Here is a 69,165-nt window from a genome sequence, read left to right as displayed (position 1 = left end):
AGCTAACGCTACGTTATCTCACCCTTTAGCATGGGAGTCGTTGTCTCGGATGGTCGAAGAAGCGACTCGTCTCATCAGCGTTATAAACGAGCTAATGTCCCGTTCAAAGGTTAAAACAACTGGGTTTCTTTTATCAAGTTTCCCGTAATATGAAGCTGGTAAGTCCATTTCTTAGGCCACAGCAGTAATTTTAACCAAATAACGCACTTCTCTTAGCAAACTAACGTTAAAACGTTTCCCAACGACAAACTGCTCCAAGCTATTGGGGCAAGGCATATCACCATGGTAACGACGCTAAACAGTAACTCGCGAGCATAGTAACGTCATGTAAGTAAATAAGTGTTTACATTTTTTATACCTTTACTTACTGTTAAAACAACTGTTTACATCTTGAAGTAAAACATCAATACAACAGAGTAAAAAGACTAAGATTGCAATCTTTTATAAATAACAACGCAGAGACGTACACTCTGCTGGCTGTTGTTCTCCTGGGACACAGATCACTACAAGAAGGCCGACTCACCGTCTGTCTTGCAGCCTTTTATTTCAGGAAGCTCAAACTCACCAAAGTTACACAGTGCAAGAACAGGTGTTCAGGTCACTGAAGCATCAACATGAATTTGAAGCTGATTTTGAATAATATTGCTTTAGTTTCATATCACTGATATTTGGTGCAGGATCTGTTGGCTGGAAGCAGAGGGAAACTCGTGAAACAAGCATTGTGTCTTCCATCTGTTCACATGATTTATGATGATGTGCAGGAATCACCTGCGTCTTGTTTTTAGCAAAGAAACAGCTCCAGTATTTGGTCTTATTTTCTATCTACATGTGTTTAAATACTCGACACAGCATTTAAATCAAACAGCTTTGAGTATTTCTTCCTCTGTGTGTTGTGATAGGATCGCAGTTTCCCCCTGCTTCCAATCATTGTGCTAAGCTAAGCTACACACATGCTGGACTTTGCCCCAAATGTTCCTTGAAGGCGTTTTAATTGAGAATAGTTACATTCCAAACTACTTTTTATTATATATATATATATATATATATATATATATATATACATATACTGTATGTATATATATATATATATATATATATATATATATATATATATATATATATATATATATATATATATGTATATATATATATATATATATATATATATATATATATATATATATATATATATTGAAAGAGGCATTATTTCTGTTTAAGACGAGAGATGAACGGACAACGGACAAGGGATGATGAACGACGAGGGACGGCGAGGGATGAGGAACGACGAGGGATGAAGAATGACGAGGGATGAGGAACGACGAGGGATGAGAAACGACGAGGGATGAGGAATGACGAGGGATGAGGAACGACGAAGGATGAGGAACGACGAGGGATGAGGACGCCCGCACACCGGACAAGGGATGAGAAATGACGAGGGACGGCGAGGGATGAGGAATGAAGAGGGATGAGGAACGACGAAGGATGAGGAACGACGAGGGATGAGGACGCCCGCACGCCGGACAAGGGATGAGAAACGACGAGGGACTGGCGAGGGATGAGGAATGAAGAGGGATGAGGAACGACTAGGGAAGGTGAGGGATGAGGAACGACGAGGGACGGCGAGGGATGAGGAACGACGAAGGATGAGGAACAACGAACGATGAGGAACGACGAGGGATGAGGAACAACGAACGATGAGGAACGACGAGGGATGAGGAACGACGAAGGATGAGGAACGACGAGGGATGAGGACGCCCGCACGCCGGACAAGGGATGAGAAACGACGAGGGACGGCGAGGGATGAGGAATGAAGAGGGATGAGGAACGACTAGGGAAGGTGAGGGATGAGGAACGACGAGGGACGGCGAGGGATGAGGAACGACGAAGGATGAGGAACAACGAACGATGAGGAACGACGAGGGATGAGGAACAACGAACGATGAGGAACGACGAGGGATGAGGAACGACGAGGGATGAGGAATGACGAGGGATGAGGATGCAGGCACGCACGCCGGACAAGTGACTTTGAATGACGAGGGACAGCGATGAGGACAGGGGATGAGGAACGACGAGGGATGAGGAACGACCAGGGATGGCGAGGGATGAGGACCTACGAGGGATTAGGAACGACAAGGAACGACAAGGAACGACAAGGAACGACAAGGAACGACAAGGAACGACAAGAAACGACGAGGAACGACGAAGGGACGACGAGGAACGACGAGGGACGACGAGGAACGACAAGGGACGACGAGGAACGACGAGGAACAACGGGGGACGATGAGGAACGACGAGGGATGAGGAACGACGAGGGATGAGGAATGATGAGGGGTGAGGAACGACGAGGGATGAGGAACGGCGAGGGATGAGGAACGGCGAGGGATGAGAAACGGCGAGGGATGAGGAACGACGAAGGATGAGGAACGACGAAGGATGAGGAACGACGAAGGATGAGGAACGACGAGGGATGAGGACGCCCGCACACCTGGACAAGGGATGAGAAACGACGAGGGAACGGCGAGGAATGAGGAATGAAGAGGGATGAGGAACGACGAAGGATGAGGAACGACGAAGGATGAGGAACGACGAAGGATAAGGAACGACGAGGGATGAGGACGCCCGCACGCCGGACAAGGGATGAGAAACGACGAGGGACTGGCGAGGGATGAGGAATGAAGAGGGATGAGGAACGACTAGGGAAGGTGAGGGATGAGGAACGACGAGGGACGGCGAGGGATGAGGAACGACGAAGGATGAGGAACAACGAACGATGAGGAACGACGAGGGATGAGGAACAACGAACGATGAGGAACGACGAGGGATGAGGAACGATGAGGGATGAGGAACGACAAGGGATAAGGAACGACAAGGGATGAGGAATGACGAGGGATGAGGAACGACGAGGGATGAGGAGCGACGAGGAACGACGAGGAACGACGAGGAACGACGAGGAACGACGAGGAACGACGAGGAACGACAAGGAACGACGAGGAACGACGAGGGACGATGAGGAACGACGAGGGACGATGAGGAACGACGAGGGATGAGGAACGACGAGGGATGAGGAACGACTAAACGACGAAGGATGAGGAACGACGAGGGATGAGGAACGACGAGGGATGAGGAACGACGAGGGATGAGGACGCCCGCACGCCGGACAAGGGATGAGAAACGACGAGGGACGGCGAGGGATGAGGAATGAAAAGGGATGAGGAACGACTAGGGAAGGTGAGGGATTGAGGAACGACGAGGGACAGCGAGGGATGAGGAACGACGAAGGATGAGGAACAACGAAGGATGAGGAACAACGAAGGATGAGGAACGACGAGGGATGAGGAACAACGAACGATGAGGAACGACGAGGGATGAGGAACGATGAGGGATGAGAAACGACGAGGGACGGCGAGGGATGAGGAATGAAGAGGGATGAGGAACGACTAGGGAAGGTGAGGGATGAGGAACGACGAGGGACGGCGAGGGATGAGGAACGACGAAGGATGAGGAACAACGAACGATGAGGAACGACGAGGGATGAGGAACAACGAACGATGAGGAACGACGAGGGATGAGGAACGATGAGGGGTGAGGAACGACGAGGGATGAGGAACGGCGAGGGATGAGGAACGGCGAGGGATGAGAAACGGCGAGGGATGAGGAACGACGAAGGATGAGGAACGACGAAGGATGAGGAACGACGAGGGATGAGGACGCCCGCACACCGGACAAGGGATGAGAAACGACGAGGGACGGCGAGGAATGAGGAATGAAGAGGGATGAGGAACGACGAAGGATGAGGAACGACGAAGGATGAGGAACGACGAGGGATGAGGACGCCCGCACGCCGGACAAGGGATGAGAAACGACGAGGGACGGCGAGGGATGAGGAATGAAGAGGGATGAGGAACGACTAGGGAAGGTGAGGGATGAGGAACGACGAGGGATGAGGAATGACGAGGGATGAGGAACGACAAGGAACGACAAGGAACGACAAGGAACGACGAGGAACGACGAGGGACGATGAGGAACGACGAGGGACGACGAGGAACGACGAGGGATGAGGAACGACGAGGGATGAGGAACGACTAAACGACGAAGGATGAGGAACGACGAGGGATGAGGAACGACGAGGGATGAGGAACGACGAGGGATGAGGAACGACGAGGGATGAGGACGCCCGTACGCCGGACAAGGGATGAGAAACGACGAGGGACGGCGAGGGATGAGGAATGAAAAGGGATGAGGAACGACGAGGGACGGCGAGGGATGAGGAATGAAAAGGGATGAGGAACGACTAGGGAAGGTGAGGGATGAGGAACGACGAGGGACAGCGAGGGATGAGGAACGACGAAGGATGAGGAACAACGAAGGATGAGGAACGACGAGGGATGAGGAACAACGAACGATGAGGAACGACGAGGGATGAGGAACGATGAGGGATGAGAAACGACGAGGGACGGCGAGGGATGAGGAATGAAGAGGGATGAGGAACGACTAGGGAAGGTGAGGGATGAGGAACGACGAGGGACGGCGAGGGATGAGGAACGACGAAGGATGAGGAACAACGAACGATGAGGAACGACGAGGGATGAGGAACAACGAACGATGAGGAACGACGAGGGATGAGGAACGATGAGGGATGAGGAACGACAAGGGATAAGGAACGACGAGGGATGAGAAATGACGAGGGATGAGGAACGACGAGGGATGAGGAACGACGAGGGATGAGGACGCCTGCACGCCGGACAAGGGATGAGAAACGACGAGGGACGGCGAGGGATGAGGAATGAAAAGGGATGAGGAACGACTAGGGAAGGTGAGGGATGAGGAACGACGAGGGACAGCGAGGGATGAGGAACGACGAAGGATGAGGAACAACGAAGGATGAGGAACGACGAGGGATGAGGAACAACGAACGATGAGGAACGACGAGGGATGAGGAACGATGAGGGATGAGGAACGACGAGGGAAGAGGAACGACGAGGAACGACGAGGAACGACGAGGAACGACGAGGAACGACGAGGAACGACGAGGGACGACGAGGAACGACGAGGGATGAGGAACGACGAGGGATGATGAACGACGACGGATGAGGAACGACGAAACGACGAAGGATGAGGAACGACGAGGGATGAGGAACGACGAGGGATGAGGACGCCCGCACGCCGGACAAGGGATGAGAAACGACGAGGGACGGCGAGGGATGAGGAACGATGATGGATGAGGAACGACGACGGATGAGGAACGACGAAACGACGAAGGATGAGGAACGACGAGGGATGAGGAACGACGAGGGATGAGGACGCCCGCACGCCGGACAAGGGATGAGAAACGACGAGGGACGGCGAGGGATGAGGAATGAAGAGGGATGAGGAACGACTAGGGAAGGTGAGGGATGAGGGATGAGGAACGACGAGGGACAGCGAGGGATGAGGAACGACGAAGAATGAGGAACGACGAAGGATGAGGAACAACGAAGGATGAGGAACAACGAAGGATGAGGAACGACGAGGGATGAGGAACAACGAACGATGAGGAACGACAAGGGATGAGGAACGACAAGGGATGAGGAACGACGAGGAATGAGGAACGATGAGGGATGAGGAACGACGAGGGATAAGGAACGACAAGGGATAAGGAACGACGAGGGATGAGGAACGACGAGATTTGAGAAACGACGAGGGATGAGGAACGACGAGGAACGACGAGGGATGAGGAACGACGAGGAACGACGAGGAACGACGAGGAACGACGAGGGATGAGGAACGACGAGGGATGAGGAACGACGAAGGATGAGGAACGACGAGGGATGAGGAACGACGAGGGATGAGGAACGACGAGGGATGAGGAACGACGAGGGATGAGGAACGACGAGGGATGAGGACAGCCGCACGCCGGACAAGGGATGAGAAACGACGAGGGACGGCGAGGGATGAGGAATGAAGAGGGATGAGGAATGACTAGGGAAGGTGAGGGATGAGGAACGACGAGGGACAGCAAGGGATGAGGAACGACGAAGGATGAGGGACAGCAAGGGATGAGGAACGACGAAGGATGAGGAACGACGAACGATGAGGAACGACGAGGGATGAGGAACGACGAGGGATGAGGAACGATGAGGGATGAGGAACGACGAGGGATAAGGAACGACAAGGGATAAGGAACGACGAGGGATGAGGAACGACGAGGGATGAGGAACGACGAGGAACGACGAGGAACGACGAGGAACGACGAGGGACGACGAGGAACGACGAGGGATGAGGAACGACGAGGGACGGCGAGGGATGAGGAACGACGAGATTTGAGAAACGACGAGGGATGAGGAACGACGAGGAACGACGAGGGATGAGGAACGACGAGGAACGACGAGGGATGAGGAATGAAAAGGGATGAGGAACGACTAGGGAAGGTGAGGGATGAGGAACGACGAGGGACAGCGAGGGATGAGGAACGACGAAGGATGAGGAACAACGAAGGATGAGGAACGACGAGGGATGAGGAACAACGAACGATGAGGAACGACGAGGGATGAGGAACGATGAGGGATGAGAAACGACGAGGGACGGCGAGGGATGAGGAATGAAGAGGTATGAGGAACGACTAGGGAAGGTGAGGGATGAGGAACGACGAGGGACGGCGAGGGATGAGGAACGACGAAGGATGAGGAACAACGAACGATGAGGAACGACGAGGGATGAGGAACAACGAACGATGAGGAACGACGAGGGATGAGGAACGATGAGGGATGAGGAACGACAAGGGATAAGGAACGACGAGGGATGAGAAATGACGAGGGATGAGGAACGACGAGGGATGAGGAACGACGAGGGATGAGGACGCCCGCACGCCGGACAAGGGATGAGAAACGACGAGGGACGGCGAGGGATGAGGAATGAAAAGGGATGAGGAACGACTAGGGAAGGTGAGGGATGAGGAACGACGAGGGACAGCGAGGGATGAGGAACGACGAAGGATGAGGAACAACGAAGGATGAGGAACGACGAGGGATGAGGAACAACGAACGATGAGGAACGACGAGGGATGAGGAACGATGAGGGATGAGGAACGACGAGGGAAGAGGAACGACGAGGAACGACGAGGAACGACGAGGAACGACGAGGAACGACGAGGAACGACGAGGGACGACGAGGAACGACGAGGGATGAGGAACGACGAGGGATGAGGAACGACGACGGATGAGGAACGACGAAACGACGAAGGATGAGGAACGACGAGGGATGAGGAACGACGAGGGATGAGGACGCCCGCACGCCGGACAAGGGATGAGAAACGACGAGGGACGGCGAGGGATGAGGAACGATGATGGATGAGGAACGACGACGGATGAGGAACGACGAAACGACGAAGGATGAGGAACGACGAGGGATGAGGAACGACGAGGGATGAGGACGCCCGCACGCCGGACAAGGGATGAGAAACGACGAGGGACGGCGAGGGATGAGGAATGAAGAGGGATGAGGAACGACTAGGGAAGGTGAGGGATGAGGGATGAGGAACGACGAGGGACAGCGAGGGATGAGGAACGACGAAGAATGAGGAACGACGAAGGATGAGGAACAACGAAGGATGAGGAACAACGAAGGATGAGGAACGACGAGGGATGAGGAACAACGAACGATGAGGAACGACAAGGGATGAGGAACGACAAGGGATGAGGAACGACGAGGAATGAGGAACGATGAGGGATGAGGAACGACGAGGGATAAGGAACGACAAGGGATAAGGAACGACGAGGGATGAGGAACGACGAGATTTGAGAAACGACGAGGGATGAGGAACGACGAGGAACGACGAGGGATGAGGAACGACGAGGAACGACGAGGAACGACGAGGAACGACGAGGGATGAGGAACGACGAGGGATGAGGAACGACGAAGGATGAGGAACGACGAGGGATGAGGAACGACGAGGGATGAGGAACGACGAGGGATGAGGAACGACGAGGGATGAGGAACGACGAGGGATGAGGAACGACGAGGGATGAGGAACGACGAGGGATGAGGACAGCCGCACGCCGGACAAGGGATGAGAAACGACGAGGGACGGCGAGGGATGAGGAATGAAGAGGGATGAGGAATGACTAGGGAAGGTGAGGGATGAGGAACGACGAGGGACAGCAAGGGATGAGGAACGACGAAGGATGAGGGACAGCAAGGGATGAGGAACGACGAAGGATGAGGAACGACGAACGATGAGGAACGACGAGGGATGAGGAACGACGAGGGATGAGGAACGATGAGGGATGAGGAACGACGAGGGATAAGGAACGACAAGGGATAAGGAACGACGAGGGATGAGGAACGACGAGGGATGAGGAACGTTGAGGAACGACCAGGAACGACGAGGAACGACGAGGTACGACGAGGAACGACGAGGGACGACGAGGAACGACGAGGGATGAGGAACGACGAGGGACGGCGAGGGATGAGGAACGACGAGATTTGAGAAACGACGAGGGATGAGGAACGACGAGGAACGACGAGGGATGAGGAACGACGAGGAACGACGAGGAACGACGAGGAACGACGAGGAACGACGAGGGATGAGGAACGACGAGGGATGAGGAACGACGAAGGATGAGGAACGACGAGGGATGAGGAACGACGAGGGATGAGGAACGACGAGGGATGAGGAACAACGAGGGATGAGGACAGCCGCACGCCGGACAAGGGATGAGAAACGACGAGGGACGGCGAGGGATGAGGAATGAAGAGGGATGAGGAATGACTAGGGAAGGTGAGGGATGAGGAACGACGAGGGACAGCAAGGGATGAGGAACGACGAAGGATGAGGGACAGCAAGGGATGAGGAACGACGAAGGATGAGGAACAACGAACGATGAGGAACGACGAGGGATGAGGAACGACGAGGGATGAGGAACGATGAGGGATGAGGAACGACGAGGGATAAGGAACGACAAGGGATAAGGAACGACGAGGGATGAGGAACGACGAGGGATGAGGAACGACGAGGGATGAGGAACGACGAGGAACGACGAGGAACGACGAGGAACGACGAGGGACGACGAAGAACGACGAGGGATGAGGAACGACGAGGGATGAGGAACGACGAGGGATGAGGAACGACTAGGGAAGGTGAGGGATGAGGAACGACGAGGGATGAGGAACAATGAACGACGAGGAACGACGAGGAACGACGAGGAACGACGAGGAACGACGAGGAACGACGAGGAACGACGAGGAACGACGAGGAATGACGAGGAACGACGAGGGACGACGAGGAACGACGAGGGACGACGAGGGATGAGGACGCCCGCACGCCGGACAAGGGATGAGAAACGACGAGGGACGGCGAGGGATGAGTAACGACGAAGGATGTGGAACAACGAACGATGAGGAACGACGAGGAATGAGGAACGATGAGGGATGAGGAACGACAAGGGATAAGGAACGACGAGGGATGAGGAACGACGAGGGATGAGGAATGACGAAGAACGACGAGGGATGAGGAACGACGAGGGACGACGAGGGACGACGAGGGATGAGGACGCCCGCACGCCGGACAAGGGATGAGAAACGACGAGGGACGGCGAGGGATGAGGAACGACGAAGGATGAGGAACAACGAACGATGAGGAACGACGAGGGATGAGGAACAACGAACGATAAGGAACGACGAGGGATGAGGAACGATGAGGGATGAGGAACGACAAGGGATAAGGAACGACGAGGGATGAGGAATGACGAGGGATGAGGAACGACGAGGGATGAGGAATGACGAGGAACGACGAGGGATGAGGAACGACGAGGGACAATGAGGGATGAGGAACGACGAGGGATGAGGAACGACGAGGGATAAGGAACGACAAGGGATAAGGAACGACGAGGGATGAGGAACGACGAGATTTGAGAAACGACGAGGGATGAGGAACGACGAGGAACGACGAGGGATGAGGAACGACGAGGAACGACGAAGGATGAGGAACAACGAAGGATGAGGAACGACGAGGGATGAGGAACAACGAACGATGAGGAACGACGAGGGATGAGGAACGATGAGGGATGAGGAACGACGAGGGAAGAGGAACGACGAGGAACGACGAGGAACGACGAGGAACGCCGAGGGACGACGAGGAACGCCGAGCGACGACGAGGAACGACGAGGGATGAGGAACGACGAGGGATGAGGAACGACGACGGATGAGGAACGACGAAACGACGAAGGATGAGGAACGACGAGGGATGAGGAACGACGAGGGATGAGGACGCCCGCACGCCGGACAAGGGATGAGAAACGACGAGGGACGGCGAGGGATGAGGAACGACGACGGATGAGGAACGACGACGGATGAGGAACGACGAAACGACGAAGGATGAGGAACGACGAGGGATGAGGAACGACGAGGGATGAGGACGCCCGCACGCCGGACAAGGGATGAGAAACGACGAGGGACGGCGAGGGATGAGGAATGAAGAGGTATGAGGAACGACTAGGGAAGGTGAGGGATGAGGGATGAGGAACGACGAGGGACAGCGAGGGATGAGGAACGACGAAGGATGAGGAACGACGAAGGATGAGGAACAACGAAGGATGAGGAACGACGAGGGATGAGGAACAACGAACGATGAGGAACGACAAGGGATGAGGAACGACAAGGGATGAGGAACGACGAGGAATGAGGAACGATGAGGGATGAGGAACGACGAGGGATAAGGAACGACAAGGGATAAGGAACGACGAGGGATGAGGAACGACGAGATTTGAGAAACGACGAGGGATGAGGAACGACGAGGAACGACGAGGGATGAGGAACGACGAGGAACGACGAGGAACGACGAGGAAAACGAGGAACGACGAGGGATGAGGAACGACGAGGATGAGGAACGACGAAGGATGAGGAACGACGAGGGATGAGGAACGACGAGGGATGAGGAACGACGAGGGATGAGGAACGACGAGGGATGAGGACAGCCGCACGCCGGACAAGGGATGAGAAACGACGAGGGACGGCGAGGGATGAGGAATGAAGAGGGATGAGGAATGACTAGGGAAGGTGAGGGATGAGGAACGACGAGGGACAGCAAGGGATGAGGAACGACGAAGGATGAGGAACAACGAACGATGAGGAACGACGAGGGATGAGGATCGACGAGGGATGAGGAACGACGAGGGATAAGGAACGACAAGGGATAAGGAACGACGAGGGATGAGGAACGACGAGGGATGAGGAACGACGAGGAACGACGAGGAACGACGAGGAACGACGAGGAACGACGAGGAACGACGAGGAACGACGAGGGACGACGAGGGACGACGAGGAACGACGAGGGATGAGGAACGTCGAGGGATGAGGAACGACGAGGGATGAGGAACGACTAGGGAAGGTGAGGGATGAGGAACGACGAGGGATGAGGAACAACGAACGACGAGGAACGACGAGGAACGACGAGGAACGACGAGGAACGACGAGGAACGACGAGGAACGACGAGGAACGACGAGGAATGACGAGGAACGACGAGGGACGACGAGGAACGACGAGGGACGACGAGGGATGAGGACGCCTGCACGCCGGACAAGGGATGAGAAACGACGAGGGACGGCGAGGGATGAGTAACGACGAAGGATGAGGAACAACGAACGATGAGGAACGACGAGGGATGAGGAACGATGAGGGATGAGGAACGACAAGGGATAAGGAACGACGAGGGATGAGGAACGACGAGGGATGAGGAATGACGAGGAACGACGAGGGATGAGGAACGACGAGGGACGACGAGGGACGACGAGGGATGAGGACGCCCGCACGCCGGACAAGGGATGAGAAACGACGAGGGACGGCGAGGGATGAGGAACGACGAAGGATAAGGAACAACGAACGATGAGGAACGACGAGGGATGAGGAACAACGAACGATAAGGAACGACGAGGGATGAGGAACAATGAGGGATGAGGAATGACAAGGGATAAGGAATGACGAGGGATGAGGAATGACGAGGGATGAGGAACGACGAGGGATGAGGAATGACGAGGAACGACGAGGGATGAGGAACGACGAGGGACAACGAGGGATGAGGAACGACGAGGGATGAGGAACAACAAGGGATGAGGAACAACAAGGGATGAGGAATGATGAGGGATGAGGAACGACGAGGGATGAGGAACGACGAGGGATGAGGAACGACGAGGGATGAGGAACGACGAACGATGAGGAACGACGAGGGATGAGGAATGACGAGGAACGACAAGGGATGAGGAACGACGAAGGACAACGCGGGATGAGGAACGATGAGGGATGAGGAACAACAAGGGATGAGGAACAACAAGGGATGAGGAACGATGAGGGATGAGAAACGACGAGGGACGGCGAGGGATGAGGAACGACGAAGGATAAGGAACAACGAACGATGAGGAACGACGAGGGATGAGGAACAACGAACGATAAGGAACGACGAGGGATGAGGAACAATGAGGGATGAGGAATGACAAGGGATAAGGAATGACGAGGGATGAGGAATGACGAGGGATGAGGAACGACGAGGGATGAGGAATGACGAGGAACGACGAGGGATGAGGAACGACGAGGGACAACGAGGGATGAGGAACGACGAGGGATGAGGAACAACAAGGGATGAGGAACAACAAGGGATGAGGAATGATGAGGGATGAGGAACGACGAGGGATGAGGAACGACGAGGGATGAGGAACGACGAGGGATGAGGAACGACGAACGATGAGGAACGACGAGGGATGAGGAATGACGAGGAACGACAAGGGATGAGGAACGACGAAGGACAACGCGGGATGAGGAACGATGAGGGATGAGGAACAACAAGGGATGAGGAACAACAAGGGATGAGGAACGATGAGGGATGAGGAACGACGAGGGACGGCGAGGGATGAGGAACGACGAGGGATGAGGAACGACAAGGGATAAGGAACGACGAGGGATGAGGAACGACGAGGGATGAGGAATGACGAGGAACGACGAGGGATGAGGAACGACGAGGGACGACGAGGGACGACGAGGGATGAGGACGCCCGCACGCCGGACAAGGGATGAGAAACGACGAGGGACAACGAGGGATGAGGAACGACGAGGGATGAGGAACAACAAGGGATGAGGAACAACAAGGGATGAGGAATGATGAGGGATGAGGAACGACGAGGGATGAGGAACGACGAGGGATGAGGAACGACGAGGGATGAGGAACGACGAGGGATGAGGAACGACGAACGATGAGGAACGACGAGGGATGAGGAATGACGAGGAACGACAAGGGATGAGGAACGACGAAGGACAACGCGGGATGAGGAACGATGAGGGATGAGGAACAACAAGGGATGAGGAACAACAAGGGATGAGGAACGATGAGGGATGAGGAACGACGAGGGACGGCGAGGGATGAGGAACGACGAGGGATGAGGAATGACGAGGAACGACGAGGGATGAGGAACGACGAGGGACGACGAGGGATGAGGACGCCCGCACGCCGGACAAGGGATGAGAAACGACGAGGGACGGCGAGGGATGAGGAACGACGAAGGATAAGGAACAACGAACGATGAGGAACGACGAGGGATGAGGAACAACGAACGATAAGGAACGACGAGGGATGAGGAACGATGAGGGATGAGGAACGACAAGGGATAAGGAATGACGAGGGATGAGGAATGACGAGGGATGAGGAACGACGAGGGATGAGGAATGACGAGGAACGACGAGGGATGAGGAACGACGAGGGACAACGAGGGATGAGGAACGACGAGGGATGAGGAACAACAAGGGATGAGGAACAACAAGGGATGAGGAATGATGAGGGATGAGGAACGACGAGGGATGAGGAACGACGAGGGATGAGGAACGACGAGGGATGAGGAACGACGAGGGATGAGGAACGACGAACGATGAGGAACGACGAGGGATGAGGAATGACGAGGAACGACAAGGGATGAGGAACGACGAAGGACAACGCGGGATGAGGAACGATGAGGGATGAGGAACAACAAGGGATGAGGAACAACAAGGGATGAGGAACGATGAGGGATGAGGAACGACGAGGGGCGGCGAGGGATGAGGAACGACGAGGGATGAGGACGCACGCATGCCGGAGAAGGGATGAGGAACAACGAGGGATGGCGAGGGACAGCGAAGGATGAGGAACGACCAGGGGAGAAGGGATGAGGAACGACCAGGGATGACAGGGACGGCGAGGAAATTAGGAATTACGAGGGATGAGGAACGACGAGGGACGGCGAGGGATGAGGAACGACGAGGGACGAGGAACGACGAGGGACGAGGAACGACGAGGGACGAGGAACGACGAGGGGCGGCGAGGGATGAGTAACGACGAGGGATGAGGAACGACAAGGGATATGTATGTAAACACATAAGGGACGGGTATATACATTCAGGAAATACATGCTTATTTGAAGTATGTATTACTTGTACAGACATGTTTATAAGATTTCTGTATTTTATTTGATGAGTTATTATCATCAATTTATTTGATGATTGATGAGTTGTGTGGCTTTTGTTTTCCCCGACAATGTCATGATCGTGATTTTTGTATATCCTGTTTTATTTTGAAGTGTTCACTTCCCCTTATGTCATGTCTAGTTGTACTTCCTGTCTGTATGTTTTCCCCCTGTGATTGTTGATTTGTTCCTCCTGTGACCGTTCACCTTGTGTTTTAGCTTCTCTCCCCAGCTGTGTCTCGTTCCCCTCGTTTAGTGTCTGTGTGTATATATCCCTGTCTTTCCCAGTGTTCCTTGTCAGATCGTCATCTAAGTGTCACCCTTGCAAATGTGTCCTTGTGCTTCCTCATGCTCCCTGTGTCATCCTGGTTTGTCTTTTCAGTTTACTTTTTACCGTTTGTGTTTTTGTTATTTTGTAAGCTTTTTGGAATAAAGACCTCTTTTTGTTAATCTCCTCGTCTGCCGTCTTGCATTTGAGTCCTCACCTTTTCCCCACCGTGACAGACAAGGACTTCCTTCCGATGGCAGAGTCGGGGAAACATGTCCACTACGAATGAAATCAACGCAGAAGCTGAAGGCTACATTATTATTTTTTTTGGCAGGTACAACTGGGTCTCCATCTATCTCCCATTCACTGTGACTCATCCATATGTTCTTGTCTTCACCTTCTGTGTTATTGCTCCTGTTTTCTTCTGTGTGTTTACTGGCGGATAACGTTTTTCAGCTAAAGTTAAACATAATACTGCCATCTGCTTTACCGGAGGCCACTTTACACTAATTTTAATTAGGTCTATTTTTTTAGTTTGAAAGGTTAAAAATATGGGATAATTACAGCAAAATATTTAAACGGGAGGAAAAACGGGATAGAAGTAAAAATACGGGATAATCCCGGGAAAAACGGCGGGTTGACAGGTATGTGGGGAACACAAAAGCCACACAACTCATCAATCATATATAGGTATGCTCTATATATTCATCAACGTTATGCACATAGGCCTACTTTTACTATAATTACTGTCTAATTTATATAACTTTATTTCATGTTTATGTTATATTCTTTAAAAAAAAATGTAATACATATTTAATTAGCATTGTCGTTGGAAGCCAATGCCTGCTTCTTTGTAATTGTGGGTCATATAATAAAGAAACAACTCCAACCTCAACTTCAACCATGGCAGATAGCAACTGTGGGCAGGAGGCCCATTCTCGGTGACCACAAGGTTACCCAGCGCATACAGGAACACCCAGTTACACAAAATGATAAAGATAACTCAAAATTATTAACAGTTTAAAAAAGGTAATACAACATTTCTTTTTTTATAAGAATGGGATGGAATGCACTAAAATAATGGTTTACATGATGGTTTAAAGGTTTCAGTAAAATCTCAGCGCTTATGGATAACACAGATTTAATGAGACTGGGAGGATGAAACAGAGACTGGACAGAATTTGGTTGGCACAAATGTTGGACAGTTGGAAAGGACTTCATATTTTACATCTGAGCTCATACAAACTGAGCCCATACAAACTCATCAATTCCCATTCAACCTCACATCCATTCTGCACACAAACCTAAAGCTTCTGGCACTCAGAGCACAGCAGGCTGATGCTCTGGCAGCTATTCCTCAAACAAACACTAACACACACAATCACACACAGACACACACACACACAGGGATCTAGACAGGGGCATTTCCTGGGGTATGAGTATGGGGGAATCAGCAGTACTCCGAGCCAGTGTCCCCACATGACTGGGAGATGGGAAAGACAGAGAGTAATAGAGAGGGAGGGAGGAAGAGAAAGAGAGAGAGAACCGTCAGACAGATGAAACAATGAGTGAGATGGAGGGATCAACAGTTGACATCATTGTTCCAGAAAGATCAGCCTGTTGGCAGAGTCACTATGCCAGTGTGCATGGGAGGTTACAGAGGGAGGGGGATGCAGGGGACGTGAAAAGAGATAGAGCCTGGGTGGGATGGGAGTCAAAGGCCTATAAATGCGGTGCAGGAGAGCACAGCATCACCCATCTCAGACCAAGTTATACCAATAGTTTGCCTCCCTCGTATCTATCGTTTTCTACATCTCCTCTGGAATCTCATCATGGATATCCCCATCCAGTATCCCTGGTACCGTCGGGCCTTCCCACATCGACTGTCTGACCTCTCTTTGGCAGAACCTCTCACTGATTGGCCACTAATCTGGCCCTTCCCGTGGTCTTTCCCCTGGATGCGCCCTTCATTAATGCGCTGGTTCAACTGGCCCGACAATGGACACAGTGAGGTAAAGTCAAATTCACCTGTGTCTATAAAATGATTAAATTGTCTTATTGTGAAATACGTACAAGTTGACTTGAAAAATATCACCAACATCTTCTTTAAAACTATTTATCATAAAATCAATAACTAATCTACTGCAGTGTGTAGATTGATGTGGCTATTAGATGGATTACAATGCATATAAATCTTTAATATGTGAATTATTTTTATATCTATGGTTCTAAATTATTGAGTCAAATATGCCACTGAAGAATATGTTCTTCCGTTGTTGCCAGTCTCTGTATAATTTTGTATGTGTTTGAGTCTTGCACTGAGATAACAATAACAAACTATTGTGTGTATTCACGCCCAGCTGACTCCATGCTCCAGGCATGCAAAATAATTTGTTCCTAACAGCTGTATTGTCTGTATAGATGCACATTGAAAAGGATCGCTACATCATTTTACTGGATGTGAAGCATTTCTCACCTGAAGAGCTGTCTGTCAATGTCAGTGACGGATTCATCACAATACACGGCAAACATGAGGGCAGACAGGTCAGAGGGACTATTAGAGATCTGCAGAAATAGTCAAACAAAATTGATTTGGTGACTATTTATTGACTCTTATTCTGTTTCTAGGACGACCACGGCTTTGTGTCAAGAGAGTTTCTGAGGAAGTACAGGCTTCCCGCTGGCGTGTCAGGTGCCGATGTCACCTCCAGTCTGTCATTTGATGGTATCCTGACAATCACTGCCCCTCGGTCATCTTCCGGCTCAGAGCGCACTATTCCTGTTTCCTGTGAAGATGGAACACCGAAACAGAAAATGTAGAACAGAGTCTGACGCTCCTCACACTGTTTTACTACTAACCCAAAGTGCTGTCTGTTTTTATATTTAACCTGTTACAGTTTTGTAGTGCACATATGCAGTAGGCAGGGCATACAGGTCTAGATGTCAATAAGGGTATTCTAATACACCGGTATCTAATTCATAACTCACTGTTATTCTGATGTCTCTGTAAGACAATGGCGCTTTAAAACCAAAAGCTAATATGTTGAGCTCTTAGTCTATTTGACAAAAAGGTGAGGTGCAGGATAATGAACTTCCTTATCACAAGCCTACAGAATCCCTCTTTAAATCATACCTCTCTGCCAAAAATATTCCCACCTCTGTGTATGTAAATTACACATTAAGGGTAATCATATTTTGAAAGGCATTTCCTTTATCAGGCATTTCCAAATGTTATATAATAGCTGTACTTGCCATGGAGTGTAGTGACAAAATTGTAAGTATGGATTATGAGCCAAACTAGCTTGCAGCAACCTTTTAGTTTTACTTGGAAATGCTAAAGTCAATTTAACGGAGTGGAAATGTAAAGACTTTCTCAAAATTGTCCAATGAAGATAATTACAGACTAAAATTGATCGACTTAATTATACTGTCTGAGTGGATATGAGTAATATGCCAACTGTGCTTGTGTTTATTCTTTTAGAATAGTGTTGGTTTTCTTTATGTGTGAGGCGGAGGGAGTTCTCTGGAGGCATATGCAGTCATTTTTAGTTTGTTCACAAAAAAAAAGCCACCAAAGGACTTGGGACCAGGTGTGTGCTCGTTGAGAGGAATGAAATGTGGGTGAATGTAGGAGTAAAAGTAGTGGACGAAGGAGGAACTGATGTTTGGGGACAGATTTTATCACTGGGCTCCTTTTCTGCTGGGGAGCATGGCCTCTGAGCTGCTAAGGAAAGTGTGTGTGAATGTATGGGAGAGTGAGTGCATATGTGCTTGGAGATGCAAGAGTTACAGATCATATTACGTATCGGCAACAACCCTCTAGCATATTAACACAGAAAACAACAAATAGAATAAATGTTGAAACTCAAAATCATGGGCCTGCTGTGTGTTTTTCTTATGTCTGAAGTGTTTCTGTTTTTAAAAGAACTTCACAAAACAGCACACACATACAGTACATCTGGAGAAGCTATCTTCTACTTTCTTCTTCTGACAATAACTGTCACATATTATGCATAGAGGTTTTTATTTGTTTTTGTCAAGTGTAGACTTAGGTAATAATCATGATAATCATACTTTCAAAAATATGTCCAGGTGCCTTATTTTAGTGTCATTCTTTAAAGCCCATCTTCAAAAAAGTACAAGATTAGATGATTTGCAAAAGTCACCTGTATTAATTAAAAATGTCCGCTTCATTGCTGTCTTGTGTTTTTTTTTAACGTACTTTAAAAGAAATGTATTAAATAGCTGTGGTGGAAAGTTTTAATTAAGTCCTTATACAAATTACCATTGAAGTTTATAATACTGAAATGAAGATTCTTTAGAAATAAGCTTGTCTTTGGAGTATTTATTCTTTGCAAAGAAGGATCATCAATCATACAGAGTGCAAGCACTGCGTGAGGAAGAACCCCGATAAAACTGTGTTCATGTATTTTACAGACACAAGGAGGGGTGGAAGATTGACACAGTTGACCCAAAAAGTCTGTGAATAGAGAAGGGTTATGTGTGGAAGGTTCACCCATTTGGGATAAACACAAGAAGAATATCGTGAGAATACAAATTAAGTTACAGACATATGTTGGGAAAGACAGAAGTTCATTTAAGCATGTATCAAACAATAAAAATCTAACTTGGACATATGAACATTTCCATTACATAGCCTAGGTGAGGTTTTCTAGGCAGCTGACACACATACGTATTTCTTTAGCGATGCACAATCATCAAGAAAAATAAGTAGTGGGAACACAAATTGCATGAATCTGAGAACATAGATGCACAATTCATCTTTGTTTTGTTTTTTAAACACATTTAACTTTTACACTTTGACAAACACTTTTAATATCTGCAAAACAGATACAAACAGTATGATGAAGTATTGGCAGCAATGGTCCTTTCTTCAGTGCTTTGAAGCCGTAATTATGAAATCTAATTGCAATCTAGAATAATTTGTTTTGTAGAGCTGTTCATATCTTCTAAGGTGCAGGTTATCAACAGTGTGGATAAGCAAACCTACATATCGTTAACAATGCATCTAAGATCATAAAAAAAAGTTATATTGTAATGTAGTTGACAAGAACGTTGTTCTCTTTGTTGGTAAAGGCAACATCAGTTACAGTAGAAGTCCCATTTCTGGAAATAAGAAAACAGGTAGAATTAGGATAAAGCATCACATAATGCATACTGATGTGTATGTGTTCACCTACCGTAGTCTTGACTTCGGTGCTGGCTGGCATGAGGGGATGAGTCTCCTCCACTACGCTGCTGGGGAAGTGGCCAATGCGAGCCTCCTGCTGGCCATAATAGGAATCTTGTACCTGCAAACAGATGATATAGACTAAAGTTATTGGCAGAATCACTTTTTGAGAGGGGAAAGTGAGTGCTGCAGATGGATACAACATGACTTCCAACAAAGATACAAAAAGTATTTTGGTTAAGAACTGTGTCAAAGCAAAAGCTGGCCAAAAAAAAAAAAAAGTTTCACTTACACTGCCAGCCCAGAAAAGGTTCCCTCTGTCCTTCAGCATTGCATAAACATAGATGAGCTGGCCCTGTCTGATGGGGATGAACCTGCAGTCTCCAGGGTAGTAGTCCTGCAGTGCACGAGCTATCAAGATAGGATCTGTGCAGGAATATAGAAGGGGACTGATGTGAGTTGGGGAAAGAAGGGAGGCTTCATATGGAGGACTTTTGCAGGTTATAATATTGAATTAAAATAATATATATAATGTCATATTTCTATGCAAATGAAAAAGCTTACCATGTGTATATCATCATTTCCATTCTACCTACTGTAAAGTTGTATAACATGGTCACTAGCCGCAAAAAGAAGTTGGTGAGATTGCTACTTACGGCTGCAATCGGAGTCAGCGCAGAGTTTCTTGTCAGAGAGTTTAGGCATCTGCCTTCCAGCTTCAGAGGTTGGCAGCAAAAGCCACACTGAAAGAGCAAGCCAGAGTTTGCAAGGCATGATTGTATGTGAACGCACCTAATGATCCAATGGTCTTGTTTTGAGCTTTGTGAACGTCTTATGGGCTTTTTGTTCCCTTTTGTCTGTCTGCCGTCTCTGAGAAAGAAGAAGGTTACATGGATGGTAGTCCCCTTTTCTACTCTCCCTACCCCCTTACGTCATACACAAACACACACAGAGTTCCTTTCAAACTCTTCAAGCAGGTAAACAGGATGAGGGATGAGGGGGAGGAGGAGGGCCAGATTAGACAGACCCCTGCTTGTGTCCTGACCTTCCCCTCTCTCTCTATCCCTCACCCTATGCCACCCTCACTCAAACAGTGAAGTGTAAAACCTTGTGGCAACACATTCCTCAGAGTTAATCTGTGTTTTCCCTCCCTGGTTCAGCCACTAGATGTCAGAGAATTTTACAGCACAGACACCACTTTTTCCCTCAGAGTATTCCTCCCTCTGTTTGCTCTCTTTACCTTTCTAACTCAGGAGGTGGAGCCAGTGGCTGTATTTACATACTGTTTGTTTCCCCTGCCAAGGAAACCAGCTGAGCCTCTCTTGTGCAAACACTCCCAAACACATACACACATACACTCACCAAACAGGAAGACTATACCTGTTTGGTGTGAGTTGGCTGGGAACTGTCAGGTAAGACGGACTTTAATTTTTGTTCCTTCGAAGTTCACCAGGTTAATAAAGGTTCTGTTATTTCTCATGATGACAACGGATAATGTTTAAGTAGTAATGAGTTAATTTCTTTTTGCCTTTAGATAATTTAAAACAGGAGGACAGCATGGTTTCATGGTAGGGAGATGTATTAACAGGCGAGAATACAGAAGGTGAGGACAGATTTAAAGACGAATGACAGGGGAGACTGAAACTTCAGAGGGCAACTACATTGTGACCAAAATGAGTTTAAATAGACATTATTTTGACATGATCCTGCAGTGACTGGAATAACAATATGTGGTAGCAGCGTCTTTTCAAGCCTTACTTTGGGTAAAACATCAACAGCACAACATCTAGACTTTTAGCTCTTGATAACTTTAGAGAGTTTGTTGTATTTGTAGGACATAGTGGAGCACAATACCTTTGGTATTTAGGGAGGGGAGCAGAACAAAGATAACAGTGGAGCTGGTATTTCGGTCAGAGTAACAAAAGCACCTGTTAGACCTCCTTAAAGGCCATGTGAGATTATATTACTAGAAAACAAGTAAAGTTGTCATACATGTACTGAATTTCACAGAAACAGTCAATAAACCAGTTTATAATGGGTTTTATGTGAAATTAAAGGACTTTCTTTTCCACAGAGATATATACGGAGAAGAGAAGATTTTAATGATAACAGCATTAAGACCATTGGCACCCCATTAAAGAAAGTTTGGCAGAGACATATCTGGATTACAAAAGTGAAAAATAACACTCCAGACCAGGTACTTAAGAAACAGAAAAGGATTTGTTTTTCTACGGAAAGAAAAAGTTCATGGCGGTCCACCAACCACCTGTATGATTTCAAGTCCAAGACCTGGGATGATGCTTTCTAACTGACTCCTACAAGCCTGCTGCTATCAACAATGTTCACCCCCCGGAAAGACAGCCTCCCGTCCCCCAGTATGGAAGACTCCTTCTTCCCTCTCTCCTCATCCTCCTCAGTCTCACTCTCCTTTACTCTCCCCTCATCCGCATCATCTCCTGGCAGCAGTGACAGCGGAGGAGGGATAGAGACGGATCTTATACTAGCTGCAGAGCTGGGACAGGCTTTACTGGAGAAGAATGAGGAGCTGGCCGCCTCTTTGCAGCTGAGGGAGAGGGAGATGGAGGTAAGGATAAAGCTGCTGTAAACACTGTTTCTTGTGTTCAAATGTTCTAGCACTACTAGGAAATATAGTGGAGTGGGAAGGAAAGGAGCACAAACAACATTTTAACATGAACAAGCACATGACATTTGAGTGATTCTAGCCTGTAGGGTAATCATTATAAATGTGGAAAGACTTGTACGTCTGTAACTAACAATGATCAAGGTTCAAGCTATGACACCTTAGAAAATGGAAATGACTCTTCTCCCATCCTAATTAACCAATACTGATAACAAAAACGTAGGATATAAAAACATATTTTTTAAAACAGATATAAAAACAACATAACAAATATTCTACAAGCGATAAAAAATGTGAGAAAGTGAGGATAACAAAAAAACAGATTTACTACTGATGTCAAATTTTAAATACTAGATCTACACTTTTGTCTCTGCATATAACATAGACACAAAACAATTGGACAGAGGATTACAATCAATAATGAGAATTCCACCCTCCATGGATGGATAAATGTATTTAGAAATTATTATTATTATTATTATTATTATTATTGGGTTTTTTAAGTGCAAGCAGCAATGTTAGTATTTTTATTGTTGTTTTGCACACTGCTAGTTTTCTATAAATAATCAGTTCCAGGGTCCTGGTAAGACTAAGTGGGATACAAAAGTATAATAGAGCCATTGTTAATGTTATTAGTAACACCTGTGTTTTATGTCCTATTCTGGTTTTCAAGAACCAGCATCACTGAATCTAATCTTGTTGTCTCATCAAACATTTGCGCTGCCTTGAAAACGCACACATTTGTTGTTATTTTACATTTAAAGCTACAAGAATGATCCATCTCTTTTAATATCTGATGTTTCCATGTTGCTTGAAGCCGGTTAATGTTGTGTTATTATGTCTCAGGCTTTACAGCAGGAGAAGCATGTACTGCACAGGAAGCTGCAGGTAAAGGAACTGGATTCCGGGCAGAGAGAGGCAGAGCTAACTGCAGATTTAGCTGTCTTGAGAGCCGAGCTGGAGCAACATCACAGCCAGGGGCGCGACCGGCGCAAGGACGAGAGTGAGCAGCTGACTCAGTTAGCCAATCATAACCAACGCTTGGTGGAGCAGCTAGCAGAGGTTGGTTTATACCACCAGTGAATAGGCAGCCTTAAACCTGCCTTAACCCACAAAAGAAATCCCAGATATGTTATAATGCTGTGAGATTAAACAGAATGTAAGTGCATATGTGTGTGGGAATTGTCTGCATTTGTTTTCACTTCACAGTAACGCAGACAGGAGAAATGCAGACCAGCAGGTTTATGGAGTCAAATCTTTGTCACTCATTGCAACAATAACATTTCTCAACTTTGCCGCCTTCCACCCACTTAGGCTATAACTCTGGAACACTCCTTGAGGACTGAGCTTCGTTCCATCAGAGAAGAGATGGATGAATCATCTTTCAGCCGAAATATCAACTTCACACAAATAGAGAACATTCAAGCAGAGGTATACTTACCAGTCACTTCTGAATGAACACATTATGCTATCTCGAATGCTGCATGATAGTAGGTCATACACAAAAAGCTTTACATTTCAAACATGGCCAAATGGTGTGAAATTATAATACAACTTAACTCAAATCTCATGTTCTGTTTTGGTCTGTTTGAGTCTGACTCAAGTCTACAGCTATGTTGCTTAGAACCAATAGAGATATTAGCATATTATTAAGTAAACCCATACAGATTTAACAGTCTTGGCTGCCTCAGTATCCACATCTCAAAGCATCAAAATCAGGTTATCAGTGTATGTAATTACCAATTTTGTACCTCTGTCATTGCACCATTTATTCAGTATTTTGCATTCTTCCATCTTTCACTTCTTCCCGTACAGAACAGAGTTTTGCTGGAGCGACTGTCGCATATGGAGGCACAACTAAAAGCTTCACAGGAGGACAGCGATAGACTCCGCATGGAGAGGGAGAGACTTAGAGACAGACTGTCAGAACTACAAACAAAACTGAAAGATAAAGAAGCAGAGGTGAGGATCGATGGCTGACTGGTATTAAACATGAACTGTAGCATGGAAAGATGGAACCTGAAAGAACCGGATGGGGAATCATTTGAAGATATTTACTCATCAGTAAAGCTCTGGATTTGTGCTTGTGCCAGTCTCTTACTCTGTGTGTGTGTGTGTGTGTGTGTGTGTGTGCGTGTGCGTGTGCGTGTGCGTGTGCGTGTGCGTGTGTGTGTGTGCGTGCGTGCGTGCTTGCGTGCTTATCTGTGTGTATGTATGTAGATAGAGCAGGAGCAGGGAGTGATGTTTGAGTTGCGAACCGTGAATCGCTCCCTACAGCAAAAAACTCTGAATCTGGGAGAAGACAGCTTTCTGGACAGTACACAAACACAACCTTTATCTCTGCATAGTGAAATTCAGCAATCACAGGTACACACATATACATATACATATACATATACATACACACACACACACACACACACACACACACAAGACGCTTAGTAACAGCACTGAGTAACTTCCTTCTTGTGATAGCTTGAGACTCATACCAAACGGTTTCCGAAATCCCCAACCTCTTCGTACCCTAATAATGTGCATCTACCTATAATAAGCGTTCTGATCTTACTGACCTTTTTACCTGTTGTCTGTTCATCTTTCCTGCTAACCAGGCCAAAGAGGCTCTTCTAGCTCACTCCACAGTCCTGCAAGCAAGAGATGAAGAGATACAAACGCTCAAAGAGGAGGTCTGTTGAACTGTATACAACCACATATACACCTTTCACAAACACAATTTAACTTTGGGCTTGGCCTTAGAAGATTAAATACTGTGAGCATGATTAGTTGTTTAAAATAATTACAAGATGGGAGTTTTCCAGTTTTACCACATGCATCATGCTACAGTTAAAGCCCTGCCCATGCACACACATTAACAATTGTGTTTTGCTAATTGTTACTTCATTTTGGATGTTTGAGCTTCACTGTGCAGAATGATTCATGTACGGAGTTTGATACTTCTCATTCATCTGCTGAAGTTTCTCTGAGCTCACTTTAAATCCCAGTTCTAGACATGTACATGTAAGAGATTATTTTTCTGATATTACAACTAGTTTGGAGCCAATCGTGGTCAAATATGTAGGAGACATCTTGTGTCCATATTTAAACTTTTTAAATATATATTATTATAATAATATATAAAGGAGAATGAATAGATGTCATTTTAAGAATTTCAATTTTGTGTATGGACTTTTTTGGGAGGAAAACCATATCAGACACAAATTATATTTCAAAGCAGATTTTTAAAACATTCCTAAAGGGGATAGTTAAAATATATAGAGACGATGGAAATCAGAGTACTACAAACTATGCCTTTCAATTTCACACTTTGCAGCTGCAATCTCAAAGAAAAGAGCTGGAGTCTTTGAGGCAGGAAATTGAGCCATTTAGAAGCAGCCCTGGACAGCCAAGCTACAGGTAATGCTACACAACAATATATTCGTCAATTTGATCTCATTTCATTTTAGCCCACAGTGATATATGTTTTGCTTATCATCATATCGATGTGCAGTTGCTTAGATAGTGAATTGGCCATGGTGCGTCAGGAAAAAGAATCACTAACGCAGCAGCTCCTCAACACCATCAAACACAAGGTGGTGCTTTCTCAAGAACTGGAAGCCTGGCAGGTGAGTCTCTGTGCAAGGATAAAATAAATCTAAATGATGTCTTTTGGCAACACTTTTAAGCAGAATTACAAGCAGAATATTGTTTTTCCATCTGAACCATTCATTCTGTTGCAGGAGGACATGCGGTTGGTGATCAATGAGCAGGTGCAGCAAAGGGAGGAGGAGAGACGAGAGCGAGAGAAAGACAACGCAGTGGGATTTCAAAGAAGCAAGTCTTTGAGAGTGAAGGGAGAAGGAGGGAAAGGATTCTTCTCCTTTTTCAAAGACAAATAACAGAGACGTGGCAGCAGCTTAAACAGACAGTCAGCTTTATCTCTGCCACTGAGAGCTTCTGCAGCTAGATACTGTGCTTATCAGCATCAACAAGGGAAATGTTTACAGACCTCATATTTGAATATATTTGTATATATGTACAGTAAATCAGTCATTTCAGAATTTTATATTAAATTTTAAAGCCAACAATGAGTCTCTATTGGGTGTTTTATGATCTGTTGGTTTGTCACTATAGTAATTTAAAGACCCATTTTTTTGTTATTTTCTTGGCCTCACTGACTGTGTGTTCTGATACAATGTGAAGAAGATTGTAGAGGTGGTGCATTCACTTGCATACAAAATCAATAGAAATACACAATTAGACGCACAAATGTATACAAAAATGTCCAATATTTACTGTACTTTTAGCTTCGTTTTGGTTTCTAACAATTCCTGAGAAAAAATATCTGGCTTACTAAATACTACACTATGTACATAGAACCAAACCTATGAGCTAAAAGAGGCTAAAAAGCACCTTAGTTGGAGCTGAGAGTAAGTTCACAGTTAGGTGATAGTTTTCTGTTGGTTTCTCACCATGAGTAAGCACTTTACATGTAGACATTTCATCCATACTTAATACTATGATTAGTGGAGCTTTAAAACGCAATCGCTAATGCGATGATGGCCTAGTGGTACGGCTTCCAAATACACCACCAGATGGTTGTGAGTTCAATACCAGGGCTGCCACCATTGTGGCCCTGAGCAAGGTACTTAACCCTGAGTTGCTGCAGGGACACTGTCCCTGTACTTAGTTCACTGTAAGTCGCTCTGAATAAGAGCGTCTGCTAAATGACCTGTAATGTAATGTAATATCTACAGAACTGCAATGTATTACATATTAATGCAGAAGGAAAACAGTGATTATGATAGAAATAACATCTTTAATAAATTAAGTCAAAATGACAGTCTCTCCCTTCCACATATCTATGCTTATATTACATAATGTATAAATAATACAACTTTTCATATGTTAAACAGGACTGGAAATACCCCAAAGCAGCTAGAGTAGTGCAGGTTGCATACAGGGCAGTGTTTCCACATGCCTTCATCTACAATATACATACAGTACAGTCCTGGCTCAGCAGAGTCAGTGCATTGCCACTCTCACATCCCTCAGCGAGAGGTTAGTATATGGAGCAGCACCTTTTCTCTTACAGTCAACAGGCTGTTTGTTCATGTGTGGTATCTCACATGCTGGCAAAACAAAAAGATGTGCACACTATCAAACACACAATCACTTACTCATGCACACAGTTTTAAGGATCCCACTGGCGTTTTAGCACAATTTTACATTTCTGCCGACCCCTTTTTTAGAATGATCCTCTAGGGTTAGGGTTAAAAAAAAAAACAACAACCAGAAAACCTTGGACATTGAGAAAAGAATATTGTCAATTTGTATTACCAACCCTAAATATATTTCCTGTTTCCACAAGTACACTTTTTTCTTTAGGAAATGGTCAGCAGAAAAGTCAGGTAAACAAGAATTATAGTTAATGGGCTAAAACGTGAAAAAGACAAATATCTTTTAATATATTCTATGTGTTATAGTATATAGTATACTTACAGTAAAAAAAAAAGTTATTTTCAGTTTACAGTACAGTGCGCCTCTCATCCTTTCTGTATCCGTTGTCCATAAGATGATGTGCAGTTTGGTTTCAGGGGGAGAGGAACACATCCCCAGTCACAGTTGTTGAGCCCCTCAAAATGTTCATCCATTGTTTCTGTTCAATCCAATCAGAAAACATCGCCTCCATTTTGAGAGGTAGGTTGCAAGCCCAATTTTGGGCTTAAACACTAAAACAAATCCACCATACTCAGGTGGTTCAAGTGTATTAACTTGGAAGATCAGGTCATTATAAAGCCTCTGAAACAGGTCTCTGGATGGATATCCTGACAGCGAGCTGTAACTACAGCGGGGGTTAGTGGAGGATTATCCCACGTTGATGCCGAGGCCCACTTGCAGCTTGTCACCTCTGTGATTTACAAAGGCACCCATAATCAGGGTCGCAGGGAGCGGGGTTAGACGTTTCTCCAAAACGCCTCCTATTATGCACCGACTGTTTATCATACCTGGATACACACACAAAAAAGGTCTCATATGCTTTCTTAATAGTTTTCATTCGGCATAACATTTGACACAAAGATTCCTAAAAAAAATTACCTCGAAAGACCATGTTGGCCTCTGGGAGTTCCATCTGGTACCCAAATGAGGTTGTGGTCTCCTGCGTCCTGGTACTAGCTTCAAATTCCACGCCGACTTGGATCTAGTGAACACAAACACATGCAAATGCACATTTGCAATATGCACCTAAAGTAAATATTGTGTGTTTACAGTATGGTGGCATTTGCTGTACCTGTTTGTTGGCCCTGTGATAGTAGCTAGCATGGGCACCTCCTTTGCCAGCATTCAGGGTTGCAACCCAGTTGGGTCCTGCACAGAGAGATAAGAAAAAAGGCGAAACGCTGCGGCTAAATCAAGCAAAACAGATCAGGAAAGGTACCGGCTCAATAATGTAATTTGTTTCAAGCAGATTGAAATTAAATTAAATTAAACTCAAAATCTCACTTGAGTACTGTCCAGCCAGAGTAAGAATTCCTCCTTCCTCTGCTCGGCCCCGATGGTATACCAGCTCCCCTCCTAAAACCAGCCCAGAAGACACACTCTGCAGGAAGTGTGCCACAAGGATAACTGTCCAAAAGAAACACACACAGATACATAATAGTTGTTTGTTTTGGTCTATAAAAACTCCATGAAAAATGTCCATCCAAGTGTCTCAAAGTCTGAGGTTACATCTTTAAATGTCTTGTTTTTTCAGTCCAAGACCCAAAGATATTTAGTTTAATATTACATAAAACAGAAAAGCAGGAAATCTCCATATTTGAGATGCTGAAAACTGCATTTTCTGCCATTGTAGCATGAAAAATTACTTCTGTTATTCAACTATTTGATTAGTCTACTAATCGTTGCAGCCTTAGTATTTGATTTACTAAATTTACAGTTTCATTCAGTGAACATTTGACTGATTTCAATAGTACTTTTTCTAACATCAGACGTTACTCTTATCATTCCAACTGTCATTTCTCACCTGACTCTCTGAGGACGTCTGGATTGGCAACTGTCACAGCAGCAGTGAAGTCGTTCCCTCTGTACTCAGTTTCAAACTGCCACGTTACAAACTGGGACTGCTGGGTCTAAAACACAATCAACAATTCAAATATGAACTTGTTTGCAGCAAACAGCCTTCCTGTGCAAAGTAAAATGACTTGTGCAGTAACAGTGTCTGAACATGATAGATGGACAGACATTAGGATCTCACCTGGAACACTGTTCTGGCTCGTACGCGCTCCGTGAGATGCAGCAGAGCGTGAGCATTCAGACTGCCTGAAGAGTCCATCTCTCCGATCAATGCTGGGGCATCCTAAAAATGTGAGGAAGAATCAAGATGGAACCAGTCAACTAAACAAGGCAGCAGCTTCATCTGTTGTTCAACTTTTATAAACAGCTAAGCTCATTAATGATAAAGTAGTGTTAACATATTTATTACGTGATGACTTGTGCTTGACCTTGTCTTTGCTGTAATCATCAGACTGCAGATGCTCCACGTGGAATCTATAGTACGAAGGACTAACAGCACTGAGGTGGAGAGCATGACTGATCTGGAAGCAAACACATACATCATGTTAAAGATACAGCAATATAACATTTTCAGATGTAAGAGATTCAAATGATTATTAGCTTTACAACTAATTGTTTAAGTGTAAATGAATGTGGGGGAAGAGTCACCTTGAAGAAGCTGCTCAGAGTTTTATTGAGGATCATCTTGACTCCCTCAATCTGTTGAGGAAACACATCTGGGGAGAAAAAGTCAGATAAAAAACAATACTACTGAACTACCTACTCTATGTTTTGCCTGCTGCGTGGTTGGGCACCTCTTTCACCACGGTGTGCACTCCACAACTCTTTTTTAGCCAGACATACCTTTGCAGCTTCTGTGGAGAGAGTGAAAGCTGCCTGGGTTGGGTAGGCGGCCATCTCTCCTCTCCCAGCGTGGTGGACTGTCCCAGTGAGCAGGATGTGCGTCCCAGCGAGAAGGAGGGCGGTCCGTTGAGAAAGGCCAGTTTTGATGGCCCGGACCAGAAGACAAAGCCAGAACACTGCCCATGTGGGTGCAACACTTCCTGCGAGATGCAAATAGACAAATTAGAGATTTATTTATTACTTTCTATTTATTGACTAATTTCATCCATACATATACTTTGTTCTCCACAATACACCATTTGTTTTGTCATACAATACAAACAAAACAAGACAAAGAACATTACATAACATAAGCATCACACATCAATACACTACGAGTATTTTGAAGAGATGTATGATGATGCTATGACCCATTAATTTTTTGTACATGCAGAATATGTCCTATATGAAGAGAATATTGGCGGAGCATAAAACATGCCCTACTTAAATACAATTTAAAGAAAAAAAATAACTTTTCCTCGACAAAATGGAGCAGAGAAATATAAAGACCATATGGTACAAACACCTACATTTAGAGGGAGTTACAGAAGAAGTTAAAGATGCAATTAAAATTCACAATACAAACTTATATGTTTAAATTGGTTTGTATTGAATTTAAAACTTGAGTTTCAAGAATGATAACGACTATGTGCATCATGCAAGGCTGTCTTTTGTTTTCATGTGCAGGTGCAGCAATTCCGTTAGCTAGCATGACCTTAGCATCAGCAACAAAACACAAATCTGTGCGCTAGATGTCTCACTAACGTGACCTACTTCCGTTGTTATCAAGAGACGTTAAAATCCGGCACGTAATTGAGAATCGCACATCAGAAACTGTCGGGCGATTTAATTATATATTATAGAAGATCATTGATGCCGGAATCAACTGATTCAGCAAGTAGCTCCCTTCTCCAGATGTGATGCGCCACCCTGCAAATGTGTCCCTCTGAAAATACGACGTCTGGTCTGAAAAAACTACACTTTTTACATTTACACGTAAAACACGGGAACTCAATTGTAATATTATTAAAATAACAAATATACATTGCACTACCTAACTTTAAATTAAAACACCTTAGTTGTGTTGTTGTGGAAACAGCGTTACGTTCCTGATGTTTTGTTTCTTGTCGGACTACTGTATCTGCAACACAGCGCTCAAAGCAAGCTGCCACAGGTGACATATTTCATGTGCTGCAGCGCCGGCAAGCAGGAGAAGGTCAACGGCTTTAATCTATAGTACAGTCAATTTCATTCCAGTTATTTAGCCGATCCTGTCTTAGACACACGATAAGGGCGTTACTTACTAAAATATGCCGTTTCTATGATTATAATAGACCGTGAAGAAGAGACTGAAACTGGTGATTGTCGCTCATATGCGCCTTTCTCTCCCTTTTGCACTAACCGATATCCTTCAGGGAATTTAGTTTTTGTGAGTCTTCCATTTCTAATTTTACTGGACATGTGTCCTTTACGGTCCATATTGCTGGTGGGAGAAGGGAACTTCTCATTTTCTGCCTCTGTGAGCCAGTTATACTCTGAGACAGACACCAGTATCACGGCCACTTGCCTGCAACATCAGGAGGAGGCACTGCGGCATGAAGGCGCAACCAATAACATCAGGACCATCCAGGACTCCGGTACGGGTTTGTGACCGAGTTGTAGTTTGTGCAGTGATTACAGTAAATACGTACATTCACTTAATTTGAGATGCACCACTGTGTGTCAAGTTTTATATATATGTATCGTATATCTGTAATAAACATTATGTTTTGTTGGGCGCCTATTCAAATGTGAACATTTAGAGTGTATAATGGCTTAGAACATTATGATCGAAGTAAATGATGAATGCTATCATGTTCGATTATGTCTCATAAGTTGTTGCAGCAATATTTGTGTTGATACCATTTGTTACACAGATTTGCTGCCAAATTTAAACACATTTTACCACTCGAGAATAGACATCCAAAATACCACATTAAGAAACCAATGGGATTTGGAATCAACTTCTTTTGATATTGTAAGATTTCTGCAAGAATTACATTTATCGGCAAGCGGATGGCGAGCAATTCAGTTTTAGTTTTAGTAAATGTTATTTAGCGTACTCAGAGGGTTGAGCACATTTTGATGCTAATGTACTTCTACTTAAGTAACATTTGAAATGCAGGACTTTTACTTCAAACATAGGTATAAGTGTAAGTATTTCTACACTGTGGTAATACTACTTTTACTTATGTAAAAGACCTGAGTACTTCGTCCACCTCTGATTTTGTTGCACTTTTTGTACACGTTTTGTGTTTTAATCAGGTGGAGCGGTGCTTTTCGATGTGGACTGCACAAAGCTGGGGGAATGTGCCTCTCTTCAGGGCCGTGTATTTGATCGTGTGGTGTTTAACTTTCCTCACTGCGGGAGAAAGAGTGGGGTTAAAAAGAACAGAGAACTTCTTAAAAACTTCTTCCTCAGGTATGACTGCATGATGCATCAGCTGGTGTAAATAGAATTATAGGAATTATTCATTCAAGTTAATTTTCCAACTTGAAATAGTTTAGCCTGAAAAAAATGTTTGGACCATGGAATAGTTTTTGTCAAAGAATTATACAATGTTTTGTTTGTGTCCAAACCTCCTTTATCAAACCATTAATTAAGAAATATACAGTGGTGTGAAAAAGTATTTGCCCCCTTCCCTATTTCTTCTATTTTTGCTTATTAGTCACATTTAAATGTTTCAGATGATCCATTTTAATTTTAATATAAGACAAATACAACATGAGTAAACACAGAATGCAGCTTTTAAATGATCATTTCATTTATTGAAGGTAAAGAGTTATTCAAAACCTATATCACCCATGTGAAAAAGTAATTGCCCCTCTAAACATAATAACTGGTTGTGCCACCCTTGGCGGCAACAACTGCAATCAAACGTTTGTGATAACTAGCAATGAGTCTTTTACATCGCTGTGGAGGAGTTTTGGCCCACTCTTATTTGCAGAACTGTTTTAATACAGCCACATTAGAGGGTTTTCGAGCATGAACTGTCTGTTTAAGGTCATGCCACAGCATCTCAATCGGATTCAAATCAGGACTTTGACTAGGCCACTCCAAAACCTTCATTTTGTTTCTTTTGAGCCATCCAGAAGTGGACTTGCTTGTGTGCTTCGGATCATTGTCCTGCTGCATAACCCAACTGCGCTTGAGCTTTAGGTCACAAACTGATTGCCAGACATTCTCCTTCAGGATTTTCTGTTAGAGAGCAGAATTCATGGTTCCATCAATTATGGCAAGTCTTCCAGGTCCTGAAGCAGCAAAGCAGCCCCACACATCACACTAACACCACAGTGTTGGATTGTTGGTATGATGTTCTTATTGTGGAAGGCTGTGTTAGCTTTACACCAGATGTAACGGGACCCATGTCTTTCAAGAAGTCCCACCTTTGACTCATCAGTCCACAGAATATTATTCCAAAAGGCTTGGGCGTCATCAAGATGTTTTTTTGCAAATATGAGACGAGCCTTTGTGTTCTTTTTGGTCAGCAGTGGTTTTCGCCTTGCAACTCTCCCATGGATGCCATTTTTGCCCAGTGTCTTTCTTATTGTGGAATCATGAATATTGACCTTAACTGAGGCAAGTGATGTCTGCAGTTCCTTAGATGTTAGTCTGAGTTCTTTTGTGACCTCCTGGATGAGTCACCGATGCGCTCTTGGAGGAATTTTGGTAGACCGGCCACGCCTGGAAAGGTTAACCACTGTTCCAAGTTTTCTCCATTTGTGAATAATGGCTCTCACTGTGATTCGCTGGAGTCCCAGAGCCTTGGACATGGCTTTGTAACCCTTTCCAGAGTGATAGATGTCAATAACTTTGTTTCTCATCTGTTCTTAAATTTCTTTAGATCACGGCATCATGTGCTTCTTTTTGAGACTTCTTGACCAACTTCACATTGACAGACCGGTTCTGTTTAAGTGATGTTTAGCTTCAACAGGGCTGACAGTAATCATGCCTGGGTGTGTCGAGTGAAATTGAACCCAATTATTAATTACATTTGGTCAATTGGTTGATTTAGTAACAAAGGGGGCAATTACTTTTTCACATAGGGCCAGGAAGGGTTGGATAGCTTTTTTCCTTCAATAAATGAAATCATAATTTAAAAACTGCATTTTGTGTTTACTCAGGTTATCTTTGTCTAATATTAAAATACGTTTGATGATCTGAAACATTTAAGCATGACAAATATGCAAAAATAGAAGAAATCGGGAAGGGGGCAAATACTTTTTCACACCACTGTATTTACTGTGGTGCAGTTGGGAATTGTTACTTTTCTCCCTCCCAAATTTATGACACTTCATAACACTGGTGTTACAATGTTTAGCTCAATAACTACAAATTATGAATATAACTAGGTATCATACCTGAGCTTTGTTTCTTTTATACTGACTGAAATGTATCTGTAGCACCAAGTATTGACAACTGTCGAGTACTAAAAGATTAAATCAAATGCTCATTCTGTGTTTAGACAGTTTTTAAATCAGGTTTTTCAGTTTTATTTATTTATTTAAGTTCTCACTTATGGCTGCTTGTTAATTTTCACCCAAGCCCCGATTGTGTACGTTGTTTTAAGAACTGGAGCTGCAAAGACTAATTTATTAATTTTGTATTATTAAATTAATCTAGCTATTAACCTATTATGAACGTTTCCAACGTCGACATGCTGAATACTTGTTTTTCTGTGCCTCCAGTTGTGTTCAGCTGTTGTCTGAAGACGGGGAGGTTCATGTTTCCTTATGCAACGGACAGGGTGGGACACCAGCGGACCACCCGAAGCGAGAGTGGCACAACAGCTGGCAGGTGGCTGCCATGGCAGCAGAGGCAAACCTAATCCTTAGTCATGTCCAGCCTTTTGAAAGTGAGAAATACCAGAGCTACAAGTGCACTGGATACAGGTAAGGAGTAAAGGTGAGTGTTACAGTGTGTTACTGTGTGTGTGTGTGTGTGTGTGTGTGTGTGTGTGTGTGTGTGTGTGTGTGTGTGTGTGTGTGTGTGTGTGTGTGTGTGTGTGTGTGTGTGTGTGTGTGTGTGTGTGTGTGTGTGTGTGCACTCTCTAATGAAGGTGTTGCTGTTGTACAGGAGCCAGGATAAGGGCTTTCATGTGGAGAAGGGTTTGCTCCACGTCTTCACTCACAGCCTCTCCTACACCCCTGCTCAGATACTTAAGGTTGAGGAGGCTGTTGAAGGACACAGAGTCGAGTACAACATACCAGCCGAGCTCAGCGATTACATATTCAGGTACATTAACGCAGATGCTGTTTCAGGAAGAAGCCACCAACGCAAAAAAAATAAAGTTATATAACCACACGCTTACTGTCTCTTCTCTTTCATCAGGGGATTTCTCTGCTCAGGCTCTGTCCACCCTGTCAGGTTGGTGCAAGATTTTCTTCTCAAAGGACTGGCGGAGAAGTGGTCCGTCTCCATGACGACAGAGACCATTCCCTTCCTCCTCACAGCCAAACAGCTGCAGGCGTGCGGCCGCGACATCAACCGTACACACTGCTACTGGATCCACCCGCTTCAGAAATACCTGAACTCTGACGTTCATTCCTCTAAGGACAAACGACAACATCAGTTTTTGGACAGTCAGGGACACACTGGCACAAGAGACACTCTGTCAGCCACGTGTGTTACCTCGGATGAAGTGGACAGGGTGAGAAGCAAAGAAGTTGAGAGGTTAATGTCTGCATGCTCTCTGGTTGATGCTGAAGGAGAAAGTGATCTTTATATGCTGCGTCCATCACTGCTCCCTCACATGGAAGAGCTTCTAACTAAAAAAGAAGAGTTGATCAACAATGCAGGGAGTCATGGGGAGAACATGGGGAATAATAAAAGTGTTGAAGGACATAAGAAGGGGGGGCCCAGTGGGGACTGTAATGGTGTCACCAGCTTGTTATTTGGCATTAGCGGCCTGGTGTTCAAGAATGTGCAGGTCAACCTCTGGGCTCTGCCTGCCTTTCACAAGCTCCTCCTCAGAGGTGTTTTCCCTTCAGAATGTGAGCCAATCAAATTGCTTTGCCAGAGGCTGGATACGCTGCTCGCACCCTATGGGGTTTCCCTAGTTACAGAACAGGGGGGTCTACGTCTGATGGCACAGCCGATGGGTTTGGTTGGTAGGGTGTTTGCAAGCAATGCAAGTGACAACATTAGCGATGTTGTGGTCACTGTGTCCCTAAATTTGGACCTCCTCGCCGTGCTCCTATTCTCACTCCCCGACTGGCGGCTGTTATGGTCACATGACCCACGCTTTTTACAACACTTTGTACTCCGCCCTTCTCCAGGGAAACCTTTCCACCCATTCTCCATGTTCCCCGAGCACTTCAGCTTTGACATCAGCTTCTGGACAGGGCCGACGTGGGAGGAGAGGAAGTTCCATGCTCTGACCCGAGAGGCCGGCCATGGAACCGTAGAGCAAGTTAAACTCATTGACACGTTCTCACATCCTGAACTGAGCCAGACCAGTTACTGCTACAGACTCATCTACCACTCACACACACATGCGCTGTCACACACACAAGCCCTCCAGTTTCATAAAGACCTGGAATCCTTTCTTACCTCTCGGTTGCAAGTCATCATCAGGTAGCAACATTTCAATCTCTTGAAGGATCAGGGATTTAACCTCTCATTTTTATCAGAGACATGATAATTACATGTCTGTTTGTGACTGCTAATCAAGTTATAAGCGAAACTGTAGTTGAACAGTGTTTACAGTAGTTGAGGCATTGCGTGCTATGAAATGTCTATTAAATGTGATTGGAAGTATGTGTACTGTGTGTGTTTTAATTATCATACAATAAATATGTTATTGAACATAAATTTGTGGTCCATCAAATAATATAAGTCTCATGTAGTACATGCGGAGACGAAGCATAAAAGCAAGTATTTTGAAATAAAACAGCCCTGGAATCAATAATCTCTGGTGGAAGAACCACTCTTCACTGTATATCAATGAATTATTAATTTATGATTGCAAACTGTATTCTCTATATACATATGTTGAATTGTGTGTTTGCCCAGAGACAAATGATAAATGTTTCATGTTCAGCTGGTGTGCTGTGCACTGACTTAAAGTTTATAGATTTTTGTTAGCAGTTCACACTTTTGACAACAACAATTGAACACTGTTTTACCCATATGTACCCATACCAAATTAGTAGTTCTTTCTAAAAAAATTACCAGGGACTGTAAAGTTGTATTTGACGGCGACTGAAGTGACTAATGGTTCCTTGTTCAGCTAAAGAGGGGTTTTAATTATATAAATGTAGTGTGCATTGAAACAGGAAATGTGTCGGGTTTACAACTTATAGAGGTTTTATTAAAAAAAGATAACCAATCTATTACATCTCCATTCCTCATGTGTACGTGTTTTTGTTTTTTTTACATATTGTCCTCTATATAAGGACAATGTGTAAAAAGCTGAGAGGTTTCATCCTGAGACATGGAAGTTTGTTGGCCTCTTTATGGCAATGCATTTTGCAATTAGCAATTCAATATCCTCAATTCAGTGTAAATTATTTTTGATTGAATTTTAAAATGAAAGCACAATCAATTACACTCTCTACGGCCCACAGCCAGTCATACAGTCTATGATTAGAGCTGCCAATAACCGGAAAGCGGCGAAAATGAACGAAGCGCGACTCGGGAGCAGCATCGGAAAACATGGCGGCCAAGGCGCTTCGGCAGCGTACCAGGCGAGGCAGCAGACAAGATGCAAACAACGTGAATGTCCCCGCCGAAATTCGTCCACCGAAAGAGGAGAAAGGCGGCGATGACAGTAAAATCACAGACACTCGGCAAGAGTGAGTATAAGCCGGGAGAAGAGACTCGCCGGTGCTGTGAGCTCCATCCTCGGTCTGACTGACAGCCAGCCTGAGCAGGGGAAGCTAACGTTAGCTAGCTAGCTACTTTGATAAGCAAGTTTGGATAACAACAACGATTGATAACGTCCACCTTACAACCTACAGGACTATGTCTTTACAGCACTTTGAATTATAATGGTTGTTAAATTGTGTTCCCGCCCCAATAACTAATAGTTAGTTGCATGTTTTAATAGAGCAACGTAACGCAGTTGTGTTACCTGGTCAGCTTCATTCATTCCCCCTGCTGTTACACTGCCACATTTATGATAGCTGACAACAGATAAACTGTCACGAGAGGGTCATCTCGTGCTCAGCACGGGCATAAATGTTTATTTTAAATCAGTGAATGTTGTTGTTATAGTCCTCTGAAATAATTGATGTGAGTTTGTAAGATGACGTGTCATAATAACACGTAACGTGAGGCTCAATGCTAAACTGCACCGAGCACCTGAGGATGGATGTGAACCAGACATAACGCTGTGACTATAAACACTAATGAAATGCTTCTTACACCGTCTTTACCTATTATATTTACTCTGAACAAGCACACACAGCTGTACACATCTGGGAGGTAATTATAATAGGAGTTGATAGTTAATAATAAATAAAGTAGCTCTGCAACCAACAATTATTTTCATTATCAAATAATCTGCCGATTATTTTCTCGATTAATCGTTTAGTTTATAAAATGTCGATGTCGAAAATGCCAGTTTTTCAAATTCCAAGGTGATTTCTTTTTAAATGTTGTGTTTTGTCAGTCCAAAACTCAAAGATATTCAGTTTAATATAATATAAAACTGAGAACAACTGAATAAATCATGTTATTAAAATCACTTGAATAAAACATTGCTTTAATGATTATTCAATTCTTCTTCTATTGATCAACTAATCAATTAGTCAACTAATCGTTGCAGCTCTGAAATAAAGTATTTTTCTACTTATAATGTAGTCTCAGAAAACTGTTATTGTGATTCTAAAAAAAGTATATCTTAAGCAATCTGCTCATAGTAACACACTACTAGAAACTGCAAATGATATCGCTATAGATTTAGGATTGAAGGATTCCAAAGTTTATTTGTCACAAACCGTACACCAACAATATATAACATGCAAGTATGCTTTTACGGCTGTGCTAAAAGACTAGTGTGAAAACTAATAGTTAGAATAAAACAAATAGAAATTCAAGATCAAAATATATAAATGTATGTAAATATGTAAAATGCACAGATGCTCACACATAATTTAAAACAAGGCAGATGCACAAGCTGAAAACAGACCACACAAAACACTGGAACCAGAAGAGTAGTGGAGGACATCTGTGGAACTGTATAATGTATAAGTAGTTTAAATATACATTACTAAAACAGTACAGGCTTATCTTTTCTCTGTTGTGAGCTTTCATTTGATGTGTTCCACCAAGCACTTCATTTTTATAATAAAGGGCATATTAATTAGCGTGCTCTGAAATTATTAACATAATTGGTGTTTCATTAAAAGCAGGTGCACTGGAAACATTTATCAGGCATCAAAGGCCAGTATACAGATTCAAGAGGTTGCTTCAGATTGTTAATTAAACTGTTAAGATCAAGGTCATTTTCAAATTTTCTGTGAAATATGCACAAAGCAGACACAACGTTGAGGTTGTTTAATACATTTTAATGCTGAAATGGATTTTAATCATATTATTGTATGATATTAAGCAATTGTGTATCTTATTTTGTTTTTTAAATAGGTCAATAAGTCGTGGAGGGCAGGTATGGGCTCCAGAAGGTTCGACTGCATTTAAATGCCTGCTCTCCGCACGTTTCTGTGCGGCATTACTCAGTAACATCTCAGACTGCGATGAGACCTTCAACTACTGGGAGCCTGTGAGTGCTACTTACTGCTATCAGAAATCCTAATGTGCAGTATGCTGTCATTTGTGACCCTTCCAAAAACTTTCTTAAATTCATGTTAGAATATTTGTGTTGTTCCAGCAAGATACTCCTTCTCTTTCTTTAATTGTTCATCTGTAATTGTTGTGACAGATGCACTACCTGCTGTACGGCACAGGGATGCAAACATGGGAATATTCTCCATTGTACGCCATCAGGTCGTACGCTTACTTATGGCTACATGCTCTTCCTGCTTGCTTGCATGCCCATGTTCTACAGACAAACAAGGTAACTATTCCAAACATGCTGTCATTTCAACATTTGTTGTTATTGTTGATATTGTAAATGACTTCAGCTGACCTTCAGTATAATCAGCAGCATGATTATACTGGGATGAAATTTCAGGCTTGTGTTATGATTGTGTTGCAGGTGTTGGTGTTCTACTTTGTACGATGTGTCTTAGCATTCTCCTGCTGTGTCTGTGAACTGTATTTCTACAAGTGAGTTTACACTCCTCTTAAATGCAAGTGGGCATCCTAAGCGCTTTGGCTTTCAAATTTTGCGATGATTATATAGATATCTATATATAGATATATATAGCTATAAATATATAATAGTTAACTGTTTGGTTTGTTTGTGTGTGTGTAACACAGGGCAGTTTGTAAGAAGTTTGGTTTGCATGTGGGCCGTCTAATGTTGGCGTTCCTTGTCCTGAGCACGGGAATGTTCTGCTCGTCTGCAGGTTGGTCAGATTTATTCACTTTGTTAATCCATTTTTATTTATTTTTTAATCTTTTACCTGGAATATTCCAATTGATACTGTGAATCTCTTTTACAATGGAATCCTGGCCAAAACAGCAGCATCGAAATATAACAACAGACGTAAAACAAACAGCAAATTACTTCAAACAATGAATTTGCAGTGTTCACTAACAGGACATGCATTAAGTGGTTAAATATTCAATTTACTTCTCTGTCAATTATTTTATTATCTATAAAATATTGTCTACCTTTTAAACTAGTTCCCAGCCCTCTTTGGTGTTTACCATCCAACTCAAATAATTTATCACAAAGACATATTTTTCTGTCCTCTTTATTGCCAAATCAGCACACTGATCAAAATTGGAGCAGAACTGCCGTTTGCACACTGTACAGTTTACATTTGCATTTCATATGTGTGACAGATTTCTGGTCTGCATGTTTACTTTATTCCCTTGTTCCTAAGAAGGTCGGATGAACCTTCTTTTTTGCTGCTCTTTTTTGTGATCCATCCTCCTCTTTTGTTCTTGCTCCTCAGCATTCCTGCCTTCCTCTTTCTGTATGTACACGACGCTGGTTGCCATGACGGGATGGTTTCAGGACTCCACACCGTTAGCCATCCTGGGTGTGGCTGCTGGGGCCATTGTTGGATGGCCGTTCTCTGCTTTGATTGGGTAAGGTGGTAAACAAACATTTTCCTGACAGTCAAAATGTATTACTCTTAATAAATGCTTTGATTTATTTTCTCTTCAGGATTCCAATTGCCTTCGACCTGCTGGTTTTAAAGAGGCAGTGGAAAGGTTTTGTCTCCTGGTCAGCTGTTGCACTGCTTCTGCTGCTGGTGAGAATTTTTTTTTTTAAATGCACATAAAACGAAGGCTTTAAAATTGCATATTACAGGACAAGGGTACTTGTAGATGAGTTTCTTTGCAGTGTCGCAGCTGCAGTGTGTGCACAGAATATGGGTCCATTCACTTTCCCTTCCGTTTGTGCTGTACGTCTTCCTCAGGTACCCCTTGTGGCAGTAGACTCCTTCTTCTATGGCAAACTGGTCATTGCTCCACTCAATATTCTACTTTATAACGTCTTCACACCACATGGACCCGATCTATATGGTGATATACAAGAGCATCATTATTGTATATATGTTTATTTTTAGTCTATGTTGTCAGGAAGTGCTTTTCATGATCCGTCTTGGGTGGAATAAGGTCTCAAAAACATAAAACGCAAGTCTCCTTTAAAACCTTTCATAATTTATTTTTGTACATAAACAATGACATTTTCATAATATCTAATTCAGCAAGTTACACCAAGCCCTTTCTTCATTACAGCAACTGCAGAACAGGAGAGGCTGCATTGTGTTGTATCAGGTTGTATTACTATCACTAGCCAACAGTCAGCGATGGTTATCTAATGAAATGTGCGAAATACAGAACATGAGGTTTAATGAGCAATCTCAAATCACACTTAGAAAACGGTAGAACCTTGCTAGAGCTGATAAGTTTCTTTCTGCTATAAATAAATGTAATGAATATACATTTCTGGAAGTGATTTTTTTCTCTTTTTTTGGGGGTATTTATTATTAGTTTTTAGGCTGATGGTATATTATTTTAGTGACAGAATGGAGCAAATTGATCTTAAATTAAAAAGCTGCACTATTTTAGTGAACTCTAGAGGGCATACCATCATCAACACTATCATATGTTACCCTTTGAAAGTGTGCCTCTGTGTCTCCTCCATCATTATGTACAGTCTGTAAAGCCCACTGAGACAAATGTGTAATTTGTGATATTGGGCTATATAAATACATTTGATTTGATTTTGATTTGATTATTCAATGTTTTACCTATGACACATTCTCTTACCATCCCCTCTGTGGATTAAGTATCTCTTGCAATCACTGTATATTGTCGTTATTTTGATAGTCTGTACACAAGCTGTAATATGTTGCATGTTTTGTGTTTTTTTTAATCTTCAGGTACTGAGCCGTGGTATTTCTACTTTGCAAATGGGATCCTGAACTTCAACCTGGTGTTTGTTCTGGCTCTGTTTTCTCTGCCCCTCACTGCTCTCATGGAGACACTGTTACACCGGTTCAATGGTGAGGACTGTTTGTGTTTCATACATGCAAAATTGGCAGAAAATGCTTTTTTCACCCTCTCAAATATTAGGATTTCCTGCTTTTCTCTGTTTTATATCATAGTAAACTAAATGTCTTTGGGTTTTGGACTGACAAAACAAGACATTTAAAGACATTACCTTGGACTTTGAGGAACTATACTTTATACTAACTGTATGGACACTATATCACTATTTCTTTACATTTAAATTATTAATCTAGGAAATATACTGCCACTTAATCAATAATGAAAATAATCGGTAGTTGTAGCCCTAAAATGTTGTCATTGCTTGCCCTTTTTTGGGGATGGAAAGGGCGTTGGTCGTCTGCCTTAGCAGAACAATGTGTGTAATGATAAGTGGTGTGGTTATGACGCACTCGGGTACTTTTACTAGATGTACCTAGCTATTGTACCTGAGTCCTCCCCTGTATATGTGGCATCATAAGGTTGCAGAAAAGACAATAAATCTAATCTTACACTTATGTTTTCTGCAGTGCAGAACCTGGGCCGTCCATACTGGCTGACTCTGTCTCCCATGTATCTGTGGATGTTGATTTTCTTCACCAGACCTCATAAAGAAGAACGTTTCCTCTTCCCCATCTATCCTCTCATCTGCCTCAGCGGGGCAGTCGCCCTCTCCTCTCTACAGGTGTGTTTTGCTCATTTTGGCTTTTGTTGCAAAACGGCAGTGTGTGTTGGTTAGCTTTATTTGTATTGGACCCCTTTTAGAATCTGTAAAAAGTGAGTTGTTACAGATTCATTTAATTTGTTGCAGAAATGCTACCACTTCCTGTTCCAGCGGTATCGACTGGAGCACTACACAGTCTCCTCCAACTGGTTGGCTCTAAGCGCAGTTGTGGTCTTCACAGTGCTGTCATTGTCTCGCTCCGTCGCCCTCTTCAAAGGTGTGTGTACCAAGGTTATAATAGTTTAGAATGTTCAGTTATTATTTATTTTACTCTAGTTTTGACTTTTCAATTTCAGTTTAGTTTTAGTTAGTTTTCAGAGACTGTTTGCTATTTTTTGTTTCAGCTTTCAGAAAGGTTTAGTTTATATATTTTTAGCTTTAGTTTGTTTTGTTTGTGATATATTATTCCTAAAAAAACTCAAAAAAGATATATATATTATTATTGTTTCAGTTTAATTTGAGTTTTTCTTAAAGAATATAATTTTTATTCAGTTTCAGTTTACTAACAATATTATACACTGCTTATTTTCGTTTTAGTTTCAGTTTTAATATACTATAATAACCCTGGTGTGTACACACAGACACCTTTCTCCTAAGCGCCAGCATCAGGCAACAAAAGCAACAGTTAAAGATGGAGACAATTTGATTTGTTTTCCTTCGTCTCCAGGCTACCACGCCCCTCTGGACCTGTACCCAGAGTTTCATCGCATCGCCAAGGATCCGTCTCTTCACTCAGTCCCTGAAGGCAGACCTGTTAGTGTGTGTGTGGGAAAAGAGTGGTACCGCTTCCCAAGCAGCTTCCTGCTACCGCACAAGTCAGTATCCAGGTCTTTAATATCTAATAAAGTATGCTAAATGAATTTTGTCATTTCCAGGTTCTCATAGTTTCTCTTTCTGATCTCCAGCTGGCAACTGCACTTCATTCAGTCTGAGTTTAAAGGGCAGCTGCCTCAGTCATACGTCTCCGGTCCTCTGGCCACACAGATAATCCCAGCTAATATGAACGACCAGAACCTGGAGGAGCCGACCAGATATGTGAGTCACTCAGACTCATGTGCACGTGTGTTGACACATGATCACTGTACTCAAGTAGTATTTGCTTTTTAATTGGGAAATTTCTACCCTGGGCAGGTGGATTTACGGCAGTGCCACTATGTAGTAGATCTGGACACGGATGAAGAGACGCCACTGGAGCCACGTTATTCAGCTAACAAAGAGGAGTGGAACATCATCGCCTATAAGCCTTTCCTTCAAGCCTCGAGGTACACGGAAATCTTTAAAAAAATATATGCCTTCAGAATATCATAACAATTTAAATCTTAAAATAAAAAATAATGTAAGTATCGTAGCTTTAAATAAAGAAAGAGAGAAAAGGCCCGGAATAGAGACTAGAATAAAGTCAAGAAGTATCCTCTTGACATTTGAAACATTTGGTAGAACTTAACTCTATTAACTAATCTATTTTTCCTGCGTACAAAGACTTAAAAGAGACTAATGTAGTTTGTAAAATGAAACCTTTTTCTCTCTCAGGTCACATCCTCTGTTCAGAGCGCTCTACATCCCGTTTATATCAGACCATCACACAACCTACAGGCGCTATGTCATCTTAAAACCACGGCGGCAAAAGCAGCCTCGTAAGCGGACCCATGGCTGACCTTTGAACCTCAACCTGGCCCCAATTACACAATCTTACAAGAGAAATGTATCAGTTCCCCTCACAGTGCGTGTGCATGTGTTTTGAAGTATTTGTCTCATGACTTATTTCAAGCTATCAGACCCTTTAAGGACATTACGTGTGTGTGTGTGTGTGTGTGTGTGTGTGTGTGTGTGTGTGTGTGTGTGTGTGTGTGTGTGTGTGTGTGTGTGTGTGTGTGTGTGTGTGTGTGTGTGTGTGTGTGAAAAGAAAATGTTGTGTATGTACTATGTGTGCTCGGCAGGTATCAGCTTGACCTGTAAGTCAAAGATTTTATCTCAGTTTACGTGTCTGTCTGTGTGCGTTTCTCTGTTTGAAATGAATGTCTTGCAGTTGATGCACACTACAAGATGTATGTAGCGCTGGACAGACCGTTGCCCACATTTTCTTTCTTTTCATACTTCATTTGAAAATGTGGCCACAATGCAAGATTTTTTCTGAATAATTAATCTAAGAAATCTTGTAGTGTTTGCTTGTCTGCACTTGAACAGTATCTTATTGTGTGCTCTGTGTGAGTGGTGGAGATGAATGAAAGCGAGGGTGCGTTGTTAATTTAACTCGGAATGTTAATAAAAACATGATTGACTGCTAATACAACCCTCCTGTTTTTTCTTTTTTACTGGGACAGTAAAATCACTTCAACACAAGCAGACAGATTAAATTCTAATCTCATTTTATTTGAAGATGTAACAAACATACAAACCACTCTCACTTACAGGAGAGACGTCAAGGCATTATACATTCTTATTAAATAATAATAATGATGCTATATTTGATCATTCGCTTTGATATCATGCCATTGCTGCGGTTTGGCTGCAGGCGCTCAAATTCACTGTATGAGCCACCTTTCCACTCGCTAGCATTGTTTTTGTCTTTGATTTCCTCAGTAAGAAACAGAGCGCCATTAACAAATAAGGGAACACAATAAAAAACAATTCAAGTTCCGGACATCTCACAATTTAAGGCCATGGCAAAACACACTTGCAGTACATACAAAATATCCAGCCTTTGGTCCCTCAAGCAGTAATGGATTTTGTGTCTTAATCTGTTTGAGGTAGCCTGTTTATATCAGGTAAACTTGGGTGTGATTAAAACAATATTTTCAGGCATAAACATAGGGTCCAAGACCTCAATAGTTATCCTACCAAGCAAGGGCAGCATGACAAGGCCATGCAAACCACAAACTAATGCCACACAGGCTACTGGTTAGGGTCAGATACATAATATAGTTTATAACATGTCTTCATCTGATTTAAATCCCCTAAAAGGCTTCAGAAACATACCGTACAAACAATTACAACCACGTACGTGCAGAGTTTTTTGCCGTCACCATCCACAATCGCTCATTCACTGCTGTACACACAATAAAGGAGCTGTTCAAATGTCAGTAGTTTTCTCTATTGATCCATTCTTGTTCATTGAAGTATCTCCTTCCGACATCAACATTCAGCCCATTTCTGTAGCAGTCCAGATTTGCTTGGTAGGATTTTCGGTTTCCATAGGTTCCGAGGCTGGTTTGGTAAGTGTCTCCCTTGCCATTGGTGATGTATGTCTGATAGAGATCAGCCTTTACTGTGTGACTTCCAGGCCTCAGTTTAGGGTCATAGAGGTCACTCCCTCCTCTGATACTGCCATCATACAATCCATGGTCCCCATACACACTGCTGCCGTAATGCTCACTCTTTGTCGTACGACGGCCGAGACTCCTGTCATAGAATTCTCTGTGCCCGGTGCCGCCCAGACTGCTGTCAGTCAAGTCCCTCTTTGCTGGGCGGCCCAAGCTGGTGTCGTAGAAGTCGCGGGTGGCACGACGCCCAAGGCTGAGGTCATTGAGGTCAAAGTTGAGGAAGCAACTCTCTGTGCTGGCGAGCGTCACAAAGCCGCTCTCTGTGTCCCGACCCCCCAGGTTGTCGTAGTCACCTGTCGGGGTGTCAGGGGAGGAGCACAAAAAGGATGTGTTTTTGGTGTGTGGGCGAGCTGAAACCAGGTCATCCTCCTTCTGGGATTGAATGACGTTGTAGACGTCAGTTGGAGCCGGACTGGGGCAGAGTCCCGGGTCTGTCTGGCATACTTTTGATTTCTGCTGTTTCCTCCTTCTGTCTCACACACACAAGAGAAGCATGAAAAACAAAACAAGCCAAACATTGAAAAGAATGAAACCTTAACCAGACTATACTGTTTACAAGGTGTTTCCCTGTAGCTCACAATCTTCATTACCTACAGGATGCCTAAATTATAATTTCTTTACTTCGGTAACATTTCACGATGCATTTGGCCTTGGTGGAGGTCTGCACTCTCTGAGTGCAAACTGATCCTTCAAGTTTATCAATTAAGGACACACTGTTCGTTAAGGCCCTGTCACACATATCCATATGGCAGAAATGTATGCTGGCATATATGAAAATTTGTCCAAATACTTCCAACTTTTCATCGGATCTGAAGTGAACATATACAGATACGCATGTCTAACCTATTGATAGCGTATCACTTAGTAATACAAAATGTATCAGACGAATACCCAACGAATGCATAACGTATACAAACATATGGCGTATACAAAATATCGGCAACACGCTAGTTTACGTTGATATAAGGTAAGGTATAAGTATTATTCGTTTAGAGCTCACTGTGTTACGCTGGGGTGCGTTGATGAACGCTGATGTTTTGAGCATGTTCAAAATTACCAGACGTACCCGACGTGTGCTTCATAAGATATGCAGACGTTACGTGACGTTAGACATACGTGAATACTTACCTACGTAAATATAGTACGTAAATACTTACCTACGTAAATACAGTACGTGAATACTTACCTACGTAAATACAGTATGTGTATACTTACCTACGTAAATACCTACGTGAATACGTTAGAGGTACGTTAGATATAGGCTACGTCGGCTGACGGTGAACCCTACAGCCAACTTATTGGTAACGAGTGGATAACCTATTCCTACCCTATGTTAAGCTTATTCCTGACAACGGAGTAATTTATTAAACGTGTTTCTACAGTACAGCTAGCATTCAGCTAGCGTTTTGGGAGCTTATTGGGGTTTGAATATAGTATATAGGGTTCCTGTGAGGAGCTCATCCTCACTTCTTCACAGCACGTCTTGATGAATACATCAGCCCATCATCAGAGAGCATGGAGGATGCTGAGCGGCTGTGACAAGAGTACATTCTAGCCGTTCTCCAGCATCAGCATGACGTGAACCAGATGGCACTTTTCCAGCTCCGTTGGCCAGACGCTCTGATACGTTTTGTATAGGTAAGTGATATGCTATCAATAGGTTTGACATACGTATAATAATTCGTTACGTATACGTCAGCTACAACATCGCTGTGGAAAAGTTGGACGTATTTGGACTCTGGATTTCTGCCATACGGAACTGTGTGACAGGGCCGTATGTCTGGCGTGTTCAGCGTATCGTCTGCGTCCTTTGAACGATCACAACTTACCCTTAATTTATATCAACGTATTGTCGATATTTCGTATACGCCAGCATACGTTTATGCCATACGGATATGTGTGACAGGGCCTTTATATTGTGTTTTTTCTACAGAACGAAAAATAATCACAAAACTTTGACAACTGCATTTTGGAAATGATAGAATAAGCGATAAGATGTTGCCTCTTGATAACTGTCGCTTAGATAATAATATAAAATGGTGAACTGGGGGTTTGTAACAATGATTCTAGTAAGGATATTAACAAAGGTAAATATAGTAAATATTTAAAAACAATTTCACATCTTACCCTTTGCCTTAGAGAAGATTTGGTAATGTAATGTTTTAGTTACAGTACTATTTAGAATTTGCATTTGTTTAGGATCCTCACCGTCTGACAAGCAGTTTGAAGCAGCAGACTCCGATCACTGTCAGTAACAGCAGTATCAGGGGAATGGTGGGAATGATGATGTAAATCAAATTCTGAGCTAAAACAGGAACAAAGAGCAGAGATTCAGATTTAGTGACTGTGATGTTGGCAGATATGATGGAGCAGACTAGTGAGTGTCTACTCTTCTTTGCAGAAAAAGGTTTGTTATCATGAATCAGGGTCAGTCAACCTGTACTTTTGCTCTGGTTAGGGTCACTTGGATTCCACGGCAGCACAGATGAAGGGTAGACATCTGTAATGAGAAGATAATATTCACATCACTGTATATTGAACACACTCACTTTCAAAGTATCCAAAATATAATGTAAATTATATGTTGTGGCTGAGGACTTTTTACTTGTTTGAGTGGAGTTGGGAGGAGGAGAAGGTTCCAGTGGCTTCTCTTTGGAGACAATTAATCACAGTCAACAATGTTCAAGTATTTTCAAAGTAAAAGAACATTGAAATACTGTGTCAGCGGTACCTGCAGTGTATTTGCAGATGAAGTTGTTCTTGGTTTCACAATTGTCGTCGTTCCACTGGAACATGTAGAGCCCCCCCAGACCGGGAGGAGCGGATGGTTGGTGGTACATTACTACACAAACCTCATAGCCGCATGATGGCTCATCCCAATGCCAGTTCCTAAAACACAACACGCAAACAAAGCATATGTGCAAAATCACCTTTTGTTAAAGCTTGCTTAACAGAAAATATTTACAAAGCTTACATTCCCGTATAAAAAAGTCATTAATAAAGGTTGCAAAAACCTCAACACTTGTTTGGTACTGCCTTAAAAGTGTCTGTTGCATCAAGTATCAAAAGTGGTTGTTGCTGAAAGCTGGCTTCGCAAAGGTTGTCTTGTTTAGACGACATTGGAGGTAGGCCTAGTCCGATAAATTGGCCAGACTGACACTTCGGCCTATATTAGCTTATTGCAGATATATCTGTACATAAGTAGGTCAACAAGTAATAAGAAATGGTAGTACAGAAATGCCTAAATATGTTACAAGTAATTAATAAACAATAAAGAAGTAAGGGATCCTTATCTTAAATGTTTGTTACCTCCGCCAAGGATGTTATGTTTTCGGTTCGGTTTGTTTGTTTACCAGCACGATTACTAAAAAACTACTGGCCCGATTTTCATGAAACCTTCCTGCCAAGGGAGAACCTATTAAAGTTTGGAGTAGATCTGAATCACAGGGCGGATGCACAAATCATTTTTTCTTTTTTTTTAACTTTGACAGATAGGGCTAGAGGTGAGTGCCCTTCTAGTTTATGTTATGTACTTATTTGAAAAAAGACTCAGTCGATATATCATCCGATTTTTTAAACCTTCAAAATCAATATCGTTAGAGGCCTAATCAGTATTCATTGTGCTATGGTCAACATTTCTCATTTGTCAAACTTGGCCTCTTAAAAAACAATTTTGTCGAAGAAAAACCCCAAATTATTATAGCCTATTAGTCAAAGGAAGTTTTTTTTGTCTCAGGCACCATATCAGCACTAGTATCAAACAAATCCACTTCCACAAATAAGGAAACGCCTTTCTTAAATACACAATCCTCATCATACAATCAGCATTGAAAATGGACCAGTGCAAAACCATTTCATATTTCACTTAATGGTTCTAAAATGTACTTTTGACACCTTGACCTCAAAAGTTCCCACCCACCTAAATGTGGACTTGCTGCCGTCCATCCAGTAGTACTGTGAGGAGCAGTCTGAGCTGCTGTCCTCGTCTCCATGGTTACGGCGGAGACCGATCCAGAAGTCTCCATCAGTTGGACGGAGCTCTGTGATGAGCTGCTCTATGATCTTCTGCTCGGACGCCGACTCCACGCTCAGCAGCTGCCCTCCGTCCCGTCTGCAGGCGAGCTCTGCCTCTACGAAGTTCAGCCTCCGCCGGAGCTCGGAGAAATAGGCTAACTTGTAACACGGCCTCCCTTTCCCTGCCTTGCACACACGTTGACCTGCACCCACACAAACACACTCACACCTGATTACATGTGCCAGATGTGCACTGAATCTTCTTCACGTTCCATCAAATATCACAAGCATTGGCTAAATACTTTATTAGAGTACTGAACACAACAAAGGAACTTGTGATTTCAGTGTGCTGCCTACCTCTGGCTTCAAATATATCCGCTTCAAGAGCCAAACATCCAGCATAATGTCAGGCCATGAGGAAACCAAAGGCAAGGCAAGTTTATTTATGAAGCACATTTCAACAAATCAATTCTAAGTTCTTTACAAAAGCATTCAAAGCATTGAGACATAGTGCAAAGGAAACACATTATAAAACAGTCATGCGAAGAGAAATACAAACTAAAGCTAAAATAGAATAAGACAGGTAGAAAACATAAGAATAAAAGTTACAGTGCAGCGTAAGATATGAATAATTATTAGATTTTATAAAACGGCAGTTGATCCACAATTGAGTCAAGAGTTCACGTCTTTGAGCTGTGTTGTGTTTTCTGTGTCCAGCTTACCTGTAATGAGGCTTGAGGCTCCAGATGGATCAAAACATAAAAGCAGGAGGTGACAGAAGATTGTCAGCAGGTCCATCTTTGTCAGCTGTTCACCACCTACTCTTGTATTTTAGTTTAGTTTTCATTCCGCTGTCTGCTCATCAGTGGAGCTCAGGTGGAACCAGAGAAACTTTAGCTGGACCTTAAGAAATTAGCTGTTGCTTCGGGGTTAGAAAATACCCTAAAAAGGATGAAATTCAAAGATAAAGCTTACGAAGTGCAAAAGAGGCAAGTCTCTTGTTCTATATGCTGAAAGAGAGAGTATGCTAGAAGAAGGAGGAGGAAGAGGAGGAGAAAAGACTGTGCTTGTTTGGGAGGGGGCTGTAATCTGTTAAGAGCAGTTTTAATGATTGGGAGAAGAGGCTGCATCGATCGCAAGACATCTAATCATGCAAGTGCTTCTCATCGTAAACGCTGACAAGAGGCAGATTTTGCTCCTTCCTTTATTACTTAAGCTCAAGGTATTATCATTACAAAAGTGTTACATGAAAATGATCTGCGCTAACTCGATCAGGGAAATTGTAAAATATTTTTCTCAGGTCCGTGTTGTATAGCAGTGTTATTCCCTTATTGTGCTTCAGCACAAAGAACGACAGAAGAGAAGGAACAATAAGTTAACTTTCATTTAGCCTATAATTTAAGTTTGCAATCCTAAATGTTTTTCTGTAACATAAAATAAACAATTAAAATTAAAGTTCAGACTATCAACACTTTCTTTCTTTAATGTTGCTAAATCCTAATGGATGAGATATGTATATCATAAAAATGTATATCATAAAAATGACCACTTCAAACCAAAGAGCACAGATGAAAACACAAACCCAGACAATCCGTCTTGTAATAATAACCACATTTGTTGAGTCAAAAAAATACTGTGTTCATATAGGACTCTATCTCTCAGTATAATATGCTGATGGTTAAAAAAGGTTTCCAGGGCATGTTAACATCTCTAAGATCTGAAATTAAGTTGTAAAATTGTGTAGGCAAAGCGTCCAGGTTAGTAACCAGGGAGATTCCCATCAATATAATTCCTGCTATATAATTTCGTATCTAAGGGTCCAGCATCGACAGAAGCCATGAGTGCATGAGAGCGTGACCCACTTTTCTGAGCACAAATGGGGAAAAAGTGTATGTATGCAGTTCTTAATGGTAGTCATTTATAAAATGGGCTATAAGGTTGATTTAGGGCTCGCAGAGAGACAAATCAGCCAGAGTTAAAACAGCAGGATGCTTCATCAAGAATATGCTGTGTGTGCTTGCGTTGAGAAAGAAGAAGAAAGAGAATATGGAGTGCAGAGCGAGTGGAGAGGGAGTGAGGCTGCCCGGAGAATACTGTCTGCATGCATGCTGCCCTATCCAAAGACTGCTAATCAGTTTAGGTGTAACAGATTTATTTCAGTAAATTGAAGGCGGGGTAGTGGATGTTGGCTTTATCTGGTGATGCTCTGAAAAATGAAAGAGAAGACAGAGAGGTAACTGAGTCCTCTGGAGGGATTCAATAAGGAATGGACCTCGTTTTAAATTTCCTCCTTGTTTACAGCATCTGAGACCAAGAGAGGCTTTCATTCAATTAAGCCTTTCCCATTTGTTCCTCCTCTCACACAGTCTGTCTTCCTCCGTCTCTGCCTCCTCCTCTTATCCCACTGACCTCCCTCTCTCCCAATTAGTTAAAGGGAAACCAAACAAATGTTTCCATGGGAAGTCAGTACATCACCGGCCCAACACACATACACAAACACACACACACACACACACACACACACACACACACACACACCAGTTCCGGGTTTCACCACGTCAGAGAGACCAAACATTGATGATGAAAATTCACCACTGTTCTTTGGTTGTTTGGACATTTAGTCAATATGCAATTGGCTTGTAAAGAGATTTGCTAAATTTACATTTTTACTGAGGCGAAGCCTGACCGTGTAATGGTCAACAGATCATAGTTACACAGTAAAATAACATTTGATTTGAAGCCATAAACTTGCTTTGACCACAACAAATCATTCCTAATGCAGTGGTCTCGTTTGTCAATGGGCTGTAAAGACACAGCAATGAATTACAAACTCAGTTCATTTTCATCTCAAAAACAGTAAGTGAAAAAAAGAACTTAATTACTCGACAAAAAAAAAGAACTTAACTTTCCACTAAATTCAATTTGAATCATCTGAGCTAGCGTGCTGCCAGACTGAGTGTCCGCATTGCGTTAGGCCTGCACAGAGAGCTGGAAATGAGCCCTGAGTCCCTGACCTGCGGAGGAGCTGGACGGCTCTATCAGCAGAGCTCGTCTATAAAAGAGTTTTAATGAAACCTTTTAAGTGCTGTAGTAATTCTTTAAATTTCTTATTTTCTATGCAGTTTTGGAAAAGGCCAGAGAGAAGGAAATCCTAAATAACCTGAGATTATGAATGCATAAACTGTGTCATGTAAATTATGATAACAACATTTTTCCAATTATATTATAAATTACTTTATTTTTAAATAAAGGCTAGTTTTTCCATTCCTGCATACATACAAACAGCAATTTGGGACTTACAAAATATATATAAATCTGCAGTATAACTTAATTATATTGAAATGTCTTGACAGCAGACGCTGCACTCTCCTATCAGGACTGTGCTGCTACGCCCATCTACTGCATTTGAGAAGACTCATTGACTCTTCTTGACACTCGTGAGAGATTCATGATGTCAGTGGTTGTCATTTACTGGAGCTGATGTCTGGTTTGTGTGTTTGTTTTGGTCAAATTGTGACCTGTGTGTGTGATCTAGTGAAAATTAAACTTTAAATCAGTCACAAAGCAGTTAAGCTCCATGTTTGGTTTTGCTGTGATAATCCAATAAAGGGGCAATACAACATATCTATCACAGTATGGGTTATTTCATATTAGGTCATTTCATGAGTATAATTTGTTTTTTGAAATATCTATTGAGGAACTATTTATGGCTAAAATAGACGGACAGGAATGTTGGTTTTAGGCTGATCTGGTGAATTTACTACCTGACAAATAAAGGTAAATTTTCACAGTAATATAAAAATCTTATAAATACTCAATATTGCCATAAAGCATTTCTGCATTTGCAACATTGAGCACAATGGCCTAACAGTCAGCAATAATAAATGGATAGCTAGCGTGGTATAAATATTATGGTAGACACATTATTAACTTGGATTAGAATCACTTCAAAAACATCAATATGCAGGTTTATAGTGATTTATTAACTGCTTTACATCCTGGTCGATTATGAAAATACAAAAAATGGTATTTTTTGTGAGCATGTGTAAATATGTATGCTTTTGATCTGAACATTTATTTATTTTGTATTCTGAACACAAAGAAGAATCCAGAATCCAGTTTGTTTAGTACAGTATACACGAAACATAAAACTGAGATGGCAAAACAAACTATAGTATGCAAATACTTTTTAGTTCTGCAAAAACTGAAGTGGTGCGTAGTCATTCTGGTTGTCATTTCCAAGGATTGATTTAAGAAAAGGGACGACTCTGAAAAGATTAATATGGAAATCTCTGGAGGTCTCATCTGAGTCGCCACCCAACTTGCACAGATCCTTGGTTCCCCAGCTGACCAGTGCAACCTGCAAAATAAATAGTTTTTTACTTTACACAGTCAGCAAGAACTTAAATGGTCTAATTACGTTAATTTCAATGTTTCAAAGTTTCAATAAAATAAAATACCCGACTGTTTACCTGTACTGTGCGCTGCTCATAGTTCTTGAACACAGCGCCACCAGAGTCACCTGTCACACACACATGGTTACACCCAAAATAATGGGCCTCAGTTACTGGTCTGCATCACTGTTGCTCATGTTTTAGTATATGAAATGCACGTTCATTAAAATTTTCCTCAAAACAATAACACACCCACAGTCCGTCATGCATGAAGAGTGGACAAACTAACAAAAAACAAGAACTTTCGCCTATCAATTATGGGATAACTAGCAGCTCCAATAACTTGTAAAAGAGGGAACAGTACCTTTACATGTTATATGATCTCTGAAAGGAGTTTTACCGCCAGTGCACAGGAAGTTATCAGTCACGGCAACCTTTGCATCGTTCGTTGTTATGCCTGGTGCCTGTAGTGCATGTCTGATGCACTCATCTCTCTGCATTGGTTAATTGGGAAAAGAACCATAGCTCAAAGTGACTTTTAGGTTTTGAGTAAATAATGAAAAAGTGTGCACACACACACACACACACACACACACACACACACACACACACACACACACACACACACACACACACACACACACACACACAAGGCACAACGCAGCTCAGTAATCAAAACTCACATTCTCGCCAAGCTTAGCATGGACATCTTTCTCTTCTACCGAGTTTGCTTTCTTGGTCAGGAAAGAGAGTTTTTCAAGATGATTCTTTAACAACACCTGCTCTGTATTTAGAGTAGACAAAAATTCAGTAAAATGTACGTGAGGCTGTAGAGATATTTCATTTTAACTGCGAGGCCACTAAATTGACAGAAGATGACATATTTTATATGAATAATAATTTAAAAGATTGTTAATTATCTTTTATGCTAGAATATAATCACAATAAGATCTTTCTTTTGTAAAATAAAAATAGGACAAACTACTTCTACACTGCATTTGTTGTGATTCGTAAAAAGGAGGACCCAAATGCAGAACAGCAGACGAGGATTTTAATGAAAAGCGAACTTTTATTAAACAAAGCCGAAAAACACAAAAAGGTACAAAGCAAAAACAACCGAGAAAAGACAAACCAGGATGACACGAGGGAACACGTGGAGGTACTAGGAGGCACAAGGTAAACATCCAGTAACACGGGGGAAACATGAATGACAAACCGTCAAGGCCCGCAGGAGGCTGCTCTGTAGGCCGGGCAGGCTCAAAGCACCAAATACATTTTAAAAACTCAACAGCAATGTCTCCTTCCAGAAATCGTGACCCGGTTACTCAAGATAATCCACAGACCTTGTTGTGATCAGTTTCATGTAGGAACTAGAGACATTGCTGTTGAGTTTATTGCCGCTTTAAACACCACAAGCAGAGTGCTTATGCTAATTCCGTTATATTTGTAGTGATCAGTTTTTTGGCTCCCTTTTCAGAGAATGACTGTTGAAGTATTTGATTTATCTTTAACTGCGTAACAGTGCCGCTTTCTTTCTTTTACATAAGTTGTTTTCAGTTGGTGTTTGGTAAGCTTTTTATTTAATTGTTAATAAATTACTGTTTTTGACTATACATATTTTTAGTTTCTCTTGATTATTTTCACGGGGTAATTTATTGTTACTCCCCTCATCCCCTGGAGTATTGGGGAATGTAACCACAGGAAAAATAGTATTCCTGGAGCCCGGTCAGGCACAGCCCGAAGAAGCTATGTGGTGCCTCCCATCCATCCATCCTGTGGGTCGGGTGCGCTGTCACACGGGTGGCAGTGATGGTCAGTGACCTCGACGGACTAGACCCGGGCAGCAGAGGCTGGCTCTAGGGACGTGGATCGTCACCTCTCTGTGGGGGAAGGAGCAGGAACTAGTGCGGGAGGTGGAGCGCTACCAGTTGGATCTGGTGGGGCTTACCTCTACACACCTTACGTCTTGGCTCTGGAACCGTACTCCTGGATAGGGGTTGGACTCTATTCTTCTCTGGAGTTGCCCAAGGTGTGAGGCGTTGGGCCGGGGTGTGGATACTCACTAGCCCCCGGCTGAGCGCCGCTACGTTGGAGTTTACCCGGGTGGACGAGAGGGTCGCCTCCCTACGCCTTCGGGTTATGGGGGGGGAAAACTCTGACTGTTGTTTGTGCCAATGCCCCAAACCGCAGTTCGGAGTATTCGGCCTTCTTGGAGACACTGAATGGAGCCCTGCAGGGGGCTCCAGTAGGGGACTCCTTAGTCTTGCTGGGAGACTTCAACGCACATGTAGGAAATGATGGAGACACCTGGAGAGGCGTGATTGGGAGGAAGGGCCTCCCTGATCTAAACCCGAACGATCGTTTGTTGTTGGACTTCTGTGCTAGTAATGAATGGCCATAACAAACACCATGTTCGAACATAAGGATGCTCATAAGTGTACGTGGTACCAGAGCACCCTAGGCCAAAGGTCAATGATCGATTTTGTGATCGTATCATCTGATCTGAGGCCGCATGTTTTGGACACTAGGGTGAAGAGAGGGGCGGAGCTGTCGACTGATCACCATCTGGTGGTGAGTTGGATCAAGGGGTGGGGGAAGACTCTGGACAGACCTGGTAAACCCAAATGGGTAGTGCGGGTGAACTGGGAACGTCTGGAGGAAGCCCCTGTCGTGGGGATCTTTAACTCACACCTCCAGCGGAGCTTTTCAGACATCCCTGTAGAGGTTGGGGGCATTGAACCTGAGTGGGCGATGTTCAAAACCTCTATTGCTGAAGCTGCGGTGATGAGCTGTGGTCTCAAAGTCTTAGGTGCCTCAAGGGGCGATAACCCTTGAACACCAAGGTGGACCCCGGTGGTCAGGGAAGCCATCCGACTGAAGAAGGAGTCCTTCCGGGTTATGTTATCCGGGAGGACTCCGGAAACAGTTGCAGGGTACCGAAGGACTAGAAGGGCGGCAGCCTCTGCCGTGTCAGAGGCAAAGCAGCGGGTGTGGAAGAAGTTCGGGGAAGCTATGAAGAAGGACTTTCGGTCGGCACCAAGGTGCTTCTGGAAAACCATCCGGCACCTCAGGAGGGGGAAGCGAGGAACCATCCAAACTGTGTACAGCAAGGGTGGGACCCTGCTGACTTTGACTGAGAAGGTTATCAGCCGGTGGAAGGAGCACTTTGAGGAACTCCTAAATACGACTAACATGCCCTCTATGGTAGAGGCAGAGTTGGAAGCTGATGGGGGATCATTGTCAATTTCCCTGATGGAAGTCACTGAGGTAGTCAAACAACTCCACAGTGGCAAAGCCGCAGGGGTTGATGAGATCCGTCCAGAAATGCTTTGGGTGTTGAGGGGCTGTCTTGCTTGACACGCCTCGTCAACATTGTGTGGAAGTCTGGGACAGTGCCTAGGGGTTGGCAGACCGGGGTGGTGGTTCCCCTATTTAAAAAGGGGGACCAGAGAGTGTGTGCCAACTACAGGGGTATCACACTTCTCAGCTGGTAAAGTCTACTCCAAGGTACTGGAAAGGAAGGTTCGGCCGGTAGTCGAACCTCTGATTGAAGAGGAACAATGCGGATTCCGTCCTGGTCGTGGAACAACGGACCAACTCTTCACTCTCGCAAGGATCCTGGAGGGAGCCTGGGAGTACGCCCATCCGGTCTACATGTGTTTTGTGGATCTGGACAAGGCGTATGACCGGGTCCACCGGGTGATACTGTGGGAGGTGCTGCGGGAGTATGGGGTGAGGGGATCACTTCTGAGGGCCATCCAATCCCTGTCCGCCCAAAACGAGAGTTGTGTCCGGATACTCGGCAGTAAGTCGGACTCGTTCCCAGTGAATGTTGGCCTCCGCCAGGGCTGTGCTTTATCACCAATCCTGTTCGTGATTTTCATGGATAGGATATCGAGGCGTAGTCGTGGAGGAGAGGGGTTGCAGTTCGGTGACCTGAGGATCTCATCGCTGCTCTTTGCAGATGATGTGATCCTTATGGCATCATCGGTCTGTGACCTTCAACAGTCACTGGATCGGTTCGAGTGTGTGTGTGTGAAGCGGTTGGGATGAGGATCAGCACCTCAAAATCTGAGGCCATGGCTCTCAGCAGGAAACCGGTGGATTGCCTACTCCGGGTAGGGAATGAGCCTTTACCCCAAATGAAGGAGTTCAAGTACCTCGGGGTCTTGTTCGCGAGTGAGGGGACAATGGAGCGAGAGATTGGCCGGAGAATCGGAGCAGCGGGGGCCGTATTACAGTCGCTTTACCACACCGTTGTGACGAAAAGAGAGCTGAGCCAGAAGGCAAAGCTCTCAATCTACCGGTCGATCTTCGTTCCTAACCTCACCTATGGTCATGAAGAATGGGTCATGACCGAAAGAACGAGATCACGGGTACAAGCGGCCAAAATGGATTTTCTCAGACGGGTGGCTGGCGTCTCCCTTAGAGATAGGGTGAGAAGCTCAGCCATCCGTGAGAGACTCGGAGTAGAGCCGCTGCTCCTTTACGTTGAAAGGAGCCAGTTGAGGTGGTTTGGCATCTAGTAAGGATGCTACCTGGGCGCCTCACTAGGGAGGTGTTCCAGGCACGTCCAGCTGGGAGGAGACCCCGGGGAAGACCCAGGACTCGGTGGAGAGATTATATCTCTTCTCTGGCCTGGGAACGCCTCAGGATCCCCCAGTCGGAGCTGGAGGATGTGGCCCGGAGAAGGGAAGATTGGGGTTCCTTACTGGAGCTGCTGCCCCCTGCGACCCGATCCCGGATAAACGGTGGACGATGGATGGATGGATGGAACATTGACAGCTGCCAGATAAGAACCATGCTTTTGTCTTCCTCGGACTGAAATCAAGGACCCAAATAACTAAGATGTTTGAGTGGTAAATATGCCACTGTTTTCATTGTTAACCACAAATGGGCCATGCCAGAATGGAAAGCTTGGCATGTATAGCAACTGTAACTAAGGGGTGAGGGGCTTAGCGAACAGTCATTGTGGTCCATTTTGTAGAAATCGTCAGAATGAATTTACACAGGAAGATTAGCATTTATTTGGTATTATTGAAGACTAAGCTGTGTTTCAGCATGTCGGGCACCTCACCTTGCTGCTTGCAGGTGGATTCTCCAACCAGTTTTAGAGCATCACTGGTCTCCTGGGTGCAAGGTATGCAAATAGGTCTGAACGAGACACCAAAAACAATATCACAAAGAGGATGATTTTTCAAGTAAATAACTTCCAACACGGAATATGTTTTATAAAAATGTTTTAAAATGCTTATAATAAAATGTTTCCTCAAGAACAGGACGTGTAACCGTTTTATTAATAAACCTCCAGGATGTAACTGACAATGTATCAGGAAATCCACTTACGAATGACAGTGTTTGTAGGACACGAGTTCTCACCTCACATCACTGGAGATTCGAACATCCTTCTCCAGCTGGATAAGAGCCACATCATAGTCGTAGAACTCGTTAACGCCCTCTTTCACTTTAGCGGAAATATTGTAATTCGGGTGTATTTTGAAAGTTTTAACTATTTTCACTGTAAAAAAAACACAATCAAGTTTTAATATTATAATGTATAAGCAAATAACTAAACTAGATACTATAACACTGCTAAAGTGCCATTATGTCATGTTTAGGTTAGTGAATAAAAGATGCATGAGTAAATATACAGAAAATAGATAAACATGTATCATTACCTCTACCCTGTCCATCATCAATTTCAACTTTGACGTTTTCAGGTAAATCTCCAAATTTAAAGCAGTGAGCAGCAGTCAAGACAAACTGAGTGTTCACCAGAGAGCCGATGCAAGTCTGTAAGCTGCCTTCATTCTTAAGTTTCAAAGGGAAAATAAATATGTATTATAGTTTAAAACACAGGGTAACATCACTGTAAAAACAACAACAACATGGACCACATGGCGGTACATCATTAGTAAACTGTTTTTCAATGCAGATTTAATCGTCTTTTTTCATGAAATCCCACATCTAAAGGTTTGACTCCACTGTTGTCACTTAGCCGAATATTATATTTTATTTTATTCAAAAGTGGAAAAGTATATTGTCTGATTGTATTGCTGTGGTCAGGTACACCCGATGATTTTTTTTGTTGCCATTCTCATACATAAATCAACATGTAAAGGATTGTGAGATTAGTCAGCCTTGTTAACATATTTCACAGATACATTCTGAAGTTAAAAGAAAAAGTGAAACATTCACCTGGATAGTAATGAATGCCATCCATGGATATCTTTTCCTCTTGGACTCTGTTTCATACTCCTTGTGAAGACCACATAGACCCTTAACTTCTTCTTCATCTGCATAGAAAAACCCAATAAATCCAACCCAATCAATGTTGATCAAGTTCATTACTGCAAATACATTTGTGGTATATATATATTTACCACAAATGTATTTCCAATAAGGAACTTGATCAACATATATATAGATATAACCAAATAGAGGCACAGATCAAGAGGAAAACAAGAGAACTATGTTCTGGCCTCCACTTTTGATCATATACATCCTTTCTGTCGTATTAGAGGGGAGAGATATCTAGTTGCTGGAGAAAAAGAAATTACACTAATGTGTTACCAGATACATTCAGCCTTATTTTTTTATTTTCAAAGATGACTTACCAATTATGGCATCAAAGGTCTCTTGTAAATTTTGAATATCCTTCATTCTGAAGTAATGCTGTCCACCGGTCCCAGCTGTGAGGGGCAGCAGGTCGTCATCAAAGAGCTCAGCTCCAATGGCAAAAATATAAATGTCTGTAACAGAATAAAACGTAGCATGTGAAGCGCGTGAAGGAGAAATATCGGAAGTCCTTCCTTCCGGCTGCTCTGAGACTGTATCAGCAGCACTGCTCCCAGTAGACCACACATACTGAGACTCACAATTAATTAATTTGTTCATTAATTTCAAATATGTGCAATATCATGTGCAGTATATTTTATATCATTTGTGCAATCATTTGAATTCAATATTCAGTCTGTCTAATATATTTTGTTTTGTTTTTGTTTTTGAACTGTTTACTTATTTATTATACTTGTGTACTTGCTCCTGTTGTTACATCGTCCCGTTGCGGCTGTAAAACTGCAAATTTCACCGTTGTGGACTAATAAAGGAATATCTTATCTTATCTTTTGAAAAATGAGGCTCTCTTTGGTGCGTTAAAACATTCTTTTTCAAGCTGCCATCTAGGAGTAATTGAATTACAATGAAATGTTTCTGACAATATAACATGTGTGTGGCTCAATGTTGAAAATCGGTATTAAAAATGAAACTCACCCAGATACTCTTCTCTTGAGGGATTGTCCTGTTCACCGTTGTGGTTCATGTATACCATGTTCTTTATTCTTCTCAAAGTGGGTTCAGGTGATCCGCCCATATTATAAGCCCCTGCAATGAAAGAAACCAGTGGGTTAAAAGCTTTATTTGGAATACAGCATTTTATTACATATTTTTTAAGCTGATTTTGGATTATATTAATGGTCATTTATACAAGATGCATATTTACAATTTCAAAATGAGTGCTGATTGATTGCACATCTAATCTAAATCAAGGGAAGTAGCAGTAGTAGGAACACAGTTAAGTGGTGAATTAATGAATATTAAAGGAGTAATCTTACATTTTGTGAAATACACTTATTCACTTTCTAGAGAGGATTGATACCGCTCTAGCTATGAGAGTGGCATCAATCTTATTCTCAGCAAGAAAGCAAAAAAATATGTTTTCCAAAGGTATTATCCTTTAAATAATTGCAGCATGATTATTTAAATCCATGAGTTGCCTTTATGGATATAAATTGGCAGCTCGACTGCTGAAGTGGCTGAAAAATACCATCTGTAAATGTAATGATGACGTGACGATGTTCCATAAAACCCTCTTTTCCAACTCGTCGCTTTATAAGAGCCATTTTCTCCAAGAATGTCCTAAAAGCGAGGTCCAGATCTGTTCCAGTGTTTCTGTCTTTGAGTCACACACACACACACACACACACACACACACACACACACACACACACACACACACACACACACACACACACACACACACACACACACACAGTACAACATAAATCCAGCTGTGTATTAAAACAGTATTTCTGAAACCTATATCTTATTTATATATATTTATTTATTTATTTGACTCACCCCCTACTTCAAAATTTTCCAATTTAGTTATGGTGGTGTTTAGTTCTGCTTTTTTATCAAAAAAGTCAAGAATGTTGACAACTTCATACTTTTCAGAGGAGAAGAAGATAATTTCATAGTTTGGATTCACGGAAAAGGATGAAATCTGTGAAGACATAAAGCACATCAGATAGATAGATAGATAGATAGATAGATAGATAGATAGATAGATAGATAGATAGATAGATAGATAGATAGATAGATAGATAGATAGATAGATAGATAGATAGATAGATAGATAGATAGATAGATAGATAGATAGATAGATTATTGATCCCGAGGGAAATTTAAGAAATTGAATACAAGGTGGAGATCTTTAGTGTTGTATGAACTTTTGACACAACTATGTGCATGCGAACTTGTCAAACTGCTGTGAAATATGTTGTCGATGCAACACCTTCTACCAACTACCAAACTGCTTATGATTGTTATTTTGTTGAGTAATTGATTCATTTATCAGCAGAAAGAGAATCCCGTAGTGTGCATTGACAACAAGCCAAGGGACTCGCGCCAAGAAGCATCAGTCAAGATTATGATGTGTACTTCTAATGGGCTGTTGTGCCAAATGTTGTGGGATAATGTTTGTACATGTTATGTGTGCGGTGTGCCAAATGTGCTTCTAAGTGTGTGTCAGAAAATGTAAAAGGAGTCATATGTCACCTTACACCAAAAATATATTACAGGTTATGACTTTAAATTGTGAAATCTACTACTCCCAATTAGTTTTATAGCAGTCACAATCAAAAAGAGTAATACATTCAATAAATGAATAACACATTATGAAATAAATAATAATATGATTAAAGGCAGACAAAATATAGCCTATAATATAACCATGAAACATTTAAATAATCCAGTACACATTTTAAACATTATTATGAAATGTTATGCTTCTTTTCATAATAAAAAGTACTATTTCAAAATAAAAAGGTATTTTTTTCCAAATCAAATCTGCAGCTTTTAATTTTAAACAATGCAATTCTTCCTAAATTACCATTTCATTTTACCATTAATTCTTTCACTACAAAATCTGTCAATCACGACAAACAGAGTTGAAGCAAGTTATGTAATTTTCTGTTGATTTGATCTGAATAAACTTGCACTTCACACTGTTTTTTAAGTTTTTCACAATATGTACATGACATTTCTGATCCATAAGTAATACAGTGGCTTCCTCTGCCATGCCCAATACAAACTCTGATATTTAATTGTATTCCATTTAAGATCAAGTGATTGATCAAATGTCCAGAGTAGTCACTACTAACATGTTTTAACAACTCAGCAAATTCATTGCCAGCATCCATCAACAGCAGTCTGTACGTTCACCCCATGTGCATCCTTTAAACTGAGCCCACAATCAGCAAAAACTATCTTACATCTCCAGCACAATGTTGCTGACTGCTTGCAAATTCAGCATATTGTAATTGAGGCTGATCTGTGGTGATTGCCCTCTCTACAAAATAAACATTATAAAACTTTTAACACATACTGTCATATCATTCTTGATAAAACATAGTTGTCTCTTATTTTTAATCATGGGGCAAGCAGTTTTTTTCTTACCTTTGAGATCAGTTTTATGATCGCATCTCTTGCATCTTGGAAGTGTTTTTCCTGGATGCTCTCAGAAATATCCACTGCTATGTAGATGTTAAGCGTCCCATTTTTTGAGATCCTGATTTTTCTCCCCCCCTGTATGTCATCTGAAGAATTCAAAACAAATACCGTTATTGTGCCATAGAAGAAATATGCCATATTCATATATATTTATTTTCATGAAGTATAATAGATTGATAGAAATAATGTAATATAAACAGAATTGAGTTTTGAGGTAACTAAAAAGTAGGATAAATTATTATTATCAACAAAATTATATACACCTCTTTATTCAAATATACTATAATAGCAACAATTATCATATGGCTCTGCTAATAAATAATACTAATAATCAGATTAGTTCAGGAACTTACCGATGGGCTCTAAAGTGGTGAGGCTGGTTTTGATGGCACTGCCAAATTCCTCTGAAACCTCCAATGAAGTGTCATAAGTGTGTTTGTCTGCAAGAGGCAAAAGCTACGTAAACAGAAGTTTGTAAAAAATGACAACAAAGTGAAGTGACATTAAAGAAAACGCAAGAGACCGAGATTCAGTAGTTTCAGTCAAATTTACAGATGGGAAGCATGTGAGGGATCATGTCCTTCACTCTTAAATAGTGGCTCTTACTGAGTGCATAGTGTGCATATGGAGAGCCCACCTGCCTGACCAAGCAGTGGTAGTCTGTAGGACATGATCCCTCACTGGCTTCCCATCAACGGTCAGGAGGCTACATTTTAGAAGCAAGCTTAGCAGTTCAAAAACAGAACTTCCCGAGAGGGTAATAGTGTAGACAAAATACAAGAGTGCAGAGCTAGTAAAATAATTTAGAATGGGGTTATGTTCGATCAGAACCAGACCAACAGTGTTACAGGTAGCAGCAACAAGGACCAGAGGGGGACTGGCTGTTACAAATAGAGATAAAACAGGAAACATGCAAAACACACACAGAACTAGTCAAATGTTTCGCTTCAGTAAAGTGTGCTGAGGCTGTTATCTGTGATTTTTGTGCTTCACATGTTGATAATCTCAGGTACAATCTCAGGTTTAAACATTTAGATCCTGAGGTGTGGACAGATGACTTCATCTGGCCTGTTCACCACAGAAACTGACTCAGCAATCTTAGTCACAGTCACCTTTACCGACTGTCGTAAAACATATTTAGGCTTTGGTAAATTAAAATTAGATATTGTTGCACATTAGTCGTAAGGTGTTTGAGAGTTCAGGTGGCGTAAACTTCTGTAAATTAATTTGACAGGTTCATTGCTTTTGAATATTGCAGCATCACTTTTGCAGATGTGTATATTAAGCACAGTTTCCATTAGACTCAGAACAAACAGATCAGTATCTGTAGGTATCTGTCTTACAGTAGCATGCTGGCTCTTTGCCCGTCCACTGGCCGTTCTCCAGACACACTCTCTCACTCGACCCAACCAAAATCAGGTTGCCATTGCATCTGTATTTCACTTTGTCTTTAAATCCAAATATTTTCCCTGTTCTTGCGGCACCAGCCGGGACACCAGGATCAGCACAAGTGGCCCCTGCTGTGGTAACACACAAGATAAGTCAGAAAACAGTCACCAATGAGGAGACATCTAAAACCTGAGTAGATGACTGTTCAGGACTTACAGTCACGGCTACAGATGGGAGTGGAGCCGCTCCACTTCCCGTTTGGTAAGCACACCCGTTTGGGTGAGCCTCGCATTGTGTATCCAGAGTAGCACTCATACGCGGTCTCATTGTTCACAAAGTAATTCTCCTGAGGAGGGAAGACTTCTCCATACTCCAGCACGTTGGGGTCAGGGCATTCAACAACTGCAAAACAAAATAAAAGGGTCTGAGCTGTCATGTAGAGCCGGCAGCCTGAGGCGAAGTGAGAAACACCATCATCACATCACTCACCCCTGCATCTCTGAGTTGGATATCTTCTGGGTGGCTCTTTCCAACTGCCATTTCGCTGGCACAGGCGGGTCAAAGAGGGGTATGGATAGTAGCCCTCAGGACAGTGGTAGATCAACATGCTGGATGTCTCCAGCTGCTTGGTTAGTGTGTAATGACCTCCTTCTATTTGCATTTTGTCCTCTGTACAATCACACTGAACCTCCCCTACTGAAAAAAATAAAAAAGACTTGTTTTGGGGCATTGAGGTGTAGTAAGTACTTCTAAGATTTAGTAATGCACTCAGACTTTAGAAAGCTCCCTCCGGAGCCACGTAAGATTATACAGTTGTTTTCACAAACTGATTTGTACTAAGGATTAAACTCATCTCATGTATAAAATTCCCACAGTGCCCTTTAACACATAAGTCTCTCTCGGCTTTAACATGTGTTGCTGCATTGTTTATAATTAATACGCATGTGGGCTTAAGATAGGCTACAAGCTGTTTCTGTTCATATCAAATTATGTTGCTGCTTTAGTGAAACATTTTGATTTTTTAAAGTTGACACAATGAACAGATTTAAAAAAGGACGATCCATCTCATATAACCATTTCAGAAAGCAAACAAAATACTGGATGTTATTTGTCCACTGGAATTGATCTTAAGTAACGGTTTTCAGTAGCAGTATTATATTGGTAGTTGCCATATGCATTATTGTTATTATGATCCTTTAGCTATTGACAAATGACATATAATTGTTTTTGTAATGTGTGAATATCTTTAGAAGTGTTTTTAAAAATCAAAACATTAACATGTTTTTATTTTTTTTATGTCTAACTAAGTTACAAAAACCCAGCTTGACTTTTACAGTAAATGTAAATACACAGACATGTAGGACATTCGGAAGCTCAAAATTACAAATACAATATACATCTAAAAGTATCTCACCCATACCGAGGAGACATGAAAGTGCAACAAGCCAACTCCAGTGGTCTGAAAATCCCATGTTGAACCTTGAACCAGAGAACAAAATTTAAAAATTAAAAGATTTGTAGGAGCTTCACATTTATTTCCAAATGGACAGTGATGTTGAGAAAGAGGGACTGGATGAACAAAGACCATGCTGGTACTTATTAACTTCATGACAAATAAAAGGAAATCAATAATGTGTGTCACGGAATAAATCTCAAATGGACACCATTGCATTGGACCTTAATTAAGGAGATTCAAATAATTACATTTCAATCGACTTGACTAATGTAGAAATAAGCAATGTACCTTTAATTTCTTATATTCCTTATTTGACCCTCTTCCTGAAAGCCTTGAAACATTCAAATTAATTTGAGAGTGTTGAAGTCCAAATCACTCTGCTTTGTGTAACCTGAGTTTATGTAGGCCAGTTTTGGTTCTTGGTTTTTCCACGATGTGTACACACACGGTCACATGTTGCATAACTAAAAAACAGTAATTGTGAAACCAACCAACTTTCATCATTTCCCAAAACCCGCAGACACTGGTGAGCTTTGATTATTTACACATTGATTCAATTATTGATTCAGCAGCCAGTCACACCAGACTGGTTTACCTTTAACTGACTTACAGTCATTTGACAATCTCATCTTCCTCATTTTGTTTGGCAGACTTATTTTCAAATCCACACAATGTGTGACAGTCTCTCTGTTTTCTCCCTCTGAGGAGTTAGTGAAGAAAGAATAAATATATTTTCAAACTGAAAGGTCCACAGTAGAAGTACAGTATCTACAAAGTTATTTGTAGTTGTTTCGTGTCTTTTTTTGTGGTCATTTTGCATCACTTTGTCGGCGTTTGTCAGTGGGTCAGTGACAATTAAGTGGTAATTCACCTTCTAATACAGGTTGAATTGTCTGTTAGATTTTGAGTGCAGCATTTGTAATTAAATGTATTCGATCTTAATGTATCGAGTACACAC

General features: G+C 43.0%; 9 protein-coding genes across 13 annotated transcripts in view; 4 read left to right on the top strand and 5 right to left on the bottom strand.

Annotated features, from left to right (window-relative positions):
- Positions 1 to 168, bottom strand: part of cfap54 (cilia and flagella associated 54) — a 66,919-nt gene extending 66,751 nt beyond the window's left edge. Inside the window, exon 1 of the mRNA XM_029448352.1 lies at positions 23 to 168. Coding sequence (XP_029304212.1) covers positions 23 to 168 — 146 coding nt within the window. The remainder of the gene's footprint in view (positions 1 to 22) is intronic.
- A 16,286-nt stretch (positions 169 to 16,454) lies between these two features.
- LOC115019065 (alpha-crystallin A chain-like) lies at positions 16,455 to 18,320 on the top strand. The gene is made up of 3 exons (XM_029448398.1): positions 16,455 to 16,735; positions 17,145 to 17,267; positions 17,352 to 18,320. The coding sequence occupies exons 1-3, from the start codon at positions 16,556 to 16,558 to the stop codon at positions 17,541 to 17,543; spliced, it is 495 nt and encodes a 164-aa protein (XP_029304258.1). The 5' UTR covers positions 16,455 to 16,555; the 3' UTR covers positions 17,544 to 18,320.
- Positions 18,321 to 19,064: 744 nt separating this feature from the next.
- Positions 19,065 to 20,778, bottom strand: mia (MIA SH3 domain containing). Its single transcript, XM_029448486.1, has 4 exons — positions 20,571 to 20,778; positions 20,207 to 20,340; positions 19,925 to 20,035; positions 19,065 to 19,850 (listed from the first exon to the last, which is right to left on the bottom strand). The coding sequence occupies exons 1-4, from the start codon at positions 20,686 to 20,688 to the stop codon at positions 19,827 to 19,829; spliced, it is 387 nt and encodes a 128-aa protein (XP_029304346.1). The 5' UTR covers positions 20,689 to 20,778; the 3' UTR covers positions 19,065 to 19,826.
- Positions 20,779 to 21,302: 524 nt separating this feature from the next.
- bicdl2 (BICD family like cargo adaptor 2) lies at positions 21,303 to 26,628 on the top strand. Its single transcript, XM_029448549.1, has 10 exons — positions 21,303 to 21,326; positions 21,989 to 22,498; positions 23,402 to 23,617; positions 23,870 to 23,986; positions 24,371 to 24,517; positions 24,776 to 24,922; positions 25,165 to 25,239; positions 25,884 to 25,966; positions 26,061 to 26,175; positions 26,290 to 26,628. Exons 2-10 carry the CDS (start codon positions 22,253 to 22,255, stop codon positions 26,446 to 26,448), a joined length of 1,305 nt encoding a protein of 434 aa, XP_029304409.1. The 5' UTR covers positions 21,303 to 21,326; positions 21,989 to 22,252; the 3' UTR covers positions 26,449 to 26,628.
- A 720-nt stretch (positions 26,629 to 27,348) lies between these two features.
- Positions 27,349 to 31,612, bottom strand: LOC115019217 (mitochondrial import receptor subunit TOM40B). 2 transcript variants are annotated; one of them, XM_029448665.1, is made up of 10 exons: positions 31,580 to 31,612; positions 30,467 to 30,666; positions 30,272 to 30,339; positions 30,052 to 30,144; positions 29,805 to 29,906; positions 29,574 to 29,679; positions 29,054 to 29,176; positions 28,842 to 28,918; positions 28,649 to 28,751; positions 27,349 to 28,557 (listed from the first exon to the last, which is right to left on the bottom strand). In XM_029448665.1, exons 2-10 carry the CDS (start codon positions 30,648 to 30,650, stop codon positions 28,418 to 28,420), a joined length of 996 nt encoding a protein of 331 aa, XP_029304525.1. In that variant the 5' UTR covers positions 30,651 to 30,666; positions 31,580 to 31,612; the 3' UTR covers positions 27,349 to 28,417. The 2 variants fall into 2 exon arrangements, with proteins under 2 accessions (XP_029304525.1, XP_029304524.1); XM_029448664.1 differs by lacking the exon at positions 31,580 to 31,612 and adding an exon at positions 31,280 to 31,429.
- Positions 31,613 to 31,638: 26 nt separating this feature from the next.
- fdxacb1 (ferredoxin-fold anticodon binding domain containing 1) lies at positions 31,639 to 37,845 on the top strand. Its single transcript, XM_029448663.1, has 5 exons — positions 31,639 to 32,142; positions 32,810 to 32,966; positions 35,234 to 35,437; positions 35,622 to 35,780; positions 35,877 to 37,845. Exons 1-5 carry the CDS (start codon positions 31,827 to 31,829, stop codon positions 37,123 to 37,125), a joined length of 2,085 nt encoding a protein of 694 aa, XP_029304523.1. The 5' UTR covers positions 31,639 to 31,826; the 3' UTR covers positions 37,126 to 37,845.
- Positions 37,846 to 38,148: 303 nt separating this feature from the next.
- Positions 38,149 to 46,125, top strand: alg9 (ALG9 alpha-1,2-mannosyltransferase). The gene is made up of 15 exons (XM_029449043.1): positions 38,149 to 38,341; positions 40,134 to 40,269; positions 40,429 to 40,563; positions 40,705 to 40,775; positions 40,929 to 41,017; positions 41,573 to 41,708; positions 41,788 to 41,875; positions 42,044 to 42,149; positions 43,013 to 43,135; positions 43,649 to 43,803; positions 43,930 to 44,059; positions 44,510 to 44,657; positions 44,748 to 44,877; positions 44,974 to 45,104; positions 45,373 to 46,125. Exons 1-15 carry the CDS (start codon positions 38,202 to 38,204, stop codon positions 45,494 to 45,496), a joined length of 1,842 nt encoding a protein of 613 aa, XP_029304903.1. The 5' UTR covers positions 38,149 to 38,201; the 3' UTR covers positions 45,497 to 46,125.
- Positions 46,126 to 46,919: 794 nt separating this feature from the next.
- layna (layilin a) lies at positions 46,920 to 51,974 on the bottom strand. The gene is made up of 8 exons (XM_029448728.1): positions 51,899 to 51,974; positions 51,534 to 51,554; positions 51,082 to 51,379; positions 49,894 to 50,051; positions 49,768 to 49,812; positions 49,600 to 49,662; positions 49,371 to 49,467; positions 46,920 to 47,631 (listed from the first exon to the last, which is right to left on the bottom strand). Exons 1-8 carry the CDS (start codon positions 51,972 to 51,974, stop codon positions 46,920 to 46,922), a joined length of 1,470 nt encoding a protein of 489 aa, XP_029304588.1.
- A 3,391-nt stretch (positions 51,975 to 55,365) lies between these two features.
- Positions 55,366 to 68,567, bottom strand: LOC115018985 (complement factor B-like). Of its 4 annotated transcripts, none has more exons than XM_029448279.1 (19): positions 68,496 to 68,567; positions 68,172 to 68,230; positions 67,241 to 67,447; positions 66,968 to 67,153; positions 66,706 to 66,882; positions 65,716 to 65,802; positions 65,309 to 65,448; positions 63,710 to 63,854; positions 63,396 to 63,524; positions 62,843 to 62,953; positions 62,188 to 62,322; positions 61,769 to 61,866; positions 61,249 to 61,381; positions 60,950 to 61,088; positions 60,648 to 60,724; positions 56,254 to 56,354; positions 55,935 to 56,064; positions 55,649 to 55,698; positions 55,366 to 55,536 (listed from the first exon to the last, which is right to left on the bottom strand). In XM_029448279.1, exons 2-19 carry the CDS (start codon positions 68,221 to 68,223, stop codon positions 55,366 to 55,368), a joined length of 2,268 nt encoding a protein of 755 aa, XP_029304139.1. In that variant the 5' UTR covers positions 68,224 to 68,230; positions 68,496 to 68,567. The 4 variants fall into 4 exon arrangements, with proteins under 4 accessions (XP_029304139.1, XP_029304142.1, XP_029304141.1 ...); XM_029448282.1 differs by having other exon boundaries at positions 63,396 to 63,506; XM_029448281.1 differs by having other exon boundaries at positions 66,706 to 66,879.
- Between the last annotated feature and the right edge of the window lie 598 nt (positions 68,568 to 69,165).

This window comes from Cottoperca gobio, chromosome 14, assembly GCF_900634415.1.
Source record: "Cottoperca gobio chromosome 14, fCotGob3.1, whole genome shotgun sequence".
Classification (NCBI taxonomy): Eukaryota; Metazoa; Chordata; class Actinopteri; order Perciformes; family Bovichtidae; genus Cottoperca; species Cottoperca gobio.
The sequence above is the reverse complement of the archived record's forward strand: the minus strand, read 5'-3'. Positions and strand labels throughout refer to the sequence as shown.

Bases quoted from the DNA above. Each gene is read 5' to 3' on its own strand.
- layna (XM_029448728.1), bottom strand. From the start codon at position 51,974: ATGGACCTGCTGACAATCTTCTGTCACCTCCTGCTTTTATGTTTTGAT. The intron at 51,555-51,898 runs GTAAGCTGGACA...TGGCTCTTGAAG, and splicing joins AGCCTCAAGCCTCATTACAG to CGGATATATTTGAAGCCAGA. The intron at 49,468-49,599 runs GTTGACTGACCC...TTCCTGTTTTAG, and splicing joins TAACCAGAGCAAAAGTACAG to CTCAGAATTTGATTTACATC.
- alg9 (XM_029449043.1), top strand. From the start codon at position 38,202: ATGGCGGCCAAGGCGCTTCGGCAGCGTACCAGGCGAGGCAGCAGACAA. The intron at 44,060-44,509 runs GTGTGTGTACCA...CTTCGTCTCCAG, and splicing joins CTCCGTCGCCCTCTTCAAAG to GCTACCACGCCCCTCTGGAC. The intron at 44,878-44,973 runs GTGAGTCACTCA...TACCCTGGGCAG, and splicing joins TGGAGGAGCCGACCAGATAT to GTGGATTTACGGCAGTGCCA.
- fdxacb1 (XM_029448663.1), top strand. From the start codon at position 31,827: ATGATTATAATAGACCGTGAAGAAGAGACTGAAACTGGTGATTGTCGC. The intron at 32,143-32,809 runs GTACGGGTTTGT...TGTTTTAATCAG, and splicing joins CAGGACCATCCAGGACTCCG to GTGGAGCGGTGCTTTTCGAT. The intron at 35,438-35,621 runs GTAAGGAGTAAA...GCTGTTGTACAG, and splicing joins TACAAGTGCACTGGATACAG to GAGCCAGGATAAGGGCTTTC.
- bicdl2 (XM_029448549.1), top strand. From the start codon at position 22,253: ATGTTCACCCCCCGGAAAGACAGCCTCCCGTCCCCCAGTATGGAAGAC. The intron at 22,499-23,401 runs GTAAGGATAAAG...ATTATGTCTCAG, and splicing joins TGAGGGAGAGGGAGATGGAG to GCTTTACAGCAGGAGAAGCA. The intron at 23,987-24,370 runs GTATACTTACCA...CTTCCCGTACAG, and splicing joins TAGAGAACATTCAAGCAGAG to AACAGAGTTTTGCTGGAGCG.
- mia (XM_029448486.1), bottom strand. From the start codon at position 20,688: ATGCCTTGCAAACTCTGGCTTGCTCTTTCAGTGTGGCTTTTGCTGCCA. The intron at 20,036-20,206 runs GTAAGTGAAACT...ATCTGTTTGCAG, and splicing joins ACCTTTTCTGGGCTGGCAGT to GTACAAGATTCCTATTATGG. The intron at 19,851-19,924 runs GTAGGTGAACAC...TCTTATTTCCAG, and splicing joins GCACCGAAGTCAAGACTACG to AAATGGGACTTCTACTGTAA.
- LOC115018985 (XM_029448279.1), bottom strand. From the start codon at position 68,223: ATGGGATTTTCAGACCACTGGAGTTGGCTTGTTGCACTTTCATGTCTC. The intron at 67,154-67,240 runs GTGAGTGATGTG...TTTGTTTTGCAG, and splicing joins TCCAACTCAGAGATGCAGGG to TTGTTGAATGCCCTGACCCC. The intron at 63,855-65,308 runs GTAAGAAAAAAA...ATGTCTTCACAG, and splicing joins TCATAAAACTGATCTCAAAG to ATTTCATCCTTTTCCGTGAA.
- LOC115019217 (XM_029448665.1), bottom strand. From the start codon at position 30,650: ATGGGCAGTGTTCTGGCTTTGTCTTCTGGTCCGGGCCATCAAAACTGG. The intron at 30,340-30,466 runs GTATGTCTGGCT...TTTTCTCCCCAG, and splicing joins TCTCCACAGAAGCTGCAAAG to ATGTGTTTCCTCAACAGATT. The intron at 30,145-30,271 runs GTGACTCTTCCC...GTTTGCTTCCAG, and splicing joins CTCTGAGCAGCTTCTTCAAG to ATCAGTCATGCTCTCCACCT.
- LOC115019065 (XM_029448398.1), top strand. From the start codon at position 16,556: ATGGATATCCCCATCCAGTATCCCTGGTACCGTCGGGCCTTCCCACAT. The intron at 16,736-17,144 runs GTAAAGTCAAAT...TTGTCTGTATAG, and splicing joins CCGACAATGGACACAGTGAG to ATGCACATTGAAAAGGATCG. The intron at 17,268-17,351 runs GTCAGAGGGACT...TTCTGTTTCTAG, and splicing joins GCAAACATGAGGGCAGACAG to GACGACCACGGCTTTGTGTC.